The 72089-nt window shown below is 37.3% G+C and overlaps 1 protein-coding gene across 1 annotated transcript; it reads left to right on the plus strand.

Moving 5' to 3' along the window:
- The first annotated feature begins 30848 nt into the window (after positions 1 to 30848).
- LOC122052531 (protein DA1-related 1-like) lies at positions 30849 to 42529 on the plus strand. Its single transcript, XM_042614094.1, has 12 exons — positions 30849 to 31242; positions 32076 to 32226; positions 33530 to 33620; positions 36369 to 36501; positions 37738 to 37858; positions 37949 to 38032; positions 39839 to 39958; positions 40157 to 40369; positions 40463 to 40525; positions 40655 to 40773; positions 41000 to 41058; positions 42024 to 42529. The coding sequence occupies exons 2-12, from the start codon at positions 32116 to 32118 to the stop codon at positions 42341 to 42343; spliced, it is 1434 nt and encodes a 477-aa protein (XP_042470028.1). The 5' UTR covers positions 30849 to 31242; positions 32076 to 32115; the 3' UTR covers positions 42344 to 42529.
- The last annotated feature ends 29560 nt before the right edge of the window (positions 42530 to 72089 follow it).

The raw sequence follows: 72089 nt of genomic DNA on the forward strand, positions 1-72089 counted from the left end.
AGAAAATCAAGCTACGGAGCATTATGGACCGTTCATCAAAGATCAGAGGGATCTGAGCCATCCATTGAAGATCTGGTCCATCCGACCTAAGGGAGAGTAGATTCAGACTCTAGATTAAGATCAGCACCGTCAGATCGGAGTTAAAGCAAATTTTCACCGTTGATCAAGATCCGAATTGATCTCAGCCATCCGTTCAGATCTGGATCTGATTTAAAACAGAAGCTATAGTAGCTTCGTTGGTGTCGATCTCCTCCACAGCGCTGAGCTTCACGTCGCGTGGCTTCTCACGAGATTCCGACCTCGTTTCCACCTCCGATCAACTCTTCAAGCGACATCATCAGTGCAGAGGTTCACGACAACTTCATCCCGATCATCTGGAGCCATCGGCGGGCGTTCCCTCCGGTGAAATTCTGCATCTCGACGATCCTCTGTTTTCATAGATTTGTTGGGCATTCCCTCAGATCTGTGCTTCTCCTTCCATCAGTGACATTTGGTGGCGTTCCTTCAGTGTTCTTGAGCTTCATCCGATGATCATCCATCATCCGTAGCTTTCATTTCATATTCAGAGGAGAAGGATTGCAGATTTCTAGATTTTCGGCCATTTATGGGTTTAGGGTTGTTTCTAGCTTGCCGGAGGCGTTTCGCCGGTATTATTGAGCAAACCTGGAACCGAGGCACAACTGAGACTCTCCACTGATGACCGAAATTGGGTGTTCTCGTCTCCGGCCTCTTGTGTGATGGCAAGAGTGTGAAGCTTGGTTAGATTGGTTGTGAGATTGGAACGGTTTACCATTCAGTTTCTTTTGCTACTGTTTTAGAAGCTAGAATAGATTTCGTTTACGTTTTTTATTTTGTTATCAAGTAATTTAGCATTTCTTTGCCTTGTTGAAGTTTAATTTGTGTTTAATTTGTGTTTGGTTAATTGTTAAGTTAGCTAGTTTTAAGCTAGGGTTTAAATTCTGTTTTAGATTAGATTTAAATGCGACTTGTTATTTCATTTCCTATTTTATTCAATGCTTTAGATTAAATTTTATTTGAGTCTTGTTATTTCATTGGTAGTTAAATCGTGTTGAAGATGAGATTCATTACGTAGTGTGACAATGCATATTGGACTAATCGGTGACACCTAGTTAGGTTTCATTTATGAATTAGATTATTTTCTTATTGGTTGTGTTTTTCATTTGTTAGATTTAGATTCAAAGTTTAAACCCCCATTTATATATTAAAACCCAAAAAAAATAGAATAACATACAATCCTAGATTACATCCTACCGTTAGTTCCTTGAGAGATTCGATCATGGGCTCGTTATTACAACATCATTGTGTAGTTAAGGGATTCATGGATATAAATTGTTAAATTGTTATCAGAGTCTGGAGATGAGACTAAGATAAGAAACTGTTAACTCAAAGGCCAAGGCACTGAGAGCATCGATGACTGAGACTACAGATGAAACTAAGATAAGAAACTGCCAAGTCAAAGGACAAGGCAATGAGAGCCTTGACGACTGAGACTATAGGTGAGAATGAGATAAGAAACTGTCAACTTAAAGGCTAAGACACTAAAAGTGTCAGCAATTGAGATAGCAATTGAGACTGAGATAAGAAACTGCCTAGTCAAAGGAGAAGATAATAAGAGCGTCGATGACTAAGATTGCAGCGGAGACTGATAGACTGTTGAGTTTGCAGCCAAAGTACTAAGAGTCAGCGCTTGATTGAGACTAATAAACTGAGCTATTAGTGAGTGGGGCTAAGAGGATTGTCAGTCTTCTGAGCCATTAGCAAGTGAGGTTAAGAGAGCAATTTGATTTTTCACAAGCCATTAGTGAGTGGGGCTAAGAGGGCTATCAGTCTTTTGAGCCATTATTGAGTGAGGCTAAAAGGGTTATTTGCTTCTTCCCGAACCATTAGAGAGTGGGGCTAAGAGGATTGTCAGTCTTCTGAGCCATTAGCGAATTGGGCTAAGTGGGTTATTTGCTTCTTCTTGAGCCATTAGCGAGTGGAGTTAAGAGGACTGTTGGTCTTTTGAGCCGTTTGCAAGTGTGGTTAAGATGGTTATTTACTTTTTCCTGAGCATTAGCAAATGAGGTTAAGAGGGTTGTTGGTCTTCTGAGCTGTTATTGAGTGGGACTAAGAGGGCTATTTGCTTTTTGAAAGATTCAAGCATGTCTTAAGATTGAGACAATAGCACGAGATGATGAGAGTCTCTATGGGAGATAGAGAGAATGTATCGAATCAAAATTATATAGAATCGAAGATAACGTATCTATTGATATGACTTAAGCTGATAATCTCAAGAAGCCCCGTAATAAAAGATGAAAAGAAACTCATTATAAGGTTGAGCCATTAGCTAGGGGTTAGGAATACTGAGAGCTCCTTAGCTGATCATAAGGCTACTATGTAGGAAGATATCGATGAACAAAAGGTTGTAATTTTACTTGATAGAGCGTGAGTGTTTACAAGGATGAATCATAGAAAAAGGAAAAACACAGAACGTTGGTACCTAGGACTAGACTCGATAGGACCTTAGATGCTTGGCATGCCAAGGTCGCCTGGGTTCTTTTTAGTGGGGATCATCTAGGTAATAAAATCCACTCTCAAGTTGATGAGTGACTCGATATGGCCCATCCCAACGCGACTCCAGTTTGTTGACATCCCCCATAGACTTCACTTTCTTCCAAATGAAGTCTCCGACATGAAAGGAGCGAAGGATGGCATGCATGAGACATGCACTGTCAGTAGGCTTTGAGCCACGTCTCTACTTTCTCCCGGCTCACTATGTCAAGGTCAAACTCTAGAAGTTGCTTATCCGAATTTTCTTCAACATCTTCGTATGCACTGATTCAAGATCAACTTCAATCGAAATCAGTACCTCTCTATCATAGATTAAGTAAAAAGGAGTCATCCGGTGCTATCACTCGAGGTTATCCAATAAACCCAAAGAATATTAGGAAGCTCTTCTACCCAGCTACCTTTGACATGGTCAAACTTGATCTTCAATCCTCGGATTAGTTCTTGGTTTACCACTTATGTTTGACTGTTGCTTTGAGGATAGTAGACTGAGGTAATGCTTGCTGAATGTCAAAACCTTGACTCTAATATTTTAGCTTGTGACCTTAAAATTGTCGGCTATTATACAACACCAATTTGCGAGAGATGCCGAACTGGCATACTATGTTTTGCCATAAAAATTTAAGGATGACCTTCTTTGTGATCCGAGCTAAGGGCTCAATTTCTACCCACTTTGAAAAATAGTCTATAGCGACCAAGAGAAACTTCTTCTAAAGAGACCCTCTTAGAAAGGGACCCACAATGCCCATTCTCTACTGGTCAAAAGGACAGGACACTATGAAGATTTTTTCACCAAGGATATGAAAGAATCCATCTACTAGACTTTGGGAAAAGATATTCTTTTGGTTAAAATCACTAAGGGAATGGAGGGAACATCCCAAACGACTAGGTTGAATCGTTGCACATACTCTCGGAGAGTCTCCCGAGACTGTTGCTTCATTGTAAATAGATTAAGAGATATCTTTTGAAACCTCTTGTTGGCAAATTGATATAGAAAGATAGCCTTGAAGTCGTCAAAGGAGGTGATGGAAGAAATCGGGAGTCGGCTAAACCACCTTTAAGATGAGCCTGATAAAGTAGTTAAAAAAAACTCGACACTTAACACCATCTATATACTAGTGCAATAGGGAAGCATTTTCAAATCAAAACAGGTAATCCTCCGGATCAGAGGACCCTGTGTATTCTCCTAGCTGTGGTTGTCGAAAATTGCAGGGTAGTGTTCAAGAACTCCTCTAGAGAAGAGAGTTCCCACGTGCTCCCTTCGTTGGAGGCGAGAGTTTTTCCTTTGTAATGGGAGGCATGGTTTTTATTGCTTGAGACACATACGAATCTTCTCTAGGCAGTTCGACATCCCGATTGATTGAAACTCCAACTAGCGGGACCCCTATGAGGGGTGAGGGCATCCTATTCATAGGAGGGAGGGAATAGACCATCTAAGGGAGGGAGACCTCCCACTAATGACGGTTGTTGGAATGGGTGATGTTGCAAAAATCCTTGTAGCACCTTGGAAACCATCTAGTTGATGTTCTCTTATGTGATAGCTACAGCTCCACCACGACTTCTTTCTCCTATGGAGTTGCAGTGGTCAACAATCCTTCTAGTGTTAACCATCGTAGTATCTTGGCTCAGACTTTTCATAGACGATGCTAATTTTGTTCGATCAAATACAGTGGATGGTCAAGTCACCAGTCAACAAACTTGCTGGCATGTGCACACTACGGAGACCATCATTGAAGGGGATAAAGAGATATGAGATGCACTCAAAGAGAGAGCTACACTGACCGGGGGACAGATCTCGGGGCTACTCCAACGCTCAAGTTAGGATTTCTTTTAGGTGGTTTGTTGAAGGATAAAGATGGAGATGGAGAAGAAGAGTAGAACTTAGTGGAGTTGAAGAGAATTGAAATCCCTTGTCATTACCTTCATAAGTGTTTATATGGTGTCAGGAGAGCATCTTCACGTTAGTCAAAATATTATCATTGTGGGAGCCGATGAGGGAACTAGATTTAACATCTATTAGTTGTTGCTCCATTAATCCAACATCACATGTTTGTAGGAGAGCATCTAGGAGATCGATTCTGATAACCTCGTAACCGCTCACCCACTTTCAAAATACCACATATTTCTGGAATATTCGTAGTTACTATCAGCGAGCCTATATAGGGTGTAGGCTTGCTTTGAAGACAAAAAAGGTGAGGTCGATATGTAGTGACCTTGAGAATAGATAAAGTTAGAATCTGAGACTAAGATTGAGATGATGCTGGGATTCAATGTCGTGAGAGGGTGTTGGCGGTTGGGGCCAAGACAAAGGTGATGTCAGCCATCAAGAGCTGAGACTGAAAGGGAGTTTATTGTTGAGATTGAGAAGGAGTCTATTGTCGAGATTGAGTGGGAGTCTGTTCTTGAGACTGAGAGGGAGTTTCTTACCAAGACTAAGAGGGAGTTTGAGACCGAGATTAACAGGAAGTCTGTTGTCAAGACTGAGAGGGAGTCTATCACCGAGACTGAGAGAGAGTTTGAGATAGAGATTGAGATGATGCTAGGATTCAATACTGAGAGAGGGTGTCGACGATTAGGCTTGAGACAGAGATGATGTTAGCCATCAGGAGCTGAAACTGAGAGGGAGTCTGTTGCTGATATTAAGAGAGAGTCTATTGTCGAGACTGAGAGGGAGTCTATTGTTAAGATTGATATGTGTCAGGGTCAGTACTGGGATATGGTCGGTGACTTGTCCTTTAATTAGACTCAAATGGCAGGAATGAGTGTATTAGGCTGGTTCAATCAGGTATGAGTCTTATCTAAGCGGAGTTAACTTTTCCTTAGATTAGGTGTGACTTGTTTTGACTTTAACTGACATATCAACACGACTTTTTACTCATGGGATATGTAGGGGCTGAAGGAAACAACCGCATCAATAAATAAAACAAATATTTCACTCCATCTTGTTAATTTAGCATCAAAATATTTTTAAGATTTTCAAACTCTTATTATTTTACTCTTCAAAACGCTTGACTATAGACATATGAATTGTATTTTTTTTGTAACCCGGATGTTTAAATTTCGTCTGATTACAGCTCTTCCTATCATTTGTCTATTGGATACATATGAAAATGCTTACAGTAATACTTTGATAGTTAATCTCAGAGTATTCGTTGTCCATGTAAGGACTTTCCAACATTAAAATGATTACTCTATTAGATTATATATATTCATTTATTTATACCTTTTAGGATAATTTAGTCTTTTCCTTTTATATTTAGAGTTTAAAGTTTCTTAACTTAACTATATAAGACTTTATATTATGTATTTCTAAGTATCAATTTTGGATTCAATAATATGACTAATTTTTTCCTTTTCCTAATTTCTACATGGTATTAGAGTTATTCTTCTTCTTTGACCTAATTTTTTCTGTTGCCACCCTGTTACTACTTCTTGTTGTCACTGTCATTTCCTACTATTGCTGTCGATTTTGGTGCCGACATCTTTTTCTGCTGATTTTGGCGCTGATACCTTGTGTTGCCAATTTCAGCATCGATGCCCTTTTCTGTCGATTTCGACGCTGACTCCCTATCTTGTCGATTTCAGTGGCGACACTCTTTTTGTCAATTTCAGCGTGGACTCTCTTTTCTGTCGATTTTGGCACTAACGTCCTATACTTTCGATTTCGGCACCGACACTCTTTTATTTTGATTTCGGTACCGACGCCCTGTATTGTCGATTTTAGCACTAACGTCCTTTTCTACTGATTTCAACACCAACGCCCAATGCTGTCAATTTCTACGTTTGACATCATTTTCTACCTCAAATTCTTTGTGTGACCATGAGTCATCCTGACACTAGTTTTTATGGATAGTACAAATATGTATCCTTACAATTTGGTTATTTTGAGCATTATTCATTCTGTCATCATGTTTGGTCGTGCAAATACTTTATGAAAATCTGATCCATATATGTTAGAGCAGTTCAACAGTTCCTTGCTTCACAGCCCTCTACCAAAAATTTAATAGTCTAGTGTCATAAAGTATTTTTATTGTGATGGGGGGGGGTGAATACATTTCAAATCATTTTTCACATTTATTTGCTTCTGATAGTACTATTCATCAAATATCTTGTATATATACTCTTGAACAGAATGGTGTGGCTGAACGAAAACATAGACATCTTGTTGAAATAACCCGTTCATTTTTACTATCTACTAGTGTTTCTAGTACCTTTTGGGGGGAAGCAATCCTTACTATTACTCACGTGATTAATAGAATTCCAATCTCACACAATTCAGGCTTATTATCTTTTGAAAAATTGTATGTGCATGCTCCTCTCTATTCCTCTTTGTGTGTTTTAGTTGTACTTGCTTCATCCTTCGTCCACATGTCGAGCGTAATGAATTGGTCTCTCAGTCTGCTCTTTGTGTCTTTTTGGGTTATCGTTGTTGGACAAGTAGGCTGACTGGAGAGGGTTGAGTCGCCTGAAACACTAAAACAAAAACTCCTTTCTCGTCTTTCGACTTAGATTAGCAAAGCAATTAAAATAGAAATAACAACTTAAATAAAATAAATAAAAGACCAAGAATTACTTGGTTACAACCTAAATGGTTGTTGATGGATCGAAAGCGCGGGAGGGGGGTGAATAGCGCTCGTGGCTATTTCGTTTTTCGAAATCGTAAAAGCTTGTTCAGAAATAACGCAGCGGAAAAGTAAATAAAGTAGACACGAAGGATTTACTTCGTTCGGAGCCTGTGACGACTCCTACTCGAAGGCCCGCGATCCTTGATCGCTTCCGGTGGGCAACAACTATAATTCGTAAAATCTATTACACGCTAAGTACAATTCAAGCAGAAAAGAATATTGTACCGACAATAAAAAGAATAAAGCTGAAGCTCCGAATTGTCGTTGCAGCACTTCTGAGTCGAGACGTTAGCAGCTTGTCGCACGGAGAATGCTTAGAAGATGGTTGTTCTTGAAGCGGCACCTCAACCCTCTTTTTATATGAGGTTCCGGGCGCTTGGGACCTTTCCGGGCGCCTGGAGTGTGGCGTGGCCAGCCAACTAGGTTGCTCCACGTGGTGAAGTCGCGCAGGGGATAAAGTTTGGTCCCGGGCGCCCGGACCACCTTTTTCCAGCAGGTTCCTCTCCTGCAAAACAAGGTTAGTCCGAGCAAATACCCTGCAAGACAGTGTTAGAATCTGATAAAACATAGTAAAGAAGAACTGACAGTCTTCAGACTGTCCGAGTCTGACTTCGGAATCCCAACCGGAAACCCTAGGTCGACCCGACGCCTACTGTTCCCTCTACGGGGAACGCGTCCTCACCTACTCCCCTCAGGAGAGATTACCTGATGTCATTCCGGTCCTCCAAATCGACTGGACTTTTCGCCTAGAGTTACCACCCCCTAGGACCTAGGGGTACCGCCCCCTAGGGTTTTCTGTCACGCCCGAGAGGAGTCCCTGTCCGAGAAAAATTTCGGCAGCATCTCCCCTGTACGGTGGACAATCTGAAACTTTTCTACATCTCATATACCTCAGCCACAGGCGGCTGGAATAATAACAATAAATAAAAAAATATTCACCACGCAGTTTATAATAGTAACATCACAATACTACGCTGACTCGAAATCCACCCTACTCCACTACACTCGTAAAACTCAAATCCGACGAAACTCACCTCTTCTACCGTCCAGGCAGGCATGTACTAAAAACATATCGAAAAGAACATCCATCATTATCAAAAGAAAAACATACGATGTCCAAGTATCCAAATAACCAAGTACACACATAAGCAAATAAAAACCAAACCAAATGGTAAATAAATCCTCGAGGTCTGCAGGGATCTAGCACTACGTGCAGTGAGGACTAGCGACTAGAACTCCTTCCTGACAGCATTAACCTGAAAATAACAACAATGGAGGTGGGGTGAGTCCAACACTCAGCAGGTACAATTGATATACAAAGTAAGGAAATAACACCTAGCACTAATCATGCGTACAGTCTCCTGATGTAATAAAGGTAAATGCAAACTGAAATCACAGGATTATACTGTACTAACCAGGACCTGAGTATAAGGTCAAACAGTCCGAGAGATAGGGAAATCCTGTATGCATGTCAAACATAGGTATCCAAACAATATGCAGCATATAAATGCAGCAAACACAAACACAAGCAATAAATGCATCATGCATATGATGTCAATGATGCGTCCTGGTCACCCCTAACGCCAGTCGATCATCTCACACAATAGTGAGGCCGAGTGGGTAGGGCTGTGACAACCGTGCACTCTGTCGTCACTACTCCTGATGAGTGACTGAGTGGACGGGATGCTGTCGGAGTACACCTATCCTCCTACCCCAAATCATAAATGGGGGAGCGTAATGCTCTCATCTCCCGGTACACGATAACGGGGAGGAATCCCTGCCGGATAACACGTTGTGTCACACTACCCATGAGCGGACCAACGGTGCCTAACAGAGTCCCTGCTGCAATACACTCAGCCTGAATCGACCACTAACCCATGAGTGGTGGTGTGTGCAGATCCATGTAACTGGCGATGTGCTCAACAATAATGGAGCGGACTATCGCACAGCATGCAATCATGCAAATGGTGCATGGCACTAACCACAAAATATCCTGACCTAATCCACATATATATAACAGTGCATCATAGGTCAACGTATCAAATCAATCCAAGGGTACACAGAAGGTATAAAACCTAGGTCCTGAACATGGTGAGCATGGTATATCACTACCCCCTATAAGCATGTATAAACAAATAAAGTATACATGGGATGCAAATCAAGCAATCAATCAATCATGTATCAGATATTGGGTAGTGACTAACCGAAACAAATAAAGGATATAATTAATGCAACTTGTTAAATTCACTACTATGTATATCAAATGACATAAGTCAAAAATACCCGCCTCCGATAAGAAAAGTCCAAATCTGACTCTGAGATACCCGTCTCGCATCAAAGTCCTGTGTCACCAATATATATACATTTTTATTTAGCTACAACACATATAAATAGCCAAATAAAAATCTCTAACACTAAATTAGGGCAAAACCCTAATCATATAGCATTAATTCTACCAAAATTAAATCCAACGATTATTTAGGGTTAATTGCTTTAACCCTAATCATACCATTAATTTAATTCCAAACCTAATCCATATAACATAATTATTCTACACAACCTAATGATGAATAAATTATCAATAGGTATCCAGATCATACCTAAACATGGATTAATCCAATATATTCCTAATCCAATACATGAACCTAACTCATCAACATGTAACAATTACTCTACTTCTTACCTTGATTCAAACCTCTGCTCTTGATCCAACCCACTGGTGATGCTGGTTTGAGTGCTGCCGGTAAGAAGATCACAGATCAAACATAATTTGTTAACATCCTACTACTAAAACAACCTACAAATCAAACCAACAGAACAGGAAACTGATCCGAGATCAATCAAGATCCTCAAATCCCTAACCTTCTCAACACTACCTTACCTTAACCGTGACCTAATTCCACCACAACGAAGGAAGATTGATCATGAATAGAGGAGAGGCGGCACAGTGAGAATCAGAGAGGCGTCGGCTAGGGCACAAGGGTGAGTATCGGCGCTGGGACTCCAGGGAAAAGGCGCTGCTCCGTGCGTCGCCGGCGCGTTCCTGATCTCAGCGGCGAAGAGGGCTCGCGATCCAAGCTAGGGCAAAGGCAATAGGTCGGCTGCCGACGTGATGCTCGGCTCAGGAAGATCGCCGGCAAATGAAGGGGTCGGCTAGGGCAGAGAGCGAAGCCGCCGGAGCTCTTGTGGCTGATGCTCGGCGTCGGCAGAGGAGAAGATGTAAGAGAAGAGGAGGAAACCGAGAAGAGGAAGTGGAGGAAACCGCCGTGAGCGCCGGTTAGGGCTCGGGTCGGGAAAGGCTCGGGCGTGCAAGGGTTTTCGGCGAGGAGGAGAGGAAGTAAAGAAAATAAAGAAAAGGAAAAATAAATAAAGAAAAGGAATTAAGAAATTCGACTTTTCCTCATTTAAATGGGGTAGCCTAAACTGGCTTTCCCGGAACCCAAATCTTATCCCCGTTAACTCGTCCATACGAGCTCCGAAAAATTTCCGAAAAATTTCCAAAAATTCCGAAAAATTCCCTTATTAATATTCACCTATTTTCGGTATTTTACATTCTCCCCCGCTAATAAAAATTTGGTCCCCAAATTTCGTTATCTACCATCAGCAAGAACTAACAACAGCTATAGAGTAAAAATGCTGAACGGTAAATAAATCACATACCTCAAGTGAAAAGATGGGGATATAGAGCTCGGATAGTATCCTCGAGCTCCCAAGTAGCCTCCTCGTCCGAATGATGCTGCCATCCGACTTTAACCAGCCGGATAGTCTTGTTCCGCAACTGACGCTCTTTCCGGTCGAGAATCCGTACCGGAACCTCCTCATATGTAATGTCAGGCTGAACAGGAACTTAAATATCTGTCAGCACATGTGTCAAGTCAGGTATATACCTCCTCAGCATAAACCCATGGAATACGTCATGCACGCCTGACAGGAACGGTAGTAGTGCCAGATAGTAGGCTACCGCTCCAATCCACTCCAAGATCTGGAAATGTCCAACATATCGCAGAGCTAGCTTGCATCTGAGATCAAATCTCTTCACCCTTTTCGTGGGTGAAACTCCCAAAAATACATGGTCGCCAACAGAGAACGCTAGGGGTCTACGTCTCTGATCAGTATAACACTTCTGGCGATCCTGCGCCTCTAACATTCTCCGTCTGATAATACAGACCAACTCTGCATCCTGCTGAGCTCTATGAGGTCCCAACATCTGGGCCTCTCCAACCTCATCCCAGAGGATGGGTGTCCGACAAGACCTACCATACAACGCCTCAAACGGTGTCATCTGGATAGCCGAATGAAAGCTGTTGTTGTAGGAAAACTCTACTAACGGCAAGTGGTCCTCCTAACTGCCTCCGAAATCCATAACATACGACCTCAGCAGATCCTCTAAAGTCTGAATGGTCCGCTCTAACTGTCATCTGTCTGTGGATGGAAATCTGTACTAAAACGGAGCTGTGTGTCCAAGGCCTGCTGCAGACTCTGCCAGAAACGAGACGTGAACCGTGGATCTTTATCCGAAATGATACTTAACGGAACACCATGTAGTCTGATAATCTCCCGACAATACAGATCTGCCAATCGATCCAAGGGATCAGTCCTCCGGATTGCTAAGAAGTGTGTGGATTTGGTTAATCGATCAACGATAACCCAAATCGCGTCATAGCCTCGTCGTGTCCTCAGCAATCCTACCACAAAGTTCATAGTAATGTGTTCTCATTTCCACTCAGGATTAGGAATCTGCTGAAGTAACTCTGCAGGTCTCTGGTGTTCAGCCTTCACCTGCTGACAGACAAGACATCTAGCTACGAAATCCGCGACGTCTTTCTTCATGCCGTTCCACCAGTAGGAACGCCTCAAGTCTCGATACATACGGGTCCCTCCTGGATGGATCGCAAATCGAGAGCGATGAGCCTCCTGAAGTAGCTCCTGTAAGACCGGACGAGACTGAAGTACGCATAATCTGCCCCGGAAGTGTATAACACCTTCCTTGTCTCGTGTGAACTCAGTCTGTTGCCGGAAGCTATCTGGCTGCAAATAAACTGCAAATACTGATCAGCAGCCTAGGGCTCTCGGATCCTCGTCCTGATCGACGACTGAGCAACCATGGTAACCAGAGTACCATGCTCTGTCTGTCCTTACCCCTCAAGGCCCAAACCGGAGAAACCTTAAATCAAGTCTGTGACCACAACTCGGTGGCAAGCTAAAGTCCCTCCGGACTTCCTGCTAAGCGCATCGGCAACCACATTAGCTTTCCCCGGATGATAGCTAATGGTACAATAAAAAATCCTTCAGGAACTCCATCCATCTCCTCTGTCGGAGATTAAGTTCCTTCCAAGTAAACAGATATTTGAGACTCTTATGGTCAGTGAGAATCTCAAATGTAACGCCATATAAATAATATTGCCAAATCTTCATGGCAAAAATAATGACGACTTGCTCCAGATCATGTACAAGGTAGTTCTTCTCATGTTCCTTCAATCGACGAGAAGCATAGGAGACTACCATATCGTGCTGCATCAGAACAGCGCTCAAACTCTGAATAGATGCGTAGGTGTAGAGGACATATTCGTCCTCTCCAGAAGGTAAAATTCAAAATCGGAGCCGACACTAGTCTCCGCTTCAGCTCCTAAAAACTGGTCTTGTCATCTTCAGTCCAAGTGAAATTCATGCCTTTTCAGGTTAGGCAGGTCAGTGACATAACTATCCGAGAAAAACTCTCAACGTATCTCCGGAAATATCGAGCCAAACAAAGGAAGTTGCGAGCCTCTTCTATAGACTCCGTCTACTTCCAACGGTAACAACCTCGATCTCCTATGAAACCACGGTATACTCCTACTGGTGACCGTGTGTCTCAAACATCTCACAGAAGACAATCAAAATACGCACTACTGATCTTCACATCTAGACGTTTCCATCGAAACATCTCTAGAACTATGCAAAGATAATGTGCGTGATACACCTCAGATCAGGAATAATACACCACGTCGTCAATAACGATAACGAATTCTGATCCAATATCCTAGGGATACTCAAATCATCTAGTCCATGAAAACATCTAAGGCTCCGCAAGCCCTAATGGTAAAACCAAGACACATAATATCCGTATCACCGACATTCCCAATCCATAAGATCCTCGACAATAAACAGATCTGATCACCAACGATATAAATCACCAAAGAATAGATCCTCCAGTGTGAGAGCAACGCTCCATCACAGAAAATACCACATATGTGGGAGCAACGCTCTACCACAAGAAATCCTCAATATGTAGGAGTAACACTCTACTACAAATAATCTATAACATGTATCTGCAATAGATATGGGAGTAATGTTCCGCTACAAGCCATCCGAAATATGTATATGTGGGAACTCCGCTCCACCACAAACGATCCATAAGTGTCCAAGGCACCTAACTATCCAACTAGAGGCTACACGAGACCACTCAATCACATATCACTGTAGGCAGCCAAAGGTATAAACAACCTAGTAAACAAATCAAATCCATAATCAACTCTAACATCATCCTAGTGGGTTGGTCACCCACTAATAGGAGAATTAGTTGACAGGGTTATACAACCAATAACATAATGTAGACACTCAGCATTCTACATTCAACATAGGTAGAATCATCATGATGCTACCCACCATACACCTGGTACACATGCACACACAACATATGTATAATCGACATAATCCTCCAATTTGTACACACCAAACACACTCATAGCACAGGTATAAATCAGTGTGATACCTCCAACAATACCTATCAAACCCGTGTGCATATATCAGCATAGGTATAATCAACAATACACCTCAACAACACTCACATGACATATGTACACCTATGCCAAGAGTATAATCAACGTAATACTTCCAACAAATCATAATCGACACGAGTATACTCTCAAAACAATCATATAATAAACAAGATACCTCAAATATTACACCCAACACATCTGCACATATCGCAACTCAGATTAGATCGATAAAATACATCCAATAAAACACTCAAACATATGTGCACATTCCACAACATAGTTTTTACTTGACAAATACCTCCAATAAACAATCAGACATGTATGTCTAACCACTCGGGTATAATCTACTAGAAACCCACAATAATCATATGTATAAAGGTATACGACCCAAAAGATAAAGTCAGAATTCAAGAACATCAAGACACTTTCATTTTTATCCTAAAAAATATCAACCCACATAATATCAGATGAATCAGTCTCTACTCCCCATAAGAGCAAGTTAGCATTCAAAACATCAAATCATTATTTATCCACATAGTCTACTATCAGAGGAAGTAAACATCAATTTTATCATCATGTTAACTAACCACAACTAACCAGATTTATTAAAATCTCATAGGCACTATAAACCATAAACTCTCTAGCACCCGATTTATAATCTGATCACCAACTATAAACATCAAACCTGTGAATATCATACATGACACTCACTATGTCACCATCAACAACAACCCAAATAATAGATCATCAAAATAGTTATCCACTAATAGATCATCAAACAACCACATAACATTTACTCTCATAAATCATTAGAAATCAACATATCACAATATCTGATCTCACAATATCCTGCAACCTCAAACCATTCTCAACAATGATCAAACATGGTAACTCCCAAATGAACAATTTTCATCGTATCGAGTACCCTAATATCCAAAAGATATGAGTATAAAAACTCTACTGACTAAATCAACAGGAATTATGTAGGTATCATCCACTATCCAGCTAACAATAGTAGAGGCTGGTATGTGCCTCAATCTCCTACTAGTAGTAACAGAAGCTAAAACTACTGATGGTATGATAAGAAAAATCACCAGAGACTATAATCCTTGATCTCTATTAGGGTCGACCAAGATCAGTGGCTAACCCATCACATGTAATATGGCTACAACAACCAGACAGGTAATAAAGATAAAGTGCTAATAGATGTCCTAACTATCATAAAATAAACATCATACCTATTTGCCGTCTGGAGATGTTCCATCGCTGTCCAGTCCCCAACTTCTGACCTCAAAATTCCGAACGAGAAAATCGCCGAAAATCCATATAAATCCGAAACATAACCATAACGGAAATCCGTATAAACCGAAATAGACATCCAAAAATCCAGAACACCAAAAGCAGGTATCCATAACCTGCTCTGATACCAATAAATTGGTATCAGATAAATCTCGAAAATCCAAAATACAAAAATCCAACAAGTATCGCCAAACTTGGCGCTCTGATACCATATCAATAGGTATCAGGTTATCCCAAATATCTAAAATACGAAAACAACGATCGTAAAACCTGTGCTCTGATACCACTAAATTGTCATGCCCCAGAGGAGTCCCTGTCCAAGAAAAATTTCGGCAGCATCTCCCCTGTACGGTGGACAATCTGAAACTTTTCTACATCTCATATACCTCAGCCACAGGCAGCTGGAATAATAACAATAAATAAAAAAATATTCACCACGCAGTTTATAATAGTAACATCACAATACTACACTGACTCGAAATCCACCCTACTCCACTACACTCGTAAAACTCAAATCCGACGAAACTCACCTCTTCTACCGTCCAGGCAGGCATGTACTAAAAACATATCGAATAGAACATCCATCATTATCAAAAGAAAAACATACGATGTCCAAGTATCCAAATAACCAAGTACACACATAAGCAAATAAAAACCAAACCAAATGGTAAATAAATCCTCGAGGTCTGCAGGGATCTAGCACTACGTGCATTGAGGACTAGCGACTAGAACTCCCTTCTGACAGCATCAACCTGAAAATAACAACAATGGAGGCGGGGTGAGTCCAACACTCAGCAGGTACAATTGATATACAAAGTAAGGAAATAACACCTAGCACTAATCATGCGTACAGTCTCCTGATGTAATAAAGGTAAATGCAAACTGAAATCACAGGATTATACTGTACTAACCAGGACCTGAGTATAAGGTCAAACAGTCCGAGAGATAGGGAAATCCTGTATGCATGTCAAGCATAGGTATCCAAACAATATGCAGCATATAAATGCAGCAAACACAAACACAAGCAATAAATGCATCATGCATATGATGTCAATGATGCGTCCTGGTCACCCCTAACGCCAGTCGATCATCTCACACAATAGTGAGGCCGAGTGGATAGGGCTGTGACAACCGTGCACTCTGTCGTCACTACTCCTGATGAGTGACTGAGTGGACGGGATGCTGTCGGAGTACACCTATCCTCCTACCCCAAATCATAAATGGGGGAGCATAATGCTCTCATCTCCCGGTACACGATAACGGGGAGGAATCCCTGCCGGATAACACGTTGTGTCACACTACCCATGATCGGACCAACGGTGCCTAACAGAGTCCCTGCTGCAACACACTCAGACTGAATCGACCACTAACCCATGAGTGGTGGTGTGTGCAGATCCATGTAACTGACGATGTGCTCAACAATAATGGAGCGGACTATCGCACAGCATGCAATCATGCAAATGGTGCATGGCACTAACCACAAAATATCCTGACCTAATCCACATATATATAACAGTGCATCATAGGTCAACGTATCAAATCAATCCAAGGGTACACAGAAGGTATAAAACCTAGGTCCTGAACATGGTGAGCATGGTATATCACTACCCCCTATAAGCATGTATAAACAAATAAAGTATACATAGGATGCAAATCAAGCAATCAATCAATCATGTATCAGATATTGGGTAGTGACTAACCGAAACAAATAAAGGATATAATTAATGCAACTTGTTAAATTCACTACTATGTATATCAAATGACATAAGTCAAAAGTACCCGCCTCCGATAAGAAAAGTCCAAATCTGACTCCGAGATACCCGTCTCGCGTCAAAGTCCTGTGTCACCAATATATATACATTTTTATTTAGCTACAACACATATAAATAGTCAAATAAAAATCTCTAACACTAAATTAGGGCAAAACCCTAATCATATAGCATTAATTCTACCAAAATTAAATCCAACGATTATTTAGGGTTAATTGCTTTAACCCTAATCATACCATTAATTTAATTCCAAACCTAATCCATATAACCTAATTATTCTACACAACCTAATGATGAATAAATTATCAATAGGTATCCATATCATACCTAAACATAGATTAATCCAATATATTCCTAATCCAATACATGAACCTAACTCATCAACATGTAACAATTACTCTACTTCTTACCTTGATTCAAACCTCTGCTCTTGATCCAACCCACTGGTGATGCTGGTTTGAGTGCTGCCGGTAAGAAGATCACAGATCAAACATAATTTGTTAACATCCTACTACTAAAACAACCTACAAATCAAACCAACAGAACAGGAAACTGATCCGAGATCAATCAAGATCCTCAAATCCCTAACCTTCTCAACACTACCTTACCTTAACCGTGACCTAATTCCACCACAACGAAGGAAGATTGATCATGAATAGAGGAGAGGCGGCACAGTGAGAATCAGAGAGGCGTCGGCTAGGGCACAAGGGTGAGTATCGGCGCTGGGACTCCAGGGAAAAGGCGCTGCTCCGTGCGTCACCGGCGCGTTCCTGATCTCAGCGGCGGAGAGGGCTCGCGATCCAAGCTAGGGCAAAGGCAATAGGTCGGCTGCCGGCGTGATGCTCGGCTTAGGAAGATCGCCGGCAAATGAAGGGGTCGGCTAGGGCAGAGAGCGAAGCCGCCGGAGCTCTTGTGGCTGATGCTCGGCGTCGGCAGAGGAGAAGATGTAAGAGAAGAGGAGGAAACCGAGAAGAGGAAGTGGAGGAAACCGCCGTGAGCGCCGGTTAGGGCTCGGGTTCGCGGGGGTTTTCGGCGAGGAGGAGAGGAAGTAAAGAAAATAAAGTAAAGGAAAAATAAATAAAGAAAAGGAATTAAGAAATTCGTCTTTTCCTCATTTAAATGGGGTAGCCTAAACAGGCTTTCCCGGAACCTAAATCTTATCCCCGTTAACTCGTCCATACGAGCTCCGAAAAATTTCCAAAAAATTCTGAAAATGTCCCTTATTAATATTCACCTATTTTCGGTATTTTACATTTTCTCCACCTAGGGTTACCGCCCCCTAGGACCTAAGGTTACTGCCCCTTAGGGTTTTCCTCCACCTAGGGTTACCGCCCCCTAGGACCTAAGGTTACCGCCCCTTAGGGTTTTCCTCCACCTAGGGTTACCACCTCCTAGGACCTAAGGTTACCACCCCTTAGGGTTTTTCACCTGCCTAACCGCAGCTAGGACTTTCCTGAAACACTTATTCAAACGTATTAGATCACACACTAACTTAACTTTGAATCCTTTGTCATTATTAAAACTAAGGTTCGATCGTCGGATGCTTCCCGCACCAACAATCTCCCCCTTTTTGATAATGGCAACCAAAATTCAATGTTAAGTAAAAAATATGCAGTTATGTATAAGCACAAGAAACACGATAAGCGTGATAGCAAGATAAGCATAAACATAGCTCCCCCTTAATATAAGTTATTCTCTTTGAATTTTTTATTAATAGTCATAGCTCACCCTTAATACAAGCTCCCTTTAAAATATTTTCTTTTTGAATTTCTCTACTCTCCCCCTTTGCCATATATCAAAAATGAGCTAGTTTTGAAAAACTTAACTTTTCAAGATAGAATTTAGCAAAAAACATTTTACCTTAGGCAAGGAGCAAGTGAAAGGCAACACCTTAGAATTGATTTTGCTTGAATAGATATAGCAAAAAGGAGTTCTTTTCAACTTAGTGTATTTTGAGGAGTTTCCAAAATTTTCACAGGAAAATTTTCAAAACACAATTTTCAACTTCAGAAATTTTCAAACAAAAATTTTCACCTTCAGAAATTTTCAAACAGAATTTTCAAGTTCAAAAATTTTCAAACAAAATTTTCAACTTCAGTAATTTTCGAATAAAATTTTCAACTTCAGAAATTTTCTAACAAAATTTTCAACTTTAGAAATTTTCAAACAAGATTTTCAACTTTAGAAATTTTCTTGAAAAAAAATATTCAGATTTTTTAAAGAAAATTTCCAAGGAAAAAATTTTTAACTTAAAAAAAATTTCAAAGTTTTAAATAATTTTCTAAAAAACCCTTTTTTTTTTTAACTTAACGACTTTTCAAAAAAGTTTCAGCTTAAATAACAAGAAAAAAAATTTTCAAAGTAGAGGACACTTGAAAGTTTAAATTTGGAGAAAGTTTTTGAGAAAGCTACTTAAGGCATGTTTTTGAAATTAATTTCAAGAATACTTAAGGCAAAGGAGAAGCGATAACCTTATTTTTTTAATAGTTTGCCATTTGTTTTAGTAAGGTATCAGAGCCCTAAAGTCCAAGCATGAGTCCAGATTTGTTTTGATCAGGTATCAGAGCCCTTAAGTACAGACATGCTTAAACTTATTATTTCCTTCACCAACTGTCTAACCGTTTAGCTACTTGCTGATTGCCTAGAGGGCGACAGTGTTCACTTGGTTAGTCAAGTCAATTGATCCAGTTAGATTTGACTAAGGCTGGAGGACTTGATTTGATTACTTTTAATCACGTATTTAACGCCCAGACTCATATTGATGCACAGAAATAAGCATTCTCAAGTCCAGGCTGTACCCTATGCATCTCACACCGTTCTATGTTTTACAAACACAATCAAGGTAAACCTAGGTGTTTATGAGATGCTCTGGCTGAGTCCTGGGGGAACATGATTTCTAGGGGAAATCCTAGGCTAAATCCAACTTTTGAAAGTCTAGTAAAGTAGGGATTTTGAAAAATCAGTTTTGCCTAGAAGTTATAAAAATGAAACAAAGGACTGAATTGAAAGTATCTATTCTACCCAGCACATTCCTATTTGTCTTCTAAGTGTACTAAACTCAAGTTCAGGTAAGGGTTTTGTAAAGATGTCAGCTAAGTTTGATTTTGACTCAACATAGCTGAGTACAATGTCGCCCTTAGCTACATGATCCCTTACAAAGTGGTGTTTTACTTCTATATGTTTAGTCCTTGAGTGATGAATTGGGTTTTTTGTTAGATTTATTGTACTTATGTTATCGATTGAGATTTTTGTTTTTTGATATTCAAGTTGATAGTCTTTAAGGGTATGCATCATCCATAGTAATTGAGATGTGCATTCACCTAGTGTTATATATTCAGCTTCAGTGGTAGATAAGGCAACACAGTGTTGCTTTCTACTTGACCAACTTACTAGGCAGTGCCCTAAAAATTGACAACTGCCACTTGTGCTTTTTTTATCTAGCTTGCACCCGGCATAGTCAGAGTCAGAGTAGCCGGTTAGATCAAGGGTGCAAGATCTAGGGTACCAAAGTCCTACGTTTAGGGTTCCCTTAACATACCTAAGGATTCTTTTTACTAGGGTTAAGTGAGACTCTTTTGCACAAGATTGGTATCTTGCGTACATACCTACTGCAAAGATGATGTCTGGTCGACTTGCAGTTAGGTACAGTAGACTTCCTATCGCACTTCGATAATATTTCAAGTCTACTGTTTTACCTTCCAAGTCTGAGTCAATTTTAACATTAGCAGCCATTGGTGTATTAATGATTTTTGAGTTTTCCATTCCAAATTTACTAATTAATTCCTTAACATATTTGGTTTGATAAATATAAACTCCATCTTTGGTTTGCTTAATTTGTAACCCTAAAAAGAAATTAAGTTCACCCACTAGACTCATTTCAAATTCATTTTCCATTAGTTTGGTAAATTCTTTTAGAAATTTTGAGTTGGTTGATCCAAAAATAATATCGTCAACGTAAATTTGGGCTATAAAGATGTCGTTTTCAAAGGTTTTTACAAAAAGGGTTGGGTCTATTTGACCTTGGTTGAACCCTTTTGATGTTAGATAGTTGGACAGTCGTTCATACCAAGCCCTAGGTGCTTGTTTTAGTCTGTACAGGGCCTTTTTTAATTTGAAGACATATTTTGGACATTCTATGTCCTCAAATCCTGGGGGTTGACCTACGTATACTTCTTCTTTAATAAATCCGTTTAAGAATGCAGATTTTACATCCATTTGAAATAGCTTGAATCCTTTGTGTGCTGCATAAGCCAACAGCATCCTAATGGATTCAAGTCTTGCTACCGGAGCATAGGTTTCATCATAGTCTAGTCCTTCTATTTGATTGAACCCTTTGGCTACTAACCTGGCTTTATTTCTTACTATTTCACCTTGATCATTTAATTTGTTTCTAAAAACCCATTTAGTGTCAATTATGGTTTTGTTAATGGGTTTAGGCACTAATTCCCATACCTGATTTCTTTCAAATTGGGTCAATTCTTCTTGCATTGCTATAGTCCAATCTGGGTCTGGTAGGGCTTCTTCTATGGTTTTGGGTTCAATTTTTGAAATTAAGGCTATTTGACTCTGGTTTCTATAGGATGACCTAGTTCTTACTCCTACAGTTGGATCACCCAAGATTTGGTCAGATGGGTGATTTGTGCTTGTTCTGGTTGGTCGTATGTCATTTGAATTAGTGATTTGTTCTTCAGATTCAATAGGTTCAGGTTGAGTTTCGTCATCTTCTCTGTTTATTGGATTAGCATTTTCTGTATCCTCAGTTTCATCTATAGTGTCTTCATCAAATTTTATATTTGTTGTTTCTTCTACTTTTAGGGTATTCTTGTTATATACTCTATATGCTCTACTAGTGGTTGAGTACCCTAAAAATATTCTTGGGGTTGTTTTTGATGTAAATTTTCCTAAGTAATCTTTAGTGTTTAAAATAAAGACTTTACACCCAAATACTTTTAAATAGTTTAAGTTAGGAATTTTATTATAATAAATTTCATAGGGGGTTTTATTTTGAAATTTATTAATTAAGATCCTATTTTGAATGTAGCATGCTGTACTAACTGCTTTAGCCCAGAATTGATTAGACAGATTATATTCGTTTAACATGGTTCTGGCAACTTCTTGTAAGATTCTGTTTTTACGTTCTACTAAACCATTTTGTTGGGGGGTTCTAGGGCAGGAGTATTCATGTTTGTACCCATTTATCTCACAAAATTCAGTGAAGTTGTGATTCTCAAATTCTCCTCCATGATCACTCCTTATCCTTTTAATTTTGGTATCTTTTTCATTTTCTATTAATTTGCAAAAATTACTAAATATTTCAAAGGTTTCATCTTTTGTTTTTAGAAATTTTACCCAGGTAAACCTGAAGTAGTCATCAATTATAACTAAGCAATATTGGTTCTTGCTTAGTGACTTGGCTCCATGTGAATCAAATAGGTCTAGGTGAAGGAGCTCAAGTAGATGGGTAGTTCTAATTGTATTGGTTGACTTGTGGGTGGACTTGGTTTGTTTTCCTTGTTGACATGCATTACAGATTGAGTTTTCAATAACTTTTAATTTGGGCAACCCTCTAACTAGTCCATTTTGACTCATTTTTGAAATGAGTCTTGTGTGCGTGTGACCGAGTCTTCTGTGCCATAACTCAGTTTCCTCTTGTTGTGTTAGAAAACACTTTATTGAGGATGATGGTAGATAGACGGTGTAGACATTATCTTTTCTAGTGCCCTTAAGTATGATTTTTGGATTATCGACATGTTTGACTATACATTCAGACTTGGTAAAATTGACTGAATAACCAGTATCGCATAGTTGACTTATACTTAATAAATTGAAATTAAAAATTTCAACTAACAGTACTTTTCGAATAATAAAATCAGAATTAAGTTCAATATTACCTTTTCTGATTACTTTCAGTTTTCCATCGTTGCCGAATGCAACTGATCCTAGGTTCTTTAGTTTTAACTTAGTGAACTTCAACCGATCTCCAGTCATATGTCTGGAGCATCCACTGTCCAACATCCATTGATCCAATTCCTACACATAATTAAAGTAGTTGATGGATCAAAAGACAGTGATTTGATGTTTAATTGAGAATTATTTTAAATTAATTCAATTTTGAAATTGTTTAAGTTAATTTGATTTGAAGATGTTTTAGTTAAGTAATTTGGAGGAATATTTAAATTTTAATTTGCTTAGTCATCTCACCCGATGTATGTTTTCAATCAGGAGATCCTATTATTTTGTGAGATGAATTAGTTCAATTTATAGGGTTTTGTTTAACTTTATGTTAGATTCGGGTTTAGCTTTGGGTTCAACAAGTAAGCATTCTTTGGATAAACTTCTGGGCTATGGTGAGTCACAAGGAGCTCATTAAAGTAATCATGCCTTCGAGGTTTTCCAAATAGTCCTACCCATTGAGCTTAATACTAAACCTTGGTCTAACTAGTTAGGATCCATTTAAGGGTAGCTTCGGTTAGTTTCACTTGGCCAAATGCACCAGGTCGAAGCCATATCTTCCTAGACATGCGATGCCCAAGTTTTCCCAACGTACTATCATCCAAAAACTTCACCAGTACTGTGCTTCAAGTTAAAATTTAACCATTTTTTATCTATCCTTATTTACCTATCCGGGTAATCTACTCTTGTTTACCCATTTTGGGTAGATTAAGTTCAGTTACCCTGTCGGGTAAATAGATTTCGGAGTTGCTAGCTATTCTGGACCCTCCTTCTATTTGATTTTTGAATTTTAAATTTTAATTCCGAATTTTTAAATTTGAGTTTTAGATTAATTTCGATTTTTTTTAAATTTGAGTTTTAGATTAATTTTGAATTTTTAAATTTGAGTTTTAGATTAATTTCGAATTTTTTAATTTTGAGTTTTAGATTAATTTCGAATTTTTAAATTTGAGTTTTAGATTAATTTCGAATTTTTTAAATTTGAGTTTTAGATTAATTTCAATTTTTTTTTAAATTTGAGTTTTAGATTAATTTCGAATATTTTTTTAAAATTTGAGTTTTAGATTAATTTCGAATTTTTTAAATTTGAGTTTTAGATTAATTTCGAATTTTTTAAATTTGAGTTTTAGATTAATTTTGAATTTTTTTTTAAATTTGAGTTTTAGATTAATTTCGAATTTTTTAAATTTGAGTTTTAGATTAATTTCGAATTTTTATTGTTTTGGCTCCCCCTGGATCATAGCCTCGATAAGGTTTATTGAGGTAATGTATTTGATCCTTAGGAACCCAATAATGTCCAAGTCCAACTTGATTGATCAGGTTGGACTTGGCAACCCATGCTTGGACCATTTTTCTATTTGGTTTGTTTATTAAGGATAGGTAAGATTTATATTTCTTTTTATATCCTAGTCCAGTTCGATTGTAGATTGCCCTTTGTGTTCCAAGAATCAAGTCAAGATTCTTGGATCCCAAGGAGAATCGTTCTAGGGTAGTTTTCAAATCCTTTACCTGACTTTTCAGATTGGAATTCTCTTCCTCAAGTTTTTGAACTTGAGTTGAGGTTCCGGTATGAACTTGATCAGTTAAGGATTCGTTGTTTGGCGTTTCTTTAAGGAGTGTTACCTCCTTTAGAAGCGTTTTGATTCGAATCTTGGACTTAGCTACTTTATGCATTAAATAATTAATTAAGCTATATAAACGATTTTTACTTACAGAGAGGTTCGGTCCTTCGGAAATGGATGCGGATCTGTGGCTTCTCTCAGACTCGATTTCCGATTCGTCCTCACTTCCGGATCCATTGGTGTAGTCCCGGGCTGTCAAGGCGAGAAAGTTCGTTTGTTCTAGTTCTTCGTCGTCGGATTCCTCGGAAGAAGACTCGTCCCATGTTGCCTTCAATGCTTTCTTTCTTTTGGGTTTCTTTGGATCCTTCTGGTTCGGGCAATTTGCCTTGATGTGACCCTTTTGATTGTATCCGTAGCAGGTCACTTCGAATTTAACCTTCGAGCTTGGTTGGGATTCTTTAGACTGAATGGCCTTTCTGAGATCCTTTTTGTTGAAGCCCTTCTTTTTGCAGAGCTTCTTTACTAAGTTGACTATTTCGGTTGTAAGTTCATCGTCATCTTCTGAATCTGATTCTTCTTCTGACTCAGGTTCGGTTCTCCGCTTGTTTTTTTACTCACGCGATCTCCCTGTTCCTGCAACCAAAGCCAACCCTTTCTCGGTCGGGCGTGCATTAGTCTGTTCATGAAGTTCGAATTCTGCAAAAAGTTCATCTAATTTAATGGTAGATAAGTCCTTGGAGACCTTGTAGGCATCTACCATGGATGCCCACAAGGTGTTCCTTGAAATGCGTTTAGAGAATACCTTATGATGTCCCGGTTGTCTACCTTCTGTCCAATTGCATGAAGCCCATTGAGCAGGTCTTGAATCCGGGCATGGAGTTGGGCAGCTGTTTCACCTTCTTGCAATTTGATGTTAAATAATTTATTAAAAATTAGGTCTCTTTTACTTACTTTGGTGTCGGATGTCCCTTAGTGAAGTTTAATTAGTTTCTCCCACAACTCTTTGGCACTGTTGAAGGGGCCGACGCGGTTGAGTTCTTCTTTTGATATGCCACACTGGAGGGTGCAGGTTGCCTTAGCATTAGCTTCCACTTTCTTGATCAAAGATGCATCCCAGTCCTCATACGGTAGTGGTTTGCCGGCGTTGTCAGATGGTCGTTCGAATCCGGTTTTGACAATCATCCAGACTTCAAAGTGAGTCTGGAGATATGCCTCCATCCGACCTTTCCAGTATCCGAAGTCGTCTCCGGTGAATAGCGGAGGGCGGGCAGTACTGTAGCCTTCTTGAAGGGCCATTTCACTTTTACCTAAAGCGAAAAACAACAAAAAAAAAAAGTCCCAGGACTTGGTCCTGGCTTAGTAGTGCGGTAGGGAAAAAGAATGGATCACGAACTTGGGTGGTGTTGCACCAATTCCGAGAAAGACCAATTCGAGGGAAAAAGAATTAGAATATAGCTATGAGGCTAAATTCTAATCGACTCCGAAAATAAAAAAAAAATACCACGAAAAAATATTTTGAATGGTGGTTGCACCGATTCAAAATGACCCCGCTCTGATACCAATTGATGGATCGAAAGCGCTAGAGGGGGGGGGGGGTGAATAGCGCTCGTGGCTATTTCGTTTTTCGAAATCGTAAAAGCTTGTTCAGAAATAACGCAGCGGAAAAGTAAATAAAGTAGACACGAAGGATTTACTTCGTTCGGAGCCTGTGACGACTCCTACTAGAAGGCCCGCGATCCTTGATCGCTTCCGGTGGGCAACAACTATAATTTGTAAAATCTGTTACACGCTAAGTACAATTCAAGCAGAAAAGAATATTGTACCGACAATAAAAAGAATAAAGCTGAAGCTCCGAATTGTCGTTGCAGCACTTCTGAGTCGAGACGTTAGCAGCTTGTCGCACGGAGAATGCTTAGAAGATGGTTGTTCTTGAAGTTGCACCTCAACCCTCTTTTTATATGAGGTTCCGGGCGCTTGGGACCTTTCCGGGCGCCTGGAGTGTGATGTGGCCAGCCAACTAGGTTGCTCCACGTGGTGAAGTCGCGCAGGGGATAAAGTTTGGTCCCGGGCGCCCGGACCTGTTCCGGGCGCCCGGACCACCTTTTTCCAGTAGGTTCCTCTCCTGCAAAACAAGGTTAGTCCGAGCAAATACTCTGCAAGACAGTGTTAGAATCTGATAAAACATAGTAAAGAAGAACTGACAGTCTTCGGACTGTCCGAGTCTGACTTCGGATTCCCAACCGGAAACCCTAGGTCGACCCGACGCCTACTGTTCCCTCTACGGGGAACGCGTCCTCACCTACTCCCCTCAGGAGAGATTACCTTATGCCAGTCCGGTCCTCCAAACCGACTGGACTTTCTGCCTAGGGTTACCACCCCCTAGGACCTAGGGTTACTGCCCCCTAAGATTTTTCTCCACCTAGGGTTACCGCCCCCTAGGACCTAAGGTTACCGCCCCTTAGGGTTTTCCTCCACTTAGGGTTACCGCCTCCTAGGACCTAAGGTTACCGCCCCTTAAGGTTTTCCTCCACCTAGGGTTACCACCCCCTAGGACCTAAGGTTACCACCCCTTAGGGTTTTTCACCTGCCTAACCGCAGCTAGGACTTTCCTGAAACACTTATTCAAACGTATTAGATCACACACAAACTTAACTTTGAATCCTTTACCATTATTAAAACTAAGGTTCGATCGTCGGATGCTTCCCGCACCAACAGTTGTTAATCCAAGGCAGATGAAAGCTCACTAAGAATCTCCTTTGCTGAAGGCGGAGAAGCCTTTTATACACAATGGAAGCTCAAAAAAGACTAAGAAAGTGAATACAAAAGTTGTTACATTTTTGCTAGGTCTAAGGGTCATTTTATAGTCCTTGGAAAATTTTATCCGCAGGCTGAAAGCACTTTCCATAGGGCTGGGAGGCACCTCCAGTGAGGCCAAGGATAAAACTTTATCCTTTTCCACAACGGCCAGAATTGCCTGGTCGAAGGCGCCTTCCATAGCCATGGAAGGCGCCTTCCATGATGAGTTGAAGGTGCCTTCCATGCATAAGGAAGGTGCCTTCCATGAAGGCTTGAAGGCGCCTTCCATGCATGGTGAAGGCGCCTTCCAGCAGAAGGCTTCAGCTTCTTTTCTCTTCCTCTCACTCTTCTGCTTGGGTGATTTTGGCCAACTGAAATAAGGCTCACTCGAACCCAATTTCGGCTTTCTTCTCGAGCAGCCTTCCTCCCTAGCTTCTCGTCCCTTGGATTGTCGCGCGCGTTCTTCTCATCCACTGGTGTACTCTTCTGCAGCACCTTGTCCCTCAGACACACCGAACTCGTCAGCTCTCTCCCGTGTCGTCCTTCTCGCTAGCTGCATCTTCCGCTCGACTTCCTGTGTTCCTAAGCTCCTGTACACTTAGACACAGGGATCAAAACATAACAGGACCTAACCTAAACTTGGTTGATCTCACAAAAAATAACCTTAGGGTTCCAACAATTATGTTACTCAAATAGGATATTGTTGCTTTGATCCCATTATGCAAAAAATTGTATGTCTCTTATCATGTTGTGTTTCTTAAGCATATTCCAATCTTTTCTATTTCAGCTAATTCATATAATATATGACAAAGTTAAATCTACTTTATATTAATCCTTTCAATATCGACACTGAGGAAGCTTCACCCATAGCTCCTACTGGTATCTCAACTGAATTTGGTACTTTGATTCCTGAGATATCCGCTCCACATGCTCCTCCTTCTGCCACTACCCAATCATTTTATGAGGTTGCGAATGATCCTTTTCTCCACCGTCGTCAATCCACTCGTGTTCGTAAGTCTACTAAACTACTATATTTTTCTTACGCTTGTTATTCTCATTTTTTTACTTCATTTGTTGCATCTATTCATTGTCTTTCTGAGTTTGTATCCTATAGAGAAGTTGTTTGTCATAAACTTTGGCAGACTACTATGATTGAGGAATTAATTGCTTTGCATCAGACTCATACATGAGATTTGGTTCTGTTGACACCAGAAAAATACACTATTGGTTCTCGTTCGGTATATAAGATCAAAACTAAATCTGATGGATCTATTGAATGATATAAAGCTCGGCTTGTTGCTAAAAGTTATTCTTAGGAGTATGACATGGATATAAGGAAGCATTTGCTCCTATTGCAAAAATGACGACTGTTCGTACTCTAATTGTTGTTGCTTCTATTTGTCGATGGAGAATATCTCAGATGGATATCAAAAATGTATTTCTAAATGGTGATCTTCATAAAGAGGTTTCTATGACACCTCCTCCTGGTATTTCACACCAACTTAGTGAAGTTTGCAGGATTCGTAAAGAGCTTTATGATCTTAAACAAGCATCTTATGTTTGGTTGGAGAAGTTCTCTACAGTGATTACTTCGCTTGGTTTTCATTCTAGTAATCATGATTCAACATTGTTTGTCAGATGTATGAGTGTAGGTCATATTATTTTATCATTATATGTTGATGATATGATTATTACTGGTGATGATTCTGATGGAATTGTTTCTTTGAAGTCTGAGTTGCTCGTTGTTTTGTTATGAAAGACTTGTATATACTACGCTACTTTGTGGGCATTAAGGTTGCTTATTCCTCAAAAGGTTAGCTTTTATCCCAGTCAAAGTATATCTATGATTTGTTTGAGCTTGCTCGTCTTACTGATAATAGAGTTGTTGATATTCCTATTGAGACAAATGTTTGATATTCTCCATCTGATGACTTACCTTTGTCGGATCCTAGTTTGTATAGAACTATTGTTAGAAGCTTGGTTTATCTCATCGTGACTCATTTAGATATTGTGTATGATGCTCATGTGGTTAGTCAATTTGTCGTTGCACCAACTACATTTCATTGGGCTGCTGTTCTTCGTATTCTTAGGTATCTTCGGGGCACTCAATTTCAAAGTCTTTTATTTTCTTCTACTTCATCTCTTGAGCTGCGTACATACTATGATGCGGATTGGGCTGATGATCCTACGGATGATAAATCTATCATTAACTTCTACATTTTTCTTGATGATTCCATCATTTCTTGCAAGAGTAAGAAGCAAAATGTTATTTCTAGATTTTCCACAGAAGCTAAGTATCGTGTCATATCCTCAAATACTTATGAGATAGTTTGGTTGTATTGGTTGCTTGTGGATATGGGTATATCTCTTTATCAACCTACTCCGTTATATTGTAATAATCAGAATGCTATTCAAATTACACGCAATTCAATTTTTTATGAACAAACGAAATATATTGAAATTGATTGTCATATTATTTGTCATTATCTTCATATTGACACCATCATATTGTCTTTTGTTTTTTCAAAACTATAAATTGTTGATATGTTTATCAAGTCATATTCCACTTTCCACTTTACTTTTTTATGTGACAAATTTTCAATGTTTTCTAGCTGTAGCATCGTGAGTTTGAGATGATATTAGATTATATATATATATATATATATATATATATAATTTTTTAGGATAATTTATTTATTTTTATTTAAAGTTTAGAATTTCTTAATTTAACTATATATATATATATATATATATATAAATTAAATTTAAATTTAATAGTATAATTATTTTTTTCTTAATTTCTACGTACTCTTTTAAAAGTAAACTCTCGGTATTTTCGCATGTGGGTACATCAAACTCAGATTGCCCACTATAAATGTTTCATCAAATTTAATCACTTTGTAGAGAATGCTAAAATAAAAAATAAAAAATAAATTAAAAATATGAATGATAGAATTATTTCACTAAATTAAAGAGAGAAGAAACAAGAGTGACGTTCAAAGAAAGAAAATAAATTATATTTATATATATAAACATTTATAATTGGAATTTTCCCTCAAATTTTGAAAGGAGAGCGAGCTAAACGGTAGCGTATTAAGTAAGCGGATTCGCCGCCGTGAAAAATGGCGCCGTTCTCGATGGCGCCGGCGAAGTACATCAAGGTATTCCTTCGGAAGCAGCAGCGTCATTTAATTCTTTTCCTACGGAGAGAATAAAAAAAGTGCCCGCCAATAAATTATCGCCGAGTGGACAACGATGGATTTCTTCTTCAGTCATCACAGTATCTGATCGCTTCGTGTGCGGTAGTGGACGGAGGAGCGGGGACCGCCTCCGACGTAGCTCCAAATACGCGAAAGTGACGCTGCATCCTCCGCTTTTCCCCGCTCCAAAGCGCCAGCCTTTTGCCCTATTTTGCTTACCCGGAACACTACCCTACTTGGAAGTAACTCGAAGTCAACGGGCGAGCCAGTTCTTCGAAGGCGGATCCCACCCCTGTCTCCTCGTTGGCGGGGCAGGTAAGGGGCTAGGTGAGGTCCAGGAGTAGAAAAAGTTTGTTCTGGGGACTCCTACTCCTGGGTACCTTGCCCAACGTCGTCTTCCCCGATCAAATTCTGATCCCTGGCGTGAGTTGATGCTGATGCGGGTGATTGAGAGCGTAGGAGAAAAGAACGCGAAAAGAATGATTTTTCCAGCACTATGCCTTCTTTTTGACTTTTGGCTCGGTTTTGATAGAAGAATTTAAGTTTCGTGTTATCTTTGAGCCTTTGGAACTTCCTTGATCTCGAACAAGTGCAAAAGGTCTTCTTTTTTTTTTTTTTAACGATGGTGGCGACGGAGAGTACAACAATATGGTTCCCTGCATCTGATTAAAGTGTCGATCCGTTCTCCGTTGCTAGATCGCCTTCTTCCATAGGTAGGGATTCGAAACTTCGTTAGTACTTGTCTGCTAGTTTACTTGAGTTTGCATATTTTTCCCCTTTCCGGTTGCTCTCTGAGATTGCCTTTTCTTATGGCGCATTTAAGTTATTTGTGCGATAAGTCATGTGCTCCAGTCTTCGGGCATTTGAGTAAAATGTTGTTGATTGGGCTGTATATTGATTTAAGACTATTGGTAAAGGTTTAGTTCATACGTAATTGTTTTTGCTGCTGAATTTAGCTCCCCTTGGGGGGGATTCTTATTGCATGAAATATTATAACTTGTCTTCTTAGCAATAGCGTGCTTACTTGTGAGACTTGAGAGGATAATTTTGCAGAAGAAAGAGCTTTACTCATTTAGGAATTACGTTCAAATATTTTATTGATTGTGAACGTCAAATTGGTTGCCAAAATCTTTACTACTACAAAACTTGGACTGCTTCAACTTTGTGAGTTTCTCTCTCTTTCCCCCTCTCTATCTTTTGATTTGAGATGTTTAAAAATTGATGGGTGTTCAACTTCTACCAAGTCGACCCCACCTAGTGGGATAAGGCTTGGTTGTTGTTGTTATTGTTGTTGTTGTTGTTCAACTTCTACTTCATGACATGTGCTTCCAAAATTTTTTGTTCATTTGAAACTCAGAAATTTTCCAGTCCTTTTGCATTCTTGATTTTGTGAATTTCTTAAAGCAGTAGGCATTGTCTTTTTTTTGCCACAAGGTTGAGTCATCCCATACTATCCAATATATCAAAATTATGAATTGCCTATAATTGTATGTTTCTTTGGTTTGGCTCTTGGACTGGGTCGTTAATCAGACTTGTCATTGCACAGGCAAATACTGTGAGGGATACACAATCAAACATTTAGCGTTATGGTTTGGTTAAATGAAATTGTTGAAGAATCAATGCTTATCATTTCAGCTGGTCAGTCCCATGGAGGGCACTCATACGAAGGTTTTTGGGATGAACCCTCTAGTTCATTGGTACTCCCATTTCCCTTAAATTTTTATCCTTTATCATTTATGAACTTATTAATAATGCTATCGATTCTGGAATACATATTTTGCTTGTTTTCGAAAATCAATTTTTGACTTGAAAATACACAGACAGTCTTTTCACAATGCAATTAATAATACGGTCTTTTTACAATGCTATTAATAAGGAGATCTCAAGCTTCCTTGTCTTTTTTCTGTAACTCGCCACCAATATTGAAGTGCCTCATGAAAGGAAAATGTCAAGTTATCAAACCGAAAAACTCCTTTTCAGGAGTTGTGAACCTTTTTCTAACAATCCATCATTGTTAAAATTTATTTGGTCCGAAGGATTTGATGAAGAGGATGTTGATGGTCAAGTAGATGTACATAGTCCAGAACTAATCACATTGTTGTGAACCTGATGCTCTTTACTGGTCCACAACCAGAACATTATCAAGATGAGGGTGAAGTTTTTTTGTTGCCAACTCAACAGGCTTGCACATCAACACGTGTGTGGACTCAGGTGGAAGTGATTCTTTTTAATGGATTTGGTGGATGAAGTTCTTACATAGTGAATAGAGCGGATACTGGATGTGTTTGATGTAGAAGATGTATTGGTTATTTTAGATGGTGTAGATTATGTAATGGATATAGTTATTAGAGAAGATCACATAGAAAACTAATGAATTGTGTTGTATGTTGCAAACACAGAGTATTTTAGAACAATGAATTCTCTCTTCACAATCACTAGGCTTATGGATGGAAAAGAAATAGGGATGATTAAAATCTTGTAGCTTCTGTAAGTCCTTGTTGTCCTAGTAGCAAAACTCCAGTTGACCTGATTGCAAGCTTGCAATGACAATGCCATGCATCTAGGTTATAGAGTCCTTCGTTCTCAGCCAAATTTATTTTTAACTTAAATTTCTTAGTGGTAAAGCTCTTCATTCTTTTACTTGCATGCTAATAACTGTTAACTCTGCATCCTGGCAGATTACAGTTACTGACTGCTACTACAGCTAACATGAATCATCTACTATACTTAAGCACTGTCTGCTGTAATACCATGATTATTTAGCAGATGTAACACATTTTTGTATTCTCATTGTGCCAATTATGTATTTTATGTCAATATCCATAGAATTTCTATAGAGTAAGGATCCTTGAATTTCTTTCAACCCACATTAGCCTTTATCTAATATGTTAAATCTGTTATTGTTGCATACCTTCATCACTGCTTCTTATATAAATGATCCAACTTGGAAAGTTTTCTCACAACCTTGCTCACTGAAATTTATGAAATACCTGGTGCAAGGATATTCACCGGGAACATGAAGACGAAGACTATGATCATGCCATCGCGCTTTCACTAGCGGAAGAAGAGCAGGACAAGGGCAAGGCTATTGGTTAGTATTATGTTGATGCCATATCAACTATTCATTTATGACTATCATAAAGAATCAACATTGTAGTAATAATGTGCATTAAGAGGAATCAACTAAGGAGAATAACACCAAACATGATATATATTTATCAACAAAGAAAATATTATGCTACTCAATTTGAGAAACTGATAGGTGTCAGCTGTGAAGTTCCTAATTCATGTTTAACTATGATTTACTGCTGATGGTCTTTTTGTTTTCTCTATGGTATCTATTGATTTTTCATCTTCAATGACAAGACCTTCCAGCTGTGAAGCTATATCAGTAACATTGGTCTTGTTTCTTCATTTTCATATCATAAAAATGTCCTTACAACAATTGGCTTTTTCCTAACTGAGAATGACTTTCCATTGCCAACCTACTCTGGATATATCAGTGCCCACTTGTAAGTGTGATACTTGAAAGTCTGTTTGCCACTAACATCTTTAACTTCAAAAATTTTGACTGTTACTAGGTACTTACTTGCTGGATGTTAATGTTAGTATTTACCTATATTTATTTTATCTTCTGCATTTTAGGGAAGATGGAGATAAACTTGGTGACCTGCAGACTGTAGATATTGTGGATTCCAATATTTTCTTTGCCAAAAATTATTTTTATTTCTTCTTTGCACTGCTTGTGGTTGAGGGCAAAAATAGAATAAACTTGAATTTTTGCAAGGAACTATAGAACCTAAAGATTTTAAGTTGAAGATATGAAATATACTTAACCTCAAAAACAAGTTTTAAGATTGTGAACCTATTTAACAATAAGTAGATGTTGATGATGGTACTATAATAGGATAATGAGCAGATAATTGAGATACACAGGTGATTCTAGTGAGTGACGTGTGTGATTTTTGGGTTTAGGCTAAAAAGTTTAATGAAGCCATGATACAATTAACTATGCCTTTTGGGGTCCAAGGCTAACAAGCTGACTATACTATACTTGGATCTTATAATTGTAAGAATCTATGGTTGGATAACTTTCAATATAATTTACAAGTAAAATGAAAAAAAAAAGATGAAATAAATCATGATCAATAATCTAACTCAATTAACATATCACATGATTCTGAATTAAACTAACTATGAACACATTTCCGACTTCAAGAACTAGTTCACAACCTCAAGTTTTCAACTAAACACGGGTATACTGTAATACAGAAGTTGAGTGTTTCAATATTCAAACACAATACAAGCATAAAACCCAAAAACATGTAGCATGCAGAAACAAAGAAGAAAAAAAAGGGGGAAATGGAGAACACTAAATTTTCATATGTTTTGATCATTTGGAATTTCTCACTTGGAGTTGTAAAACCAGTGAGGAAGAGTATAAGCTGATGTAACCTGTTTCAAGCACAGGATAGTGGTGGTGGGTATTGGATAATCAGCAGAGAACTTAGCCACAGAAGAAGAGAGGATGAAGAAGAGTAGAAAAAATATGCGAGATAAAGGCAATTATGAAGTGAGAAAAGCTCAATGATGATATGAAAGAAGTAAGGTTTGATGAATAAGAGAGCAATGAATGTTGAAAATGAAAAAACACCAAAAAATTAGGTTGACAAATGCCAGGCACTTGAGCAGAAAGTACTGGGTTGAAATGTCCTGTGACCAAGTTCATGAGTTTATGACTCGGAAAAAGGCTGTATGAGAACTCCATCTAATTCAGTTAAGGGCCTTTCAGATTTTGACCTATTTTACTTTGGTGTATGAATCTTAAACTTACATGAGTGTACAAGTCAACTAGCACAATTTCCCCAAACTTGCATGAGTTTGACTATTGAGTTTTGGGCAATTAGGAAACAACACATAAATAATAATTTAATAGAGATGTAAATAAGTTAGATGTTAATTCACTAGGATGGATGCTTGAGACTATTAGAAATATATATATTTTTAAAAAACTATTAAATGGGAACAACTAGGTGTAAATCCAATGATGATATAATGCATAAATATTTTAAGATGGCATAAACTTGTTGAAAGATGACCAGTTTTTGTATAGTTAGACTAATTGAAATGATTAGAGTTGAAGATTAAAAAAGGGCAGCCCGGTGCACGAAGCTTCCGCTATGCGGGGTACCGGGGAAGGATCCATTGTATGCAGCCTTATCCTGCTTTTTCCAAGAGACTATTTTCAGGATTCGAACCCGTGACCTTTTGATTACAAAGCAACAACTTTACCATTGCGCCAAGGCTCCCCGTCAGAGTTGAAGATTAAAATGAGAAAATATTTTAAGATGATGTAGAATTGTTGAAAGATGACCTATAGTTCTACAATTAGAGGTGTATATTTCTAACAAAACTCTATTATAATCAAAAGCGTGATATAGCTTTTCATATAGTTCAATGGAAGATAAGATCTATGTATCTATCGATCCCATATAGTTTGGACTTATAACTTGTTTGCTCCTCTAATAGAATAATAGTGGCGTCTCTTGCAAAATTAAGCTGGCTTAACCATGACTGACTACACAATTAAGCTGGCTTAACCTCGCCTCAGGTATACAAAAACCTTCAGTTCAATCTGTTCCCTCCTAATCTGTGAACTAGGAAGCTTCAAGTCCTATCTTTTCACTATTAGGAAAAATAAGTTTACTTCTTTTTAGTTTTTTAGTTGGACAACAAATAGTCAGCTTGTGTTTCATTTATTTATGGAATGAGTTCATTATATGTTCTTTTTTTATGTTATTTGTATTCTTCTTTAAATGGCATGTCTTTCCTTTTACAGACAATAAAGCTCACCTAGAGGAGGATGAACAACTTGCAAGGGCTTTACAAGAAAGTTTGAATAATGAGTCTCCTCCCCATCAAAATGGGCGACATTATCAACCATTCCCAAATATCTTTCCTCCTGTCTACAGGTACTTGTCTCTACTTCTGATATCACTTTGCTTGTACAATATGCCAATGCAAGAATGGGTAACCTTAGGGCAAGCAATTATAAAAAGACATCTATGAATTCTGTTAGCACTTCAAGCCCATCTGGGAGCTTGATTTGCTTGTGGGATAATGCATGTTATATCCATGATCACATTTTCTCGAAGCTTTACCCTATTGATGACTATATTTATGAAAATAATGCATTAAATTTTTAATCACTGCTGATTCGTCTAAAACCTTAAGCTGCCGGGAAATGACGTAACCTACAGTATATTGAGAATAATCGTCAAATTGATATCTTATGGTGTTGACAAGTTAGAGTGCTTCTATGTACTGCCATTACACAAGTGTAGTTGACACACATCAATGACTGAAATTTGGTAGTACGAAAGTTTTTATAAGGCTATGGTATGACTAGCCATACATTATAGGTCATTGTTGCGTTGTTGGGAAGCAACACATTCGTTAAAAGGATAAAGTAAAAAAAATGCTACTATTTAAGAGCAATTAGGTATAGCACCAATAAAGAAAGTAGATTGAGATGGTATGAACATGTCAAAAATGATTGATATATTTTATGTTTTGAGGAGTTGAATTTATTAGGGTCGAATGGTAGAGAAAACAAAGAATATTAATCAATCAAATAAAAATTGATTTAACTAATTTGAGTAGATTAGTGATATGTCCTGCATAAAGCCCAATGGAGATAGTTGACTCTAAATAGTTGGGACAAACATGAGTTGACGGTGATAACAATGATAATGGTTTTCAAAAGTAACTGCTTTGGGGAACCAAGAATTGACATTTTCTTCGTAAGTGTAATTACGAGGCAAATGACACACAATTCAAGGATATAACTTCTCATCCTGTTCAGGCAAAGGAAAAGGATATACAACATGGATTGCCACACTTTCTTTATGTGACTTTCTTACATGCAACTAAAAATTCAACCGTCATTTTTAGGAATTTCCATAGTCATTCTATCACTATATTGACTATCCACAACAAATTAAATCCAGTTTTTTAGGTAAAGTATTTATGTTTTGAGTAGACAATGACAATTTCTTCTTTATATATTCAAATCACGATGGCAAATCTATTTGATTCTGCAGCAAACCTGCTGGCTAAGGAATAACAGAGTAATTCTTCATGTTTCAATATCTACAGAGACACTTTTAGATATTTGTTTCATTAGCATTTTCCCTCACATTTTTTAGGAGGTGTGCGGGATGCAACAAGGAGGTTGGCAATGGTCGTTATCTGAGTGCTGCTGGTTCTATTTGGCATCCGGAGTGTTTTCGTTGTCACGAATGCAATAGACCAATAACAGACTATGAGGTGAAAATTGAGAGCTTCACTGATGTTTTCTTTGCATTAAGTTGCATCTAATAGTCTGTTATTATTTTTTTATTTTTTATTTTTTGGCAGTTCTCCATGCATGGGAATAATCCTTATCACAAGGCTTGCCACAGAAAACTCTATCATCCAAAGTGTGATGTATGCAAAATTTTTGTAAGTGTTTTGTTTCCCATATTGTTTTTGAAACAAGAATAGGATTGAAAACAATCTGTATTACAATTCCATTATTCTCAAAGGAATAGATACAAGATGATTGTTCTAAATTAGAAAATTAGAAAGAAAAAAAATTCCTCAACGAGAGCCAAATCTCATAATTATGGGAGAATACACTATGGTAAATTACCCTCTAAATACAACAACAAATCACAATTCTACCAATCTCGGATTTCCTATCAACTTTCAGATTAATCATAATTTCAAGAATATGATATTGAAAACAATCGGCACTACAATTTCATTATTCTCAAAGGAATAAATACAAAATGATTGTTCTAAATAAGAAAATTAGAAAGAAAAACCCTTAACTAGAGCCAAATCTTATAATTATGGGAGAATGCACTATGGTAGATTAACATCTAAAAGCAGTAACAAATCACAATTCCATCAATCCAGGATCTCTTATCAACTTTCTAATTATTCTAGGATTAAGATCCAAACTTTCCAACTCTTCCCTCAAGTTGGTGAAGAACACCTATCAATCGAAACTTTAAAATTTACCATCAATTTGTGTGTTTACCATCACTTAGTGTTAAAGCTTTTGCGCAAGTCTATTAAAAATAGATTTCATTCATTAATCTGAAGTCAGACTCCCACTAACATCTTGCTATATTTCAGTCATTAATCTGATACTCCCACTTTGGATCACAAAAAGTTCCATCTCTTGTCATAACTCTATTAGTGTGTTATAGTATTCGTAACACTAAGAATACCTTGTTGAATTGTGTGGATCATATACTGAAACTGTGTTTTCAAGATTGGAATGAATTTATTAAGCAACCTCCCATATCTCTTGAGCAGTTTCATAGAAAATGTAGGTACACCTAGTATTTGACTCCATCATATTAATTAGCCCTGCCATAATAATTACCTATTTCTCAGGTTAGGTATTTCGGTGCATCAACAGATAGAGGTCAGCAAGTCTAAGAGAGAAATCATCCTTCTCTTTGCCTTTGATTATAAAAAAATAGATTGAAGCCATTCTTTGAAGTTTCTCCCATTCAGTTTGTGTCGACTAATCTGCAAATAATGGTCATCAAAGGGTAGAGAAGGTGGAAGACCAGTGGGTGGCTTGTTGGTGGAGTAATATAGGTAGAAGAGGGTCATTCCTTCTGGTTATACAGTTAGGTTGTTTTGAGCTCTGATACCATGAAACAGGTATAGGATTTTCAAAACAATCGATACTACAATTCCTTTATTCTCAAAGGAGTAAATACAAAATGGTTGTTCTAAAATATGGAAATGAGAAATAGAAAGACTCCTAGAGGTAAATCCTATAGTTATTGGTGAATACAACAGGTAAAAAAACAAACCTTTAAAAACAACAAATCACAATTCCATCAATTTGGGATTTCTTACTAACTTTACAATTAATCCGAGATAAAAATTCAGATTTTCCAACATTTTTCGAGACAATTAGACCTGTTTGACACAATGTTCCAAGATATTAGGAACTATGATGATAGTCATGAATAAATATATATTTATGAGATTATATTGAATCAATAGAATTGAATTCCAGCCATGCATTGTAGATATCTTATGCAGTTTGTGATCGGAAGAAGCTTCAGTAATAATGTTCTCTCTGGGCTGTTTATTTCATGATATCTGCTGTTCATTGACGTCAAGGGCTTCATGAGGCTTGAAAGCATTTTTCATGCAGTTTATTTTTATTTTTCTTATGCAATATCTGATTCTAGATATGCCATCCTTTTCTTTACCCTTTTTTTTTTTAATTTTCAGATTCCACAAATTAGAGATGGTCGTATTGAATACCGAGCTCATCCTTTTTGGGGGCAGAAGTATTGTCCAATACATGAGCGTGATGGCACTCCAAGGTGTTGTAGCTGTGAAAGAATGGAGGTTGGTACACACAGTAGTCATATAAGGCAACTCTTCATTTCACTTATTATTAATCATTCTGACCTGGTCGCGTGTAATAAATATGCAAGACCACCGCAACCAGTTTACTATGCTTCATTAATCTCACTGGATGTTCTTATTTGTTGTTTTCATCTGTAAGTGTAATTGCTTTCTCTTTTTTAATTATGCTTTGTTCAGCCAAGAGATGCAAAATATGTAACTTTAGATGATGGCCGTAAGCTTTGCCTCGAGTGTCTTAGTTTTTCAATAATGGACACAAGCGAGTGCCAACCTCTCTACCTGGATATACAAGAATTTTATGAAGGTTTAAACATGAAAGTGGAACAACAGATTCCATTGCTTCTAGTTGAGAGGCAAGCTCTGAATGAGGCTATGGAAGGTGAAAAGAATGTAAGATAATAGACAATCCTTCTAGAAAACTAATGTGTACTTAAGAAACATATATGTCTTGGAATAACAATTTCTGTTTTCTCCTGAGAGCAGGGCACACATCATCTCCCTGAAACTAGGGGTCTCTGCCTTTCTGAAGAGCAAATCGTTAGAACTGTAAGAATTCACCTTGTCACCTTCGGTTTCCATTTTTAATCTTTTTATGTTTTTTGAATAGCCAACCTCAAACAATGGAGACTGAGACTGATTTGTTTAAAGATCACTGATGAAAAAACTACCATTTAGGTTTTGAGGAGGCCAACAATGGGGCCGGGAAACAGACTCATAGATTTGATAACAGGGTCATATAGGCTGGTCCGACGGTGTGAAGTGACAGCAATCCTTATCCTATATGGTTTGCCCAGGTATTGTTTTTCTGTTTCATCAATCTCTCTCGCTATCTTATACACCTGCCTCAGTATTTTCCTGCGGTCACTTCATATTTTCAGCTAATTACTCAGATACATATTGGACTCTAAATGTTTTCTTTCTCTAAATTGTGAAGAAGTTCATACATTTGTTTTCTCCAACAGAACTACGAAATACTGAATTCTCCCCTTGATTGATATTAGATTTCCTTTCCATGTGCAGATTGCTAACTGGCTCTATATTGGCTCATGAAATGATGCATGCATGGTTACGCCTGAAAGGTATCTTTCTCTCGTGCGTCTTTCCTTGCATACTATTAAGGAGATGGTTCATTCTATTAAGAAGATAGTTTATGGAATTCAAAATTTCACTGACCCCAAAACTCCATCCTCAGTTCAGATTGCTTCTAGATTGACATGTCACTGATGGCTCAGCCCTGCCCAGAAAATGAGGCTCTCTCCAGCTTAAATAAACTTCTATAATCAATCGTCTGGGCATAAAACCAAACCTTCTATTGAGTGCTTATTAAATACATAGTTTATAAGTTTAAAAAGTTACTATGACATACTTATCTGCTCTGTTATTGTTTGAATTTTGAAGAATAATATTTAACCTGTAGTAGTTATGCTTTGTGGTATACAGCAGGTCATAACTATCACACTAATCTGATCCCAATAGCTTGAATCTCGAACGATAGATAATAGTCAAGTAGTAGTACTTTTGCCCTGCTATTAAGCTGATCAACATTGTGTTATTTTGGGTTATGCTTATGGCAGTATAAAGATATCTTTTTACATGTTCCTCAACATGATATGGATTAATGATTGCTAGTTAACTGCTATCCAATATAACTGAAGGATTTCCGTTTGCAACTTCCTTTATTATCAAGAACAAAGAGAACATGGCACACATACTTTAATACAAGTTTTTGTGCCACCTTTTCCTTTTTGGTTCTTTATTCACTGAAGAAAAAAGCTTGCTCCTTGCATAATTCTGCACTTCCTATCTGTTTCTCTCTAAAAGCTTGCTTGTCGTCGAAGCATCGTAGAAACAATAGCAGTCAAAAATGCTCCAAACACATTATAGTCGTTTATTCCTATGCTGTTCTTCAGTGGAAATTAAATCTTTGGAAGCTAATACTTATTGCAACTTGATACAGAGCCAGATAGTTCAGGCTTGTTCTTGATGTTGTTCGAAAATCTATCATTGTAATGCATCTGAGTGCCTTGTATGCTTGGATTCGCAGGGTATCGATCTCTCAACCCGGAAGTCGAAGAAGGCATCTGCCAGGTGCTCGGTCATATGTGGCTGGATTCTGAGATCATATCAGGAGCTGGCAGCAGCGTTGCCTCCAGTTCTTCATCTTCATCATCAACCGGTTCCTCGAAAAAAGGTGCTCGAACTGCAGTAGAGAGAAAGCTCGGAGATTTCTTCAAGCATCTGATAGAATCAGATCTCTCTTCAACATACGGAGACGGCTTTAGAGCTGCTAACAGGGCTGTGGATCGGTATGGTCTTAGGCGGACTCTCGACCACATGCGATTAACAGGAACCTTCCCGCATTGAAGATCCTAGATATTTGACTAGCTAAGCTTATATCTCTTCTTAAAATATATCAATCTACATATCATAAAAGGAAAGAACATAATGTCGAACAAAAAAAATAAACATATACGAAGGCACACAAAGTACTATTTTCTTACTTGGTTTTGAATCTTTTTAAAGAATATAGACATATCAACTGTTGCTAAATTTTGGTTTCTACTCTTGATGAAGCAAAAATATTATGAGTGTCATGTTAAGTGTTTGATTATGCAAAAACAGAAATGGTAAAAATCACAGTACATTCACAGAAGCAAATATATCATGAATCATGATGCATCAAGCGAAGACATCCTTGATTGAGATTGAAATCAAATATAAATATTATAATATATTGGATGTGATTTCTTGGAGAATCAATGGACAATTTTCATCCAATATAATTGAGGAACTAATTAAAAAGAATTAATCCTAGTATTGATCTTGATGATGAAGTCTGATCATGGTGTCCTCCTTGACCTCACAGGCCCACTTGCTCCCACACCCAAATCCCAAACTGATCCTCTTGCGAATCTTCGACCATGCGTCCATCTTCCTCCTCCTGCTCTTGGTGCACTCCATGTACGCCGCGAGGAAGGGGTCGCCTCCTCCCCCCTCCGTCGTCATTATAGTCATCGGCATCGACTGAAACGCACAGGGAGGCAAAGGCACGTATATGGCGCCGCCATGAAGTGGCTGCTGCGGGCGCTTCTGGCACGGCGGCGGCGGTAACTTAATAAGCTTTGGTTTCTCATCTTGCTCTGGATTCAGTCCTTGCATGGGTGAGAGTACAGTGTTGCCTTTGTTGTCGTCGTCGTCTTCTTCTTGTGGTATGACCTTTGAAATCCCTGGTTGGTTCTCCCATGAGAAGGGGATGTTCACCAAAGAATAGCTCTTCGACATGTTCTTGTGGAGACTCATCCTCTCCCTCTCTATGTGACTATCTCTCTCTCTCTATCTCTCTCCCTCAAAGAGGGAGTGTTGTTTACTTATAGACAAGCATTGGCATCAATTTCTCTTAATTATATTATATTTTATTGCTCAATTATATTACTTTAAAATAAAGTTGTGTTGAATTAGATTTGTTGACTAGAGGTCACGATAAGATAACGAGGACTTGAGAAAGAGGATTAGGCGAGTGGACTTGGAATACTGGAGGAATATTGACCGAGTCTATGGTGATCACATATAATTGATCGTTTATTTCAGAATAAATCTATAATAATCAAAATTTTAATTTGCTAATTGAATTGAAGTTTTTTTTATCATCGAACTATTAAAAATTTTCTATCGATTGTCAGAGTAAATTGAGAAGTACTCATGACATGTAGTCAGAAGCTCAATATCTCATGATTGCGTGACTCATTAGAGGAAAAAAATACCGTAGTTAGAGATCGAATCGTGAGTGTCTAGTGACAACTTGACGTCCTTCCACTATATCGTAGGTCCGGGGGCAAAAAAATTAATTAAAAAAAGAAGTATGGAATTCTAGAAGTGATGATATTTTGTTGAACTAGGTAATATCGAACTCGGGACAATTAGCTCGGTCCTATAAAAATTTTCCACCGATTGTTAGGATAAATCTGGAAGCGCCCACAGCGGATGACCCAAAAGCCTGATATTTTATGATCACACGTCTTATTTAAAGAAAAAAATCTATAGATATATTATAACTAGGGATTGAATTATGAATATTTGGATAATAACTTAACGTCTTTATGATGCACTATAGCCCGGGGCTGGAAGTGATGATATTAATAATTAGAGAGTGTCTATTAATTTTTTTAAAATTAAAATGTTCCTTTCAGAAAATAATAAACGAATAACAACGTGTGGAATAATTACACTCGTGGAAGGAAAAAAAACAAAAATACATTAATTGGTATTTTAGTCATGAAATGAATGGTTATAAGTGGGTGTGTCGATTTATTCAAGGTGTATTCTAGAAGTATTTGAATGGAATTAAGCGTTAATGATGGTGATTGAATTCATTAAAAATGGTTTAATACATTATATTGCATGGTATTCATACAAATCCATGCGACAATTTTGTACCGTGCTTTTTTGACTCCGTCGGCTGCTCATGTGGAAGAGGATGAGACCAATTGAAATCCTTAAATATATATATTCAGAATATATATAATAATATTTTCTTATATATATCCTAAATATATTAATATAATCCATAAACATATTATTATACATAGTGAATACTTAATTTTTTTTCATTTTTAACTGAATTAATTTAATTAAACTAGAGTATAATCTAAAATTTTCTAACTTAATAGAATAAGGAAGTTTAAATCCTAAGAGTAAATAATTAAAAAAAAATTTTAATTATTTTTTTATTCCCAAATTTAAAAAAAATTAAGAAAAACGTCCTCACATCATGTGTGCACAGTCACAATCTGTGCAGTGTGCTTTTATATATATATATATATATATATATAACGAATTGGTAGTTCTCTTGAAACAGTGCGGTATTTAGACATCTCTCAGATATATATATATATATATATATAACGAATTGGTAGTTCTCTTGAAACGGTGTGGTATTTAGATATGATATGAGATATTATCGTATGAGGTTTTGGAATCGAAATTCAATGTATTTGAACATATCTCTTCCATATTATATCACCTGTACTAATAACTAATAATTATTCATAATTTATTTTTTCTATATTAATTTATGAATAAATTGACGGACGAGCGAATCATTTTTCATCCTATATATATATATATATATATATATATATATATATAATCGGTAAAATTATTTAATTCATCGGGTTTGATTAAAATAAAACATTAATAATAATAATAAAAAAAAATCAGAAATTAGGTGACTAAGTCAAACAATTTTTTTGGTCTCTCCCACTTATTATTATGACGTGAAAAAAAGGGCAAAAGCATGAAACGCGTTTACGTGAGTACTGGGCGTTGACATGCAAGTCATACGTTGATACTCATATGAAAGAAATGTTTTATTTAATTTTATTAACTTAATTAGGTTTTGTGATTTTAAAGTGTTATTTTTATAATCTTATATTCATCAATATCTCATAAAATACATTCCATCGGTGCTAATTTAGTTAGAGAATGATAAATTTATTATAATAGAATAGAGATTAATTTTCAGTTTATGTATATTTAAAAAAAATTCTTTCTATCCTTTAATTATTTGATGGTCAGTTATAGGTTGATCCTGTGATTTATCTTCCTTTACATACTCTGGGGATGGATTCTAAGGTGCATCTGGGATGAACATCCATTACAATAAAACTACTAAAAGATAACAGTTAAAAATTGTTGTCAAAGACTAAAAAAAATCATTATAAATTGACGCGTTGAAAAAGATAGGAGCGCTCAAAGATAACGGTTAAAAATCATATCTCTTCACCTGAAACACAATGATTTTTAGTGTTATATTTCTAGTTGAATCGTTGTGTTTCGAGTGAAAAGATAATGGTTATTTTAATTTATTAAAACGACAATAATTTTTAACCGTTGCATTTCAAGTAAAAAAGATAACGATTTTTAACTGTTATCTTTGAACATTCCTATCTTTCACAACAGGTCAATTTACTATAATTTTTTGGATCTTTAACAACTATTTATCTTTCTCAATGCATTAATTTATCATGATTTTTTGAGTCTTAGATAATTTTTAACTATTGTTTGTATTGCAATATTATCATTTTAACCATTTAACTATTGTCATTTTTCAACACGCTAAAAAACAATAAACCACTGTCTACGACTCTACGCACATATATCATCACATTTTAAATGATCACTTTTTATAAACACATATACAAAATTATAGCAAAACATATATACAATACTTCTTACAAACATATATTCAATACTTGTCATTTCTTAAGTCTAGTAGATTCGGCCTCTCTTGAAGTTAGCAATGGATTCAGAGTTCTCCAAAGGATGACTAGTTAGAAGCTTTACCTCTTCTACTCTATCAAAGGTTTGACCTGGTGGCGGTGCAAGCATCAGAAAAACATAGGCATATAAGACTATTGCACCAACCTGCCAATTTGCAAATAAAAACTTATAAGGTCTCTCTAAACATAGAGTCTCGTGGTGCCAAAATGCAATATCTTGGAATGCCCGGAGTATAAATCAAAAAAATCTAATCTTGAAAAACATGAAAAGGAGATGGAAGCTTTATTTTTATAAATAAATATACTTCGCCCAACTTGACTTAAAGAAGAATTAAACAACTTTTAAATTATTCACCATTAAATATGAATTCTTCCATATAGAAACATAGTAGAAAACAATTTTTTAATTATTGAAATTCAATTGACCAATGTCATATACATAGATTAATTTTAACTTTATTGTAGTTTCACAAATTAATGGAGCAATTATCTACATGACACACATGTCATTAAGTATATCCAAGTTTCAAGTAATAAACCTAAATCCTGCTTTCTTTATAAAAGTACCCTGAATAAATGGATAGAATTAATAGCTTATTGTTGTTGATGCTGTAGTCAAAGAAAATAGGCACATGGGTAACTTTAAAATGTGTTAAAAAGTTCCCTTAATAAATGAAATGAATGTTGCTTGAATTAAAGCTTTAAGTGGAATACTACTTACCCACTAGCCAAATGATATGTATGCATTTCCATCATAGTTACATTTGGCAAAATCACCAAATGGATTTGATTTGTCCCGAAGCAACAATCAAAACAAGAGGTATATTTCTTATGTTTCCTATACACAACTACACAAGATCATTGAAGATAATAGAAAAAATAAAATTAAAAAAAAAACTCACGATAGTAATTCAATGCAGGCTAGATAAACTCATCACTTTAAGGCGGGAGGAAAGTACAAGTCCCTCATCACTTTAAGGTGGAAAGAAAGTACAAGTTCCTTTGAATTTCATTGATAAAATGGATTTAAATCTTTTTATTTAGAAAAACAATGAGTTCTAACCTTTAACTTGGATATTGCAATGGAAGTGTAAGCACGAGTAACAACAACAATCTATCTAAACAGATTGCACATTGACAAAGTCTAAATAAGTGATGGTAAAGTAGATAATTAACATGTCTCAGGATGTTGAATTAGGTAAGAAAGATAAAATTTAGGGAGTAAAGCACATGAATGCAAAATCAAATACTTGATTTAGTTAATAGAAAAATAAACTTAAGAATGATGAGCTAAAGGTTGAGCATACATATACACTAAGTCCTAAAAAAGGAAACAGTTGTACCCTAACAAGAAATGCTGATTAAGATTGGACATCTTACCAATTCCAATGTGAATGATGGTGAACTTGAAGTTAATCATAGAAGACTAATTGAGAACATTTAGAATCAAATGAATAAATTGAGAGTGATCAAATTTAGTATTACATAAAATTTTCCAAAATTAAAGAAGAGTGGCGCATCTACAATCCAATGAACTATGTCATGAAACAGTAGCACATATAAAGATGATATTGGCTGAAGACTAACAAAACCCTCTATTAAACAAGAAGTTTTCACAGTTAAATTGTTATTTTCAATTTTCTAAATGCCAACATTCAGTTACAACAAATAGCAAGTGCATTCAACAATGCTACAATAAGACAATAACTAGCAATTATTACAATAATACCATAGTATAAGTTATTTAACTACAATAAGGAAGGATAACAAAGCACATTTATAAAGATCCATAAAAAAAATTAACAAATGAATAATAAGAGAACCATCAATGACTCTTACCACTCTGGTAATTATTCTCAAGTGTTGCAACAATAGATGGAACTAAAAGATACTAGAGGTATAAAAACTAGTTAATACACTTTTCCCTTAAGATAAAAGCTATATTAGGTGCATATGAGTTATAATAAACCAGAAGAAACAATTAAAATATCAAAGAGAGGTAGAAGTATGTTATCGGATTGTAGTAGTATAACATCCTTTGGATGCTCATTAATGATCTTCCTAGCAGACCATTTTTTCACATGCTTTTGGATTATAATAACTGATCTCCATCTCTTTATCAACACTTTAAAATTATGACTTTCTCTTTCACTTTTAATAACTGTTGATCAAAATTTCTAATAAGAAAATTGAAATCGTCAGAACTATGATTGACACAATAAGTAGGAATGTGTTTATGTAATACAAAAACTTTACATAGAATCAATATAAAAGAATAATTCAGTTGGATTTTGCAAATTACTAATCAGGTAATTTACAAGAAAAGAAAATCTTTAGAACATTCTTTGGTAGATCACCGAAACCTTCTTCTAGGAGAATGCTTTTCATGTTGAATCTAACAAATTGTAGAAAACATAAATGCAAGTACACTTGTAGCAATATGAAGTATAAACTCATGATAACATGATCACTCCTTACAAACATATATATAATACTTGTAGTAAAACTATATAGATCATATGCTCATGCCAAAAATTCATAATTCAAAATACTTATAGATTACAAGACCTAACCAAAAGAGTTTCAATATCAAAATTTCCTACTCATCCGATATATGGTCTTGTATGCAATTTGTTCATTCAGAATGTACTTCGTCAATTTCCTTTGCAGCTATTACTTATTTTGCGAACTGCATGTGAATTAATGAATGAAACTGTTAATTGCACAAATTATTTGGAAAATTTGAAAATATGTCTAATATTACTATAGCCCACGGCGATGCCTTTTCAATTGTTGTCGCACCTTCAATGATATCCTTCATATATCGCAGGATGAAAAAATCACATTGGGCTCCATCCGGTTGCAGTGAAACTTGTGGCAAAAAATGGTAATAGTCTGCTAATAATTTAAGTGTTATTAAATGAGAAGACTACAATCATGAATGAAAGTTTTCTAGAAGCATAAGAGCACTAGTTACATAAGCTTTCTGTGAAACTTTCTTGTTTGTGTTAACTTTCTGTGAAACTTTAATGTTTGTTGATGACATGGAAGATCTACATTCTTTGGGTTCACACAGACAAATGGAAGAAACTTGATTGAGATTTAGTAAACAAGAGTTGGTTAGAGAAAACTCACACAATTAAGTGTGGCAGCATACCAAATCCCAAATCCTTTTTTTTTTTTTTTTTGCCACTATAATGGAGGAAACTCATACACATCAGAAGCCTTTTACGGAAAAAGATAAGTATATAGAAATCTATTTTGAAAGATAAAACTCTCAAACAGCGTATCAAAACATACAGCATATCAAAACATACAAAATATAGGAGTTTGATCCTCTACATGTGAGGTAATTAACTTCACAATCAGAACTTGCATGCACACCCAAAACCATGCATCTCACAAACACTAATCCACAAGCAGCCCCACACGGACACAAGTCCACAAACGGACTTGCAGGCACACCAAAAGGCATATATCACATGGACACATGTCATCCATTGTGATGCTCCTTTATAAGTAATTCCAATCACATTCACAAACACATGCACTTCTAACCACACTCACAAAACACGGACACAATCACATTACACGGACACAAAAAACACGGACACCATTTTCAAACTCAAACCGGCACAATTGGACAATCAGCTCCCTTGCTATGCACGGATGTTACACCGAAGATAAAGTCCAGGGAATCGGTGCACATGAATTTAAATCTTTCGGAACATCTATTTAACATCTGGAGCTATCTCCTCATACCGGTATCTATTACGACTTTCCTAAATAAAATAGATCAAGCTAGATACTCCAAGATACCTGGTCTTTGTCCCCCGATTGACATTCTTATAATACTGTCCGAAAACTTGGAAAAACTCCACAATTGAACCAAAATCAAATCTGATATGTAGCCATTGTTTAACTTTGACCCAAAGAGCACAAGCTATAGGACAAACAAGGAACAAATGTTCATTTGATTCTTCTTGATGCCAGCAAAGTACACATGCTTTATTTGACTCATATTCCATCCGATCAGCTGTTCTTAGTTTTCCATGCATGTGCTAGCATCCATAAGATAAACCAGTGTTTTGGCATAATTTCTAGTCTCCATACCACCGACGTCCAATTCACATCCGGACCTCTAGATTTGTGGAAGAGGTTTGGATGCCAACAAATGATGCAACACATGAGGCTTTCACTAATTTGATCCATAATGCATTAGTACTCCAATACTTGATTACTAATGGAAACATACCCTAAGTGCCTATAGTTATAAAACCACCAGATGAGAAGCAATTTACCACACGTAGAAAGGTAGCCATGGACTAATATGGTTTTCAGCCTTAAGTAAAGTTTCAGCCATGGACCACCAGGTGAGTACGGATGTGAGAAGTATCTAGTGGCAATTAAAAAAGTGCTATATTAGTATAAACCATATATGAAAAATTGCAATTAAAAAAGTCCGTCCATGTTTCTATTCTGCAAACTTTATTTGTACACTAAGCAAAATTTATCTTTGCAAACTTATGGAATTCTAGATGAAATCAAATAAGTATGCAGAATAATCTTAGCGAAGGCATAACATTCATACTACAAAATTTATTATGTAGAATAATCTTAGCGAAGGCATAACATTCATACTACAAGGAACAAATGAGCATTTGCTTTACAAAGATTATTATTTACTAAAAAACATACCTGGACTATTTTCCACAAAGGTTATTTTTGTTGGGATGTAAGGTTACAAACATAGTTTCACATTGAAAACACATGGGTAAGATCATGTATTTATAAGAGAAAGATATATCCATTAGTATGAGGTCATTTGGATAGAGCCCAAGAGCAAAATCATGATGACTTTGGTCCAAAGTGGATAATATCATACCATTGTAAAGATATTTAAATTGGTCCTAACAATTAGTATCAAAGGAGTTCACTCTTCACCGGACTAACTGCCGGAAGAAGCAATAGCATAGGTCAAGAGTAACCTGATGCTTGAGGGGGAATCCTGTGGTCCTTTGTTTGGAGGATTGATGGGATTGTAAAGTTGTCCCACATTGAAAACACATGAGAAAGATCATGGGTTTTATGAGAAATATATCTCCATTGGTATGAGGCATTTTGGGTAGAGCGCAAAAATAAAACCATAAGGGCTTAGGTCTAAAGTGAACAATATCTTATCATTGTGGAGATATCTAAATTTCTTTTGGTCATAACAGTTTCTTCTCGTGCTTGCCCTTCTCTATATTGAACAATTTCAAGGCCCTTCATATATTCATAACAGATTATACACTTTTAGTACATTTAGTATATAGGAACAAATTATAATAAATATTCACAATATTTTCCTAATAGTTCCACTATTGTTTTACATACCCTATGTTAACTAGAACCAAAACTAGTTGGTTTGTTGGTGAACCATTCAAGCTAGCCGTCAAACCATGGTCTCTCTTATCAATTAATGCAAAGTGACACCCAACAACATATAGATCCACAAATCTAAACCTCTTAAGTTTATTTTCCTCCTTCATCTTTCTATACAAGTGCTTAACATTTAAATATACAAGAAAATCCATAAGACCATGATAAATATAACTTACAAATCAAGAGTCAAAGTATTAGTACACGAAAACAACATACGTAGAATACACGACTATGAAATTGTATGAAATTAGCGCTAAGTCGCAGAAAGGGATGATGTTCTGAAGGTAAATAATGGTTTCGTACTTACTACTAGATACATCATACTCCAGCATTAATTTGATAGGCCCACCATTAAGAGCATATTTGCAATAACAATACAACAACAATAGTGATCTAGGCACAGTAGATGAATGCACTGCTAATGATTGCACACTCAGTGATTGCAATCGAATCTTTTTTTTTCAGCATAGTCAGCTTTTTTTCCCCCTTGATCTTCTAGTAAATGACAATATACACTTGTTAGATACTTGTACAGTTAAATTTAAATATATTGTAGCATTTACTTAATGATCGTGTGTTTGCATCAAGTGTTTGTGCCAAGCTACACGTGATCCTATAGCATTGCCGACACTTTGATATATAGGGTTTGCAAAGGGCAAAGGCGTTGTTTCATCCAATACTTCAACACCAATGATGCGCCAATCGTCCGTACATTTACTTGGATCACCATTAAGATGCTCACCAACTCTCCCAAGACCAAGAATTGCACCAACAGCTACATGGATGCCCAATTCCAAACTCAATGCAATTGATTGACCCTATAAGACAAAACATAATGCTTCAACCTATAATTCAACCAATTAAACTGAATTTGCTAATAAAATGCTAATTCTGCATACTAAAGGATTTGTACGAGATAAACAATAATTATTATCTATATACTAAAGGATTTAAAACTAATTTTGTAGATTCATAAATGCTAATTAAAATGAATCTGCCAATAAAATGCTAATTCTACATCCTAAAGGATGTGTGTGAGATAAGCAATAATTATTATCTGAAACTAATTCTGCAAATTCATAAATGCTAATTCTATATATTCAAAAGGGTTAACTGAATCATGGCATGAAATAAATCATAAGTTCCAATAAGAGAGTAATGATACCTTTAAAGCCTTAGCCTCGTCAATGATATCCACATAGTCATCATCACTATTTGCTTTCATCTCATTTGACTGTGGATGATCAAGGTAAGAGGAAACTTCACATTACAACTTCCCTTCTCATCATTCATTTATATTTACATTAATAGCTTCCCACATACATGCTCCTCGATGTTAATAGGAACATGCTTCCAAGTTTCTTAAGTTATTGGTACTTTCTCTCAAACAATCCCAAGGGAACTTTGCATTTTACCCATATTTTCATCAATTAGCTGCTCTAGATTGTTGAAAGAAACTTCCATTATAATGTCGTTTGTCCTTACCTTGAAATACTGCCCATATTTGTAGGATCTCTTGCTGTTCTTTTTGATTGTGTGCCTAATGAATTTTCTATTAAATCAACGTCTATTTTTTTCCTTTTCCTTGTCAAGGTTTTTTACCTCCTCTTTTGCTTTTTTTTGTTGCCATAGAGCTGCTTGTTAATCACAAAATCTGGAGGATTAGTAAACAAATCATTTAGCAATGCTATCACTTGGGAAGGAAAAAAGTGTAATAAAATATTCCAGGGCACTAAAATATCAGCTACTGTACATTCAAACTAGGATCCAAATGTGAGCATGATTCCAAAAAAAAGGTTCATATACTCGCTCCTACATTCAACCCTTTAAATTACACTACAACAAACAAAAGACAGCCACAAATGTTCTAAAGAAAACCATTGATCTATCGACATCTTAATGAATCCAATCAAAAGACAATTTTTATGTAATAGACACATTGAATTTTAATGTCTGATTAGTAATAGTCAGAGATAATGTAGTATCTGCACTCAGTACATGTTAAACATTTCAACGAGCCTGACAAATTCAGATAATTACCTAGATACATGCTTTACAATATATAAACACTAGTAATTATTCTTATAATGCCTCCGAAATCCTAAGCTACGAATAAAGAACTCTAGCAACAACAAATAAATTTTTTGAAATATAATTTCAGGCGTGAGTTATGAAGTAAAGAAAGCAATTGTATGTAGATTCACTAACCTATGTTTTCTGGAAAGCAACAACACGTGCACATTTTCAAGATATAAAGGCGGGTCTCGCGCTTTATCGATGATGATGTGCAGCGGATAAACTCGACACAATGCTCCCCAATGCTAACAAGATGGATTTACTTGGTATTCACCTTAAGAAGTGGTGACTAATCCAAGGATCCGACCGTCATGCACACTCTCCACTATGAAACACTCCTTCTGGAAAACAATCTGGAGGCAGAGAAGCCTCGTATAAGTTCACACACAAAGAAATACAAGAAGAGGATAATACAAGCTAATACAAAATGAAATCTTACAAGATTACAATCAATGAAATGCTAGCTTACTCTTTTTCTTGTTTGGAACGTCTCGTGACCTTGGAAGTACAACAACACTGTAGGAGATCGGTGACTGGCTAGAAGGGGGGTTTGGATAGACGGCGTCCCCAAATAATCGCTTTCTACGTATTTGTTAGTTGTGCAAGCGGAAATACAATAATACAAACACAAATATGAAAGCTAAATACTAAAGGAAAGAATGCAAACAAACCGACACGTCGATTTATGTGGTTCAGAGATAAGACTCATACTTTATGACTGCCCGTAAGGTAGACGATCCCTATCTGTTGATGGATTACTCCCTGGAAGACTTCCGGCTAGCTCACGTAGCTCCTTGTGGGTGGAGAAATCTCACCACAACTCTCACAAGAACTCTTTACAAGTTAGGGTACTGGTAGACTACTAATAGGGGTTAGCCACCTCTATTTCGTCAACCTTAACTAAACTCTCAAGGCTTAGTTATATAGTTCACGGGTTGGAAAACTCCACCTACCAGTCGACTGCCCTCTATGGAAATTCGACCGTTACATCCCAACGGCTCGATATCAGCCGACTAGTAAAAGTACCAGTCGACTGCTCTACACTGGTCGAGTGAACAGAAACATTCTGTTCTCTCCCAGTCGACTGGTGTTTTCACTAGTCGACTGCTACAATAACTGCTACAGTAAAACTCTAAACCTGTGATTTTCTCCTGAGTACAATCTCTCATGCACTCGTACCCTCACGACTCACTTGACCCTTCATTGCAGCCTTGACCTCTAGCCTTCAAGCCTATTTCCTTTGACTCTCGTCCCTCGAATGCATCCAAGCCCGCAGCTCGTCCCCAATGTTATCCTTCGCGTATGCCTCGAAGTCGCTTCCCTCGGCCCTTGTCCTTGTTGTCTTGTCCACGGTCCCTCGGATGCTCCATCCTTCACCGGACCCGAAGCCATCAAGATGAGTCATATGTGTATCCTGCAAACTTACACACTCACATATATATATCAAATAACAAGGGTAAGCCTAACTTAAACATTTACCCAAATACCAAAACACATGGTCGCACAGACTATCGGGATTGCTCCAACAAACACTTGTCTCCAAGAAGCTTCAAGAATCAGTAATGATGACCTCTGAGCTTGGCGAAGAGAATGGGAGAAAATCTAAGAGTGAGCTATCAGAACAGTGCACGCAAAATCCTTTTATCGGGCACACAACGGCTAGTTTTCCAATCATAATCGATTACTCCAATTGATCACGCATGTCTGATCAACTAACCTAATCAATTAGGCATGCTTCTGTTCATACGAGAAAAGCTCATAAGTGATTAAGCTTCCCTGCTTAATTGCTTACTAAACTCTCTGTGCATTCATGAAATTTAAGCTTAATCGATTGTCGTAATCGATTATGCATTCATAATCGATTGACCTAATCAATTATGAACCTCTCTGTGCACTTTGTGAAACTTCCTTAATAGATTACCTTAATCGATTCAGCTTCAGTAATCAACTAACCTAGTTGATTACCAAGCCCTAACTTCCAAATCTAAGTCTAGGGATCCTTTATCCAATATCCGGTCAACCATGACCTGTTAGGACTCCTTTTTGCCTAGCATTCGGTCAACCTTGACCTGTTGGGACTTCTTCACCAAGTGTCCGATCAAATCTTTGACCTACTTAGACTTTCGATCACCACATGTCCGGTCAACCTTGACCCACCAGGATTTCCACTGTCTAGCTTCACTTACTAGAACTTCCTCACTGCCTAGCTTCATTCACTAGGACTTTTCACCTGGCTTCACTCACTAAGATTTTCCTTCTACCTAGCTTCACTCACTAGGACTTTCCACCTGGCTTCACTCACCAAGATTTTCCTTAAGCCTAGCTTCACTCATTAGGACTTTCCAACTACCTAGCTTTACTGACCAGGACTTTCCACACCAAGTGTCCAGTCAACACTAATCCACCTAGATTTTCTTCTTCTACCAACCTTCCCATTGGACTTATCCTTGTCTAACTTCTAGTTAGAACTTTCCAATCAAGTATCCAGTCAACCTTGACCTACTTGACTCTTCTTCCCATCAAACTGGTTAATCCTAAACCATTGTTGAATTGCACCAACAATCTCCTCAATCGGACAATTGTAATTGCAATCTCCATACATTATCAAACATTAAAACTCAAACATCAAGACTCAAGTTTGAGCCAACTCAAGTTTAGTCAAACTGGTCAACCTTGACCTAGGAAAATTGCACTAACATGAACTAGCATATGCCATATTCATTATAAAACTATTGCATAATAAATGATGTAAGATTTAAACTTAAATATAATTATCGCACTAAGATAAAGCATCATCAACCCAAATCTCATCATAATCTTCATGAATGCATGGTGGTTCAGTGTCATCTACTCCATCAATATCCATTATTGGAAGCCCTCGAGAAAAACATTGATGGTGGGTTATAATTTCTTCTAAATCATCACCAATAATATTTTCAAAGCAATCTTTACTAGGAGTTGCAAGTGCAATAGACCATGTGAGATCTTCAGAGTCTTTAAGCTAAAAAAACTTATTTCGCTTGACTCCCTAAGATGAATGAATCGGATTTAAATTATATCCTTCTAAGGTTTACTAATGTGAAACCATATTCATCTACTTTAATACCACCATTATTATCAACCCAATTACATTAAACATTGGAATTCGATAGAGATAGTAATCAAGCTCCTATATTTTATCAATAACTCTATAGAATACCATATCTGATGCAATTGGATTCCTATCCTTTATGCTAGAAACCTGCATAATCTTTGCAACTAACCTTGCTCTAGAATTTTAAACTACCCGCACATCATTAGGCTCTTTTGTGTGATATGTAACCCCATCAATTAAATACGTAGAATACTTGAATACTCACTCTCTAGGTCCATGCACCATCCACTTTAATTGTTCTGAGATTTGATATGTGGAATGGTTAATTTCATTTGCAACCTATAATTCAGAAAATGCAAAAGTTGAATTATATATTAATCAAGTTCATAACTTCATAAATTATAAACTAGTGTGTAGCTTGCATATAACTTACAATATCACACAACCACGGAATAAAAGTTCGATTGTGCTCATCTTATAACCACTTTTTCAACTTTACTTTCTGACAAAATGTTGCCTTCAATTGAGCCATGTGTCTTCTATTGAAAATATGATAATGAAATGATTAACTATTAGAATCTAATGTCACACTTGAAAGTAGCAATGAGTTGGAGAAATTACTTGATATAAGGCTCTATCTCATCATTATTTTCTAGTACATGATGATGTGCTTGCCTTGACTCCTCATGATTGGTAGAGTGCAATCGATCTCGTGATAAAGGTCTGGTAAACTCTAATTGATGATTCCTTGTTGGGATGCCAACAGTGCACATTAGATAGGCAGTCTGGACAAAATTCTATAGCCTCCTCAGTAATATAACATTCGAATATACAACATTTGGGTCAATTGCGGTTTTACACATAACCTTTTAATGTTTTCATGAATCTTTCAAATGGGTACATCCATTTATACCAAACTGATCCACACAATTTAACTTCACGCATAAGGTGAACAATTAAATGGATCATGACATCAAAAAATGAAGGAGAAAATATTTTTCAAGTAAGCACAATATTATCACAATATCTCTTTGCATATCATCTAACTTCAAGACATCTATCACTTTGCTACACAACATATTGAAGGAGAAGCATAATCAACTGATACTATATCTAACATGTTTGGGTAAGACACCACGAATAGAAACTGGAAGTAATTGTTGCATCAAAGTGTGACAACCGTGTGATTTCATACGAACAAGTTTCAACTCCGTGATTTCATACGAACAAGTTTCAACTCCTTCATTGATACAAGACTTCAAATTTTGGATGAATCCTGTAGCAACCTTCATTCCCAACAAGGAGTTGAAAAATTTTCTTTTATCATCTTTGCTTAATATATACAAGTTGCTGGCGAAAAAGTTTTCTTTTTCCCCTCCATTGGTGCCAATTCCAACTTGACATTCATATCCACAAGGTCCAGTTGTGCTGCTGGTCCATCTTTTGTTTTCCCTAGAATGCCAAGTAATGTGTTAACCAGACTTCCACATATATTTTTCTTTATGTGCATTACATCGAGAACATGTCTGACATGTAGATGCTCCCAATACTCAAGTTTGAAAAATATTGATTTCTTCTTCCAATATGTTTGATTACCATCCTCTAGTGCTTGAAGCTTTTTGCTCATTTTTCCCCAATGACAATTAATTTTATCAACTATTCTAGAAATATCATGATCACTCAATGGTTTTGGTGCAATGTTAAAGTCTTGCCTCCCATCAAATGCTTTCTTTTGCCTTCAATAAGGATGGTTCTCAGGAAGAAACCTTTTATGACCTATGAATGACATTTTTCTACTATGTTTCAACCTCCTCACACATGTGTTTTCACCACAAATAAGACATGCCTTATATCCTTTCACGTAACATCCTAAAAGGTTTCCATGTGCTGGAAACTAATTAATTGTCCATAGTAGGACTGCCTTAAGGATGAATCTTTCTTGTCGATATGCATCATATGCTTCAACACCTTCTTCCCATAAGTCTTTAAGTCATCAATCAAAGGTTCTAAGTAAACATCAATGTCATTCCCTGGTTGCTTAGGAATCGAAATCAATAAAGTAAGCATCATAAATTTTCTCCTCATAAAAAAAATGGAGGATTGTAAGTGATCAGTAGAACTGGCCAACAACTATACGTAGAATTCATCAATCTATGAGGATTGATTCCATCTGTAGATTTGGCCAATCACAAATTTTTTGGTTCAAAAGTAAAATCCGACCACTTATGGTCAACTACCTTCCAAGAGGGTGAATTTGTTGGATGACACAAATAACCATCATGCACTCTACTATCAACATGCCAAGTTAACACCTTAGAGGTTTCTTGGTTTCGAAATATTTTTTGAAATCTTGGAATTGGTGGAAAGTACCATAGGACCTTTGTAGGAACTCCTTTCATTTACTTTGGAATTCTTGCATATTTTCCATCTTGAAATCCCACAAGTAGGGCAATTGATATAATCCACATATTCCTTCCGATATAAGATACAATCATTGGGATATGCATGAATTTTTTCATAGTCCATACCTAATGCAGCCAAGGATTTCTTTACAACATACACTGATAAAGGCAATTCATTACCATCTGGAAGCATTTCTCCAAACAAAGAAAGAATGTCTGTGAATCCTTTATCACTCCAACTATATTTAGCTTTCCAGTTGTACAATTTAACAATGGTTGATAGCTTTGTAAATTTTGTATATCCGGGATATAAAGGTTTCTCAACATCGTGAAGTTATTGAATGTTGTTAGATTCTCATCATATCCATATATCACATTTACTATATCTACCAGCTTCTCATCAAAGAAATTCTGTTCGCCTTGTTGGCCTTGTTCACTATCATTCATTGTGGCAAAAAAATGAATACGCTCACCCCCAACGCCCTCGCCAACCCGTCCCAGGGCCAACATGGAGGAGGTAAATCACGGGCGGCTACTAGCCTTTGGAATAGTGACTAGCACATAAGGGAAATATTTACCTCGGATTTTTCGAGATTCAAACCCCAGACCTCATTGTGGCAACACCTCACGCGCTAGCCACTAGACCCATCTGAGGGGATTGTTCACTATCATTCATTGAGTTGACATATGATGGTTTTTCTCCATGCCATATCCACCCTACGTGTGTTAAATCTATACCAATTACTTTTTACATGAGCCCTTATGATGTCAATATTGTTCCTTCTTAGATTACCACACTTGGCACACTGACAAGATATTGCATTAGAATAACTAGAATTTTGCATTGCAAATTACAAGAAGGACTCAACTCCAAGAGCATATTCATGTGATAATATATCCTTACACATCTATTCTTTGTCTATTCTAGTAGATAAAAAATCAATTAACAACAAAATAAACCTTCATAATACTTAGCACCAAAATAATAGCTAATATTATGCATTGTAGCTAACACCAATAGATTATATTAATTACTAACATCAAAACTTTCAAAAAAAAAAATACAGGAGATATAACTACTACATAAACTATTTTAATATTTAGTAACATCTTAACATATCATTACATGGAAAATAAAAAATCTTATATTTGTGGTTGACCGTAATATAACAAATGAACTAATTTATAAATCTCCTTCTATACAATTTTCTCATTTTCATTAAAAAATTGGTTCACTCACCAATTCAGTTATCACTATGTTGTAGTGTCACGCCCCTAGAGGCGTCTCTGCCAGACAAAAATACGACAGCATCTCTCTTGTACCGGTGACAATCCAAAGCATACATACATACAAAAATATACATCAGCCACATGCGGCTGGAATATATACAATACCACACAATTAATAATCTCATCCTACATGGCTGGACAAATATAACAACAACCACGCAGTTATATATATTTTTATCAGCCCACTTGGCTGTAATCAAAACCAACACATTGAAAAAACACAAAGACAAGCCCATACAAAATAAATCAAAATACTGCTAGCCAGTTAGGCTTTATACAAATACATCACCAAAATCATAAGATAGTTACATGGCTAAACACAAATACAATGCCAAAATAATAGAAGGATATACAAAAGAAAACAAAAATGAGATGAAATCGTCTTCGGATGTGATGTAGGACTCGGCAGACAGGATACTCCAAGCGACACACCAACCATCTACAAGCTACCTGAAAACATAAAGATATACATACGGTGGTGAGTATAGGTAACTCAGCGGGTAATAGAAAGGATAGTGCATGACCCATAAATAAACACGAAGATCAAAAGTGTCTCAGTAGAGAATAAAAAACATGATCATACTATCATAATCAATGCACATAAACATATCTGACATAATAACCTGACATACAAACTGTACAAACCACAACTATCATAATGATAGATACATACCCAATCTGGAATCGACACATAGTACAATGATCAATAAACTCACCGGATCTACAACAGACCTCCTCGTGACACCTGTGTAATATAAATACGACTGCATATACATGTAAAATAAATGACATGTATGCAGCATGACAACCATATGCAACAATTATATCTCAAACAAGTGCAACAATCACAATCACATGCAACTAGTATCTACTAAGCATGTATGCAAATATATCTCCACAGATGCACCGCACATCATATGCAAAAATGCGTATGCATGCTCCATGGTCACCCCCGCCACCTCTCCAGACACCACAATCTCGGTATGGCCGAGAGGCTTGGGTCCATGACAAACCGTACAAGCCTCATGCGCATAACCGCTATAAAGCGACTGAGGCGACAATATACTATGTAGTTATCTAACTACATAGCTAAGGGTCCCTGACCACTCACAACTCAAGCCCCCTAATTACTGTACCCTCAAGACCCACTACTCTAGAGTGGTCGAGGCTGACAGATTAAAAACACTGAACAACTGAGTAAGCGCGACAGGACATGACATAGCTCCACTCCTAGCTACTACTCTCCATCAGTGGCCGAAAGGACAACTATAAAAGACTGACGATCCTCTCAACCACAAGGGAGACAATAATCGTCAGCTGCAATGAATGATGAACATGATATATATATATATATATATATATAATCATGATACCAACATTGTCATCATCAATGCAACCTCCAAACCACATAAACACTCGACAACATGAATATAATCGTCATGATAAATCCACACATCCCACCAAACACATGTACACAACTACACACGTATAATCAACCAAAAATCTCCAATAATCCCACTGGACACATATACACAGAACATAAGTACAATCAACATGTATTCTCCAATAATAAACACATCAAACACGTGTATAAACCACAAACATACAATCAACACAACTCCTCCAAAAGTACATAACAAATACGTGTGTACATACAACATGTAAATGTACGGTCAACATGATGACTCCTATAACACATACCAACCTACGTACAATCCACATCCTATGCACAATCAGCATGGTAATTCAATCAACCAGACAATCCCTACAATACATACTCTACACGTGTAATCACAATAGAGTATGTATCAAGAGTTGAGACTGTATATGATATAACTAGAACACTTCAAAGATCAAGCATAAGTATCAAGCATGAAAGCAACAAATGAACACGATATAAGGTAAAACAGTCTAATCCATCGAATAATAACCATGCACTAAGCTCAAAGAAATATATAAAAGCTAAGGAAGAAATACCCACCTTAATACGTAGATCGTGTTCAGAAATCCCACGTCGAGACTCTCGTCTCGAATCCAAGTACTGCGATCACATAGTGTATTTAGCTAATTTCATAGAAATTAAATAACTAAATAACTTCCCCACCTAATTAGAATAACTCTAATCAAATATAGTTATAGATTATTCCCCTTTATCAATAATCCAATTCTATCCAACATCATTTAATAACTCCAATTCATCCACAAAATGCACACTAATCTCCAAACACACAAATAAATCAATCCTATCTCACAATTAACACCCTCCACCTCAAAATGAAATCCCAAACAAAATAGTGAATTTAATTCAATATTAACCCAATTCTAATCTTCATTCCATACTTAATTCAAATTCCATGATCAATCACAATAAACTTAGATTAACCACCCAATATCAACATCTATATAGAATGCTTAATCTAATTCGATACCTAATGAAATAAATCCATAGCACAACTTACCCAATTCTATTGCACTCGACCGTTAATAGTCAATGCAATCCACACCACTACTCCTTCCATTTCTGTCCAGACTTTCGCAGCCCGCACAAGAGATGAAATCATCATGAAAATTCTTCTTAAAACACTTTAAATCTGTCCGAAATTACACAACATAACCACACCTCCTCACCCACGACCTTCACAGCTTCAAGAAGTGGAATTTGTAGTGACTAGCAACAGGGCAAGTCCACAGCACACTGATCCTCTACTTCCTCTAATCCAGAACAAGAAGATCATCACAAACAAACCCAATTAAGCAAGATCTTTGAAGCTTTATGATTCTAAACAAAAACCTACCTTGATCGAGCGTTTCCAAATGGTGTCGACACTTCAATCTGGCTGAAGTAGAGCAACCAGTCACTCTCCAGCAAACAAGTTGATGAGGAGGAACAATCAATCGACTAGGAACGCGAGTCAAGACCCCTCGTTGTACCCTAGATTCGGCCCCCATCGATCGCATACACTAGATCAGCCCAGAGACAACCGCTCAACCGGAGGTGGCTGATACCGTTAAGATCCGACGACGTTTTCCCTCCGATGACAAGACGAAGACGAGATCGCGAGTGGAGAACACTCTGTTGGTGTCGAGTTGTCCACGCACAAGAGAGAGGGAGAAAGAGAGAATCACAAGAGAGCGTCCACTGCTCTCACACCGCCAATGGAGTCGTTGCCCTAACCTCACGCGAAGAAAGATGGTCGGCGATCACGTGTTCGGCGTTGGTGAGGCAAGAAATCGCCGGAGAGGGGGTTTTCGGGCAAAGGAGTCGTCGGGGAGAAGAAATGAATCGGGAGGGAAAAATAAAGAAAAAAACCTAGCTTAAAGTTAATTAAACCTTAAGTTTAATCTTAAATCAACTCCCACTTAATTGGGTATCCAAACAGGCTTCCACGTAGCCCCACCGATTCATCCCCTCAAAACAAGTTCTACAAACTTCGTTTAATTCCCGAAAAATTTTAAAAAGTCCCCAAAAGTCCTATAAGATTTTTCATCCAATTACATTTATTATTTAATTTTTACGGTATCTTACATTCTCCCCCACTAACAAAAATTTGGTTCCCAAATTTACTGCTCCACTCAAGGATTCTCATCCAAGAATAATAACCAACCAACATCCTCATATACCACTCACCCTAGCATCATAAACATATCTCCAAACATGACAATCCACCTTCAAGTGAATAGTGATGCCTTTGTGGGGTATGAGCTCACTGTACTCCCGCTACTCCCACTCTGCAATCTAGCCAACTGCGGAATAAATCAACTACCTCTAAAACCAAAATCCACTATCAACAGATCCTCAAACATTTATATAAGGCACTCAAACTATCCATCATTCTGAGGGTGAAAGTCTATACTAAAGTAAAGCTCCTAACCCAAAATCTGCTGTAACCACAGTCAAAACCATGATATGAACTCGCTGATCTCCATCCAATATAACACTCAGAGATGTACCATAAGGTCCGGTAATCTCTCTAGAGTATTATCCTACTACTCAATCCAAAAGAATCCGTCCTACAAATCGATAGCTAGGGAGCAAAGTCGTCACCCAACAATGATTAACCAAATCAAAATATCCTCTTAATGTCCTGGATAATCCCACAATAAAATCCATCATAACATACTCCCAACTTCACTCCAATATCCAAATCAACGGAGATAATCCTACTAATCTCTGATGTTCAGCCTCCACTTGCTGACATATTAGACATCAAGCTACAAAATTCGCGATGTCTTTCCTCATTTCACTCCAATTATCGGAACACTTCAAGTCTTTATACATTAGGTGTCACCCGGATGTACCACAAATCTAGAACAATGTGTTTCCTACAGTAACTCCTCCCGGATAAGAAATGACTCAGGAACATACATAATCTCCCACGGAAATCAATGAATTTCATTCCCATCACACGATAATTCGATATACTGGCATGAGACTACTCTGCTCATGCTACACCGGAACTGCACCAAACCCCAGGTACGATACATCTGTGTAGAGTACAAATCCGTCTACACTAGAAAGTACCACTAATACAGGCGCAATTATCAGTTTTTCATTTCAACTCTTGAAATTGATCTCGTAAGCATCAATCCATGAAAATTCCATACCCCTCCTAAACAGTCCAGTCAACGACAGAATAATGCTAGAGAAAACCCTCAACCAAATCTCCGGTAATATCAAGCCAAAACAAGGAAACTACGAGTCTCCCGTATAGACTACGACTACTCCCAACTGGTAACAGCCTCTATTTCCTTTGGATCCATTAATATCCCTACAGGTAACCACGTGTCCTCGAAATCTCACAACAGACAATTAAAATACATACTACTGATCTTCACATATAGATGTTCTCGTCGAAACATCTCTAGGATTATGCAAAAATAGTGTACGTGATCCACCTCAGATTGGGATTAAATCACAACATCGTCAATGAAGATAATGAAATCTAATCCAAACACCCTAGGAATACCAAATATATCGAGTCCATAATTACATCTAAGGCACTGTAAACTTAAATGGTAACACCAAGGACAACATGCTCACTCAACCGTAAGATCCCCAACAACAAGTCTGTAATCTAATCTCCAACTACAAATCAACAAATCCATAAATATCACAGACATATCACACTCCATGTCACTATCAACATCAAACACCAAATAGTAGATCATCAAACTAAACATCCACCAATAAATCATCAACAAATAACATATCACCACACCTGATCTCCCAATATCCACCAATCAAAAGCATCCTCAACATCAATCAAACCTGATAACTTCATGTACAATGATAGTGAAAAAGGAAGTCATCCAACCTTAACATTCACTGCCAACAAACTAGCTGTATCAAAAAAAGTCTACCAAATCTCATCATCTCATCCTCTTAGATACTCAAATATCCATAGTAAAAGAATATCAATCCCAAGTCCAAAGATTCACACAACCTCCTGACTGAGTCTCCACCCATCAAGAAGATATCTCCACAACTCTCATAATCATTCCATAAATGCCCCTCGACAAATATATCGATAAAAGATCAAACCCTCTAATATGAGATATAAACTACAAGATCTGGTAAAATGATCACGTGGTCAAGGTCTTGAGCCACCTGATAGAGACAATGTTAGCTGAGTCGTCTAACCATTGTCTTGTACCCCATCATATTGTGATTGCTCCACCCTGAGGTTCAGCAACCTCTAGTATCGAGCAATGAACACAAAGATAGAGTAACGCTACAACTAAATAGATGATCAAAATATCTATCAATCGACGCTCAACCCCTCGAAGATCATCATCTGAAATTATATCTAGTTACGATCGGACCTCCTAGGTATTACTCAACTAACACCACTTCCTTCACATCATTGTGGGGTATATATCACCTAGTACATCATGGATATTTAATCATATCTAATAGTTCCATGAGTCAGGATCTCCCATGGAACAACGTTAGGCGAGTCGACTGATCATCGCCTTATAAACCATCATGCTACTGAAAACGATAAAGAAGTACTCTCTCTCCAAACACCTCAAAGAAATCACTAAGTGATGTCCTGATCTCCAAAAAGCATTCTCTGCTTCCTCCTTCACGTGGTACTGGGTCACGTAAAGGTTAAGCAGCTAACTTCAACTTTCTCATGCCAGGATAAATCATATGTCCGCATGTAGTCTCCAACTCATACACCCTAGTAACGGTTGTATCTCATAAGTGTTAAACAAATAGCTTTACACTGTTCCACATCAGTGGAGGTATCCTATCCGAATGTACTTTCTAAGTCATCCTAACAGGTACAAACAGTTCATGGTCAAAGTCTCCATAGAATAGGATACAACAATCCTCTACAGGTTGACCAAGCCAACAATTGTATATGGCTAATTCCATCCTTTCTACATAGATATAAGTCATGTACTCAAATGTGTCTTCGAAAATTATCTAACCAAGCACGAGCAACCCACAAAATCAAAATCTCTGTAAAAATAGAGTAAGTCTGTACCCTAATGAACGAACTGTCAAAATAAACCGGTCATCTACCAACTGATCTAGTAAATCAATCATCCACTGACAAAACTAACCAAGGTAAATCGATACACAACTACCCAAGTCAATAAGGGTAAATCGGTCCTCTACAGATAGAACCAAAAGAATCTAAATTAATCCTCTACTGACCGAACTAACAAGGGAATGAAACCAACTAAGATAAGTCTGACCACAACAACATAAGTCAACCTGGTAAATCAATCCTTATCTAAACGAACCAATAGGAGTAAATCAGTACTCTACTAACTGTGTCATCATGAGTATACAGATATCATCCACTACTCAGCTAATAATAACAAGGACTAATGTGTGACACTAACTATTAACCAACTAGTAGTAACTAACACTAAAACTACTAGTAGTATGATATGAGGAAATCCCCTGAGACTGTAAATCCTTGATCTCCAATAGGGCTAACCGTGATCAGTGATTGACCCAACACATGAAATGCATGCGACAATCAATTAGATAAGTACTAACAAATAAGTACTAATACATGTCATAACTAACTATGATAGATGACAATACATATACTAACAGAAATGTATGATAACAATATGCGAACATACCTCATATAGCCTGGAGATGCCCTGCTGCTGCCTGGTCCCAAAATCTGAAAAGTCACATCAAGAAATCGAAACACGAAATCCCAAAACACAAACAAACAGACATCGTAAACCAGCTCTGATACTAAAAATTATCACGCCCCTAGAGGAGTCCCTGCCATACAAAAATCCGGCAGCATCTCCGCTATACCGGTGACAATCCAAAGCAAACATACATACAAAATATACATCAGCTACACGCGGCTGGAATATATACAGAATCACGCAGTTAATAATCTTAGCCTACATGGCTGGACAAATATAACAACAACCACGCAGTTATATATATTTTTATCAGCACACTCGGCTGTAATCAAAACCAACACATTGAAAAAACACAAAGACAAGCCCATACAAAACAAATCAAAATACTGCTAGCCAGTTAGGCTTTATACAAATACATCACCAAAACCATAAGATAGCCACATGGCTAAACACAAATACAATGCCAAAATAATAGAAGGATATACAAAAGAAAACAAAAACGAGATGAAACCGTCTTCGGATGTGACGTAGGACCCGACAGACAGGATATTCCAAGCGACACACCAACCATCTACAAGCGACCTGAAAACATAAAGATATACATGCGATGGTGAGTATAGGTAACTCAGCGGGTAATAGAAAGGATAGTGCATGGTCCATAAATAAACACGGAGATCAAAAGTATACAGTTTCAGTAGAGAATGAAGAACATGATCATACTATCATAATCAATGCACCAAAACATATCTGATATAATAACCTGACATACAAACTGTACAAACCACAACTATCATAATGATATATACATACCCAATCTGGAATTGACACATAGTATGATGATCAGTAAACTCACCGGATCTACAATAGACCTCCTCGTGACACCTGTGCAATATAAATACGACTGCATATACATGTAAAATAAATGACATGTATGCAGCATGGTAACCATATGCAATAATTATATCTCAAACAAGTGCAACAATCACAATCACAAGCAACTAGTATCTACTAAGCATGTATGTAAATATATCTCCACAGATGCACCGCGCATCATATGTAAAAATGCGTATACATGCTCCATGGTCACCCCGCCACCTCTCCAGACACCACGACCCCGGTATGGCTGAGAGGCTTGGGTCCGTGACAAACCGTACAAGCCTCATGCACGTAACCACTATAAAGCGACTGAGGCGACAGTATACTATGTAGTTATTTAATTACATAGCTAAGGGTCCCTGACCACTCACAACTCAAGCCTCTAACTACTGTACCCTCAAGACCCACTACTCTAGAGTGGTCTGAGCAGCTGAGTAAGCGCGACAGGACATGACATAGCTCCACTTCTAGCTACCACTCTTCATCAGTGGCCGAAAGGACAGCTATAAAAGACTTACGATCCTCTCAACCACAAGGGAAACAATAATCATCAGATGCAATGAATGATGAACATGATATATATATAATCATAATACCAACACTGTTATCATCAATGCAACCTCCAAACTACATAAGCACTCCACAACATGAATATAATCGTCATGATAAATCCACACATCCCACCAAATACATGTACACAACTACACACGTATAATCAACCAAAAATCTCCAATAATCTCACTGGACACAAATACACAGAACATAAGTACAATCAACATGTATCCTCCAATAATAAACACATCAGACACGTGTATAAACCACAAACATACAATCAACACAACGCCTCCAAAAGTACATAACAAATACGTGTGTACATACAACATGTAAATGTACGGTCAACATGATGACTCCTATAACACATACCAACCTACGTACAATCCACATCCAATGCACAATCAGCATGGTAATTCAATCAACCAGGCAATCTCTACAATGCATACTCTACACATGTAATCACAATAGAGTATATATCAAGAGTTGAGACTGTATATGATATAACTAGAACACCTCAAAGATCAAGCATAAGTATCAAGTAGGAAAGCAACAAACGAACACGATATAAGGTAAAACAGCCTAATCCATCGAATAATAATTATGCACTAAGCTCAAAGAAATATATAAAAGCTAAGGAAGAAATACCCGCCTTAATACGTAGATCGTGTTCAGAAATCCCACGTCGAGACACTCGTCTCGAATCCAAGTACTGCGATCACATAGTGTATTTAGCTAATTTCATAGAAATTAAATAACTAAATAACTTCCCCCACCTAATTAGAATAACTCTAATCAAATATGGTTATAGATTAATCCCCTTTATCAATAATCCAATTCTATCCAACATCATTTAATAACTCCAATTCATCCACAAAATGCACACTAATCTCCAAACACACAAATAAATCAATCCTATCTCACAATTAACACCCTCCACCTCAAAATGAAATCCCAAACAAAATAGTGAATTTAATTCAATATTAACCCAATTCTAATCTCCATTCCATACTTAATTCAAATTCCATGATCAATCACAATAAACTTAGATTAACCACCCAATATCAACATCTATGTAGAATGCTTAATCTAATCCGATACCTAATGAAATAAATCCATAGCACAACTTACCCAATTCTATTGCACTCGACTGTTAATATCCAATGCAATCCACACCACTACTCTTTCCATTTCTGTCCAGAATTTCGCAGCCCGCACAAGAGATGAAATCATCATGAAAATTCTTCTTAAAACACTTTAAATCTGTCCAAAATTACTCAACATAACCACACCTCCTCACCCACAACCTTCACAGCTTCAAGAAGTGGAATTTGTAGTGACTGGCAACAGGGCAAATCCACAGCACACTGATCCTCTACTTCCTCTAATCCAGAACAAGAAGATCATCACAAACAAACCCAATTAAGCAAGATCTTTGAAGCTTTATGATTCTAAACAAAAACCTACCTTGATCGAGCGTTTCCAAATGGTGTCGGCACTTCAATCTGGCTGAAGTAGAGCAACCAGTCACTCTCCAGCAAACAAGTTGATGAGGAGGAACAATCGATCGACTAGGAACGCGAGTCAAGACCCCTCGTTGTACCCTAGATTCAGCCCCCATCGATCGCGTGCACTAGATCAGCCCAGAGACAACCGCTCAACCGGAGGTGGCTGATACCGTTAAGATCCGACGACGTTTTCCCTCTGATGACAAGATGAAGACGAGATCGCGAGTGGAGAACACTCTGTCGGTGTCGGGTTGTCCACGCACGAGAGAGAGGGAGAAAGTGAGAATCACAAGAGAGCGTCCACTGCTCTCACACCGCCAATGGAGTCGTTGCCCTAACCTCACGCGAAGAAAGATGGTCGGCGATCACGTGTTCGGCGTTGGTGAGGCAAGAAATCACCGGAGAGGGGGTTTTCGGGCAAAGGAGTCGTCGGGGAGAAGAAATGAATCGGGAGGGAAAAATAAAGAAAATAAAAAAGAAAATAAAACCTAGCTTTAAGTTAATTAAACCTTAAGTTTAATCTTAAATCAAGTCCCACTTAATTGGGTATCCAAACTGGCTTCCATGTAGCTCCACCGATTCATCCCCTCAAAACGAGTCCTACAGACTTCATTTAATTCCCGAAAAATTTCTAAAAAGTCCCTAAAAATCCTATAAGATTTTTCGTCAAATAACATTTATTATTTAATTTTTGCGGTCTCTTACATGTAGCATGTGAAAACACCGACTACATAGATTTTGGGCAAACTGATTTATTTATGATACAACCGAACAATGATAAAATGAGACAAAAACTTTGTACCAAATTAGAGAATAATATTACAAGAGGAAAAAAATCATGCCCAATTATTACCTTGATGGAGATGTCGCTCTTGTGCCTTTTCAATAACTCAGCGTAACAAGTTCCCCCACTCTAAACTCTAGATTTGCTTCGATGAAGAGACGGCAAGGAAGGAATGGTTTCGACGTCAGGTGAAGAGACGGTAGGGTTTCGGTGGGGGATTAAGAGGACAACAACCTTCATATAGTTTTTGTTTGTGATTACTTATTTTTTCGCACAAGTCACAATTTTTGCGGTGAGTTTTAAGGCGAGAAAAAACACAACGGTTATAAATTCATTGACAACAGATTATAACCGTTATTTTATTATCACAATGATAACGATTTATGCATCGTTATTACAAGCATTGTGAAAATATTATCTTTTACAATGGTTCATTTAATCGTTATCCCAACTATTGTTACAACGTTCTTTTGGGATAACTATTGTATCAAAGGCGTCTTTTGCTAAATTTACAATAAAGTTTCTTAAAATCGTTGTCTTTGTGATTTGTCTTTGTGTAAATTTGTTGTGGTGACTTTAATAATGTATTTATACATATACGTTATGTACTAATAATAACACATTAATTCACACTCTTTTGAGGTATATATAAGGATCTTCTTTAGCTTAAAGGGCACACCAATGAGATCTCCTATTTA

This window comes from Zingiber officinale, chromosome 3A, assembly GCF_018446385.1.
Source record: "Zingiber officinale cultivar Zhangliang chromosome 3A, Zo_v1.1, whole genome shotgun sequence".
NCBI lineage: Eukaryota > Viridiplantae > Streptophyta > Magnoliopsida > Zingiberales > Zingiberaceae > Zingiber > Zingiber officinale.

Excerpts from the sequence above, each read along its gene's own strand:
- LOC122052531 (XM_042614094.1), top strand. The coding sequence starts at position 32,116 with ATGGTTTGGTTAAATGAAATTGTTGAAGAATCAATGCTTATCATTTCA. Across the intron at positions 32,227-33,529 it reads ATGAACCCTCTAGTTCATTG|GATATTCACCGGGAACATGA; the intron begins GTACTCCCATTT and ends ACCTGGTGCAAG. Across the intron at positions 39,959-40,156 it reads GTAGCTGTGAAAGAATGGAG|CCAAGAGATGCAAAATATGT; the intron begins GTTGGTACACAC and ends TGCTTTGTTCAG.